Source organism: Hyla sarda, chromosome 1 (assembly GCF_029499605.1).
Source record: "Hyla sarda isolate aHylSar1 chromosome 1, aHylSar1.hap1, whole genome shotgun sequence".
NCBI classification, from domain to species: domain Eukaryota; kingdom Metazoa; phylum Chordata; class Amphibia; order Anura; family Hylidae; genus Hyla; species Hyla sarda.
In genome coordinates this window covers 156,213,386-156,285,474 of record NC_079189.1, presented here as the reverse complement: position 1 = coordinate 156,285,474, position 72,089 = coordinate 156,213,386, and the positions used below count along the sequence as shown (strand labels likewise).

At 42.5% G+C, this 72,089-nt stretch overlaps 1 protein-coding gene across 1 annotated transcript; it reads right to left on the bottom strand.

Annotated features, from left to right (window-relative positions):
• Nucleotides 1-41,346: 41,346 nt before the first annotated feature.
• On the bottom strand, nt 41,347-47,535 carry LOC130353274 (uncharacterized). Its single transcript, XM_056555051.1, has 6 exons — nt 47,497-47,535; nt 47,338-47,391; nt 47,154-47,234; nt 46,586-46,660; nt 46,010-46,223; nt 41,347-41,838 (listed from the first exon to the last, which is right to left on the bottom strand). The coding sequence occupies exons 1-6, from the start codon at nt 47,533-47,535 to the stop codon at nt 41,690-41,692; spliced, it is 612 nt and encodes a 203-aa protein (XP_056411026.1). The 3' UTR covers nt 41,347-41,689.
• Nucleotides 47,536-72,089: the final 24,554 nt, after the last annotated feature.

Here is a 72,089-nt window from a genome sequence, read left to right as displayed (position 1 = left end):
AATGAGTCCTATCAATGCAAAAATGGTACCGCTAAAAACTTCAGATCACAGTGCAAACAATGAGTTCTCATACCGCCCCATACGCGGAAAAATAAAAAAGTTATAGGGGTCAGAATATCACTATTTTAAACGTATAAATTTTCCTGCATGTAGTTACGATTTTTTCCAGAAGTACGACAAAATCAAGCCTATATAAGTAGGGTATCATTTTAATCGTATGGACCTAAAGAATAAAGATAAGGTGTCATTTTTACCAAAAAATGTACTGTGTAGAAACGGAAGCAACCAAAATTTACAAAACTGTGTTTTTTCTCCAATTTTGTCTCACACTGATTTTGTTTTCCGTTTTGTCTTAGATTTTTGGGTAAAATGACTGATGTCATTACAAAATAGAATTGGTGGCACAAAAAATAAGCCATGATATGGATTTTTAGGTGCAAAATTGAAAGAGTTATGATTTTTTAAAGGTAAGGAGGAAAAAACGAAAATGGAAAAACGGAAAAACCCTGAGTCCTTAAGGGGTTAAATAGAAGTAATTTACTAAATGTGCTTAACTTTCTGGCCCCAGTTGAAGAAAAAATCCGCCGGAATACCCCTTTAACCCCTAAAGGACCCAGCCAATTTTTCGTGTAGAACCCGGCCATTTTTTGCACATCTGACTACTGTCACTATAAACATTAATAACTCTGAGATGCTTTTACCTTTAATTCTGATTTCAACATTGTTTTTTCGTTACATATTCAACTGTTTGTTAGTGGTAAAATTTTGTCGATACTTGCATCATTTCTTGGTGAAAAATTCCAAAATTTGATGAAAAAATTTAAAATTTTGCATTTTATTTACTTTGAAGCTCTCTGCTTATAAGGAAAATGAATATTCCAAATAAATTATATATTGATTCACATATACAATGGGGGAGATTTATCAAAGGATTTAGACTGGTTTTTCTTGTCTAAATTTGTCGCACAGAAAGTCGCAGTCTAAATATGTGCGACTTTTCTGCGACTTTTGCTCTAGAGGATTTTTAGAACATGATGCATTCTAGTCTATTTTAGACTGAAATGCATTGGAAAATGCATTGGTGCTGAATTTATCAATAGCGACTTTTCAGCGACAAGTCGCATAGGCTGAAAGTACGCCGAAATGTCAGACCATGTTGGAGCAGGTTTAAATATAGACTAAAGCATAGATCACGAAGTCTGTGCACAGAATTTATCAACAGTCATGCGCCATTTGATAAATTAGGTGCACAATAGACCAGACTAACCCTCTGTAGTTTGGTCTATATTGATGCGGGACATAGACAACTTTGATAAATATCCCCCAATATGTCTACTTTATGTCTGCATCATAAAGTTGACATGTGTTTTCTTTTGAAAGACATCAGAGGGCTTCAAAGTTCAGCAGCAATTTTCCAATTTTTCACAACATTTTCAAAATCGAAAATTTTCAGGGACCAGTTCAGTTTTGAAGTGGATGTGAAGGGCCTTCTTATTAGAAATACCCCACAAATGACACCATTATAAAAACTGCACCCCTCAAAGTATTCAAAATCCTCCGGAAGAGAGTTGCATAGTCTCACTGCTCTTACGGTAAAGAACCCCCGTCTGTGCTGGTGTAGAAACCTTCTTTCCTCTAGACGTAGAGGATGCCCCCTGTTATAGATACAGTCCTGGGTATAAATAGATCATGGGAGAGATCTCTGTACGGTCCCCTGATATATTTATAGATAGTTATTAGGTCTCCCCTAAGCCTTCTTTTTTCTAAATTAAATAACCCTAATTCTGATAATCTTTCTGGATAGTGTAGTCCTCCCATTCCCCGTATTACTCTGGTTGCCCGTCTTTGAACCCTCTCCAGCTCCACTATAGTCCACCCTCACTTTCACTGGACTTTGTCCATGCCTGTGCTTCAGCTTGGACAAAGCCATGATTTCTATAAAAAGGAAATACGTTTTTCTTAACATTTTTTCTGACAGTGCCCATTTAACAGGTATACAGTAGTGTTGCTCGCGAATATTCGCAATACGAATTCTATTCGCGAATATCGCACATTCGCGAATTCGTGAATATTCGCGAATATAGCGCTATATATTTGTAATTACGAATATTCGTTTTTGTTTTTGTTTTGTTTTTTTTCACAGTACACATCACAGTGATCACCCCTCTCTGCTTCCAGCTTGTGTGGTGTAAAGAAGGCTCTAATACTACTGTGTGAGACTGGTGTGCGGATTTTTTTTCGCATATGCGAAAATAAAACGAGAATGTTACGAATATGCGAATATTCGCGAATATATGACGAATATTCGTCCATATATTCGCGAATATTCGCGAATTCGAATATGGCCTATGCCGCTCAACACTAGTATACAGTACATTTGTTTCAACAGATAAGAAAGATTTGGTATCGAATAATGTAATATAGAGTAATGAAATATGGTTATATGTGGCAAATATTTCCAATCTCTCCCTTTGTCCGTGCAGGTAATCGGCCCCAGGTTTTGTACGCAAGAGACTGACAAGCATGAACGCCAAGCACTAGAGTTTAAGAGAGAGAGTGACATCTTTAGTGCAGTCCTGTCACCGTATGGTAAGCTGTTGTTCTGCAAGTGGGTTATTGTCATCCAGTGTCAGTCAGTGGGGCTTAGTACATGCCAGGAATGCACTTGCAATATCACAGCTTTATTAGCATTCACAAAACATTTCAGAAACAGCTCCTTTCCTTTGGGTTCATTACAAGAGAAAGGCTCAGACAGCTGTCATTTCAATAACAAGGCACCTGTTTTAAAAATATCACATTTTACATACTTGGAATGATTGATCACACGGTTCTGACGTGATGAGTATAAATAAAACAAAAAAAAGTGGAATTATCTAGAGCAAGGCAGGAGAAAACGCAAATATTCTGCTGATTTCATTGCAGCTCATAGCCTTTCAGAGTTAAAGCAGATAGAAAGCAATAAACCATATGCTTTATTTTCCTTTCTGCATGAGACATGCATACTAGAATATCCTCTGGACTGCAAGGATGTTACAGACAGATTTAAGGTTTTCTGGGGATTAGAGATCATTTCACAGTGTATAACAGGTAATGTATTAGTCATTCATTCATTAAAGGTTTTGCCTCACCCTTTAATTTTACCTTACACTGGCAGTATTTGCCACTTGGTACTGGAGGTCCAGTGCCTAGGGCGTCACCTTGTTGGGGGCAGCACTTTTTTTTACATTCATTAAAATGCTAATTTCTTCACCCACCTCCTTCCCTGCCTCCTGCTGGGATTATTAGTAGTGTTGGTCGCGAATATTCGCATTTCGAATTTTTATTGCGAATATTGCAAATTCACGAATATTGCGACTATATTCGCTATATATTTGAAATTACGAATATTCACTTTTTTCCGCATATGCGCATATTCGTCTATATATTCGCTAAATATTGTGAATTCTAATATGGGCAATGCCGCTCATCACTAATTATTAGTGAAAGTGGAATCTTTGGAGGGGTGTGGATATCCATGCACTTGGTGAGGTTCAAGGGAAAAGAGACACTTGCCTGGCGCTGGCTGAATCAGGAAACGAAATTGTAAGGATGCCAAACTTCTGTATAGTTTCAAACAGCGTTTTTCATTTACGCAAAACAGATGACAACGCGTTTCGGGGGGATCTGCGCCCCTTTCCTCCGGTCAGGGAGGGGGACTCACAAAAACAGGGGATGTTTTATACATGTCCTAATTGAAAAAAGCCCACAAAGAACGTCCCAGCCTGGGACAGGCTGTGTGATGTCATCACAGGCACCCGCACTGGTCTGTGTGGAAGTAAACAAACAACATGTGCTAGTAATACATTTGTAAACAAAAGCAGTTTAACATTTTTGTGGAAGTTAAAAAAGTCACAGTCCCAATTATGCATCGGACATCCTGAAAGAGATATTAAGTATGGCAGTGGCGTTCTTGTTGCGTGGACAGGGGATGAGAAGAATACCGTGCGCTCGCAACAGCTGCAGTGTCCCAGCTCGGAACCGTCGGCTGGATGAGCTTGCTGGGGGAGAAGGGAGTGGCGCTCATTTGCACTAAAATAGAGAGAATCTTCTGCGCTTGCAACCACTGCAACACATGATTTGTATTCACAGTCCTCCTGCACTCATATGTGATGTAGTGTATGATTCAAGTCCACAGTCATCCTGTGCTGGTGTGGCATAAAGGATGCCTCGTGGCTATATTCGGAGGGCATTGCGGGGATGTATGAAGGTGGTAATGCTTGGGCTGTTTTTTGTACTGAACAGTGCCGGGATTGTTTGCTGGCATCGGGGTACCGTTATTGCTCAGATTATTGTCAAAATGGGTACAATATTGTTGCATAGAGCAGTATAGACAATGTTGCAAGTATTGCTGCATATAGCAGTGTATACAGCAATAGAGACAATACATGTTACAAGATATAGTGATTGTGGTGGTATTTATAACCTTGCTTGATAGGGGTAAATTAGAGGTGACAAAGCCATAGGGTTGGTATCCCCTCGGGCATTATCAGAGTGACCATATCAAGGGGTAGATGTCCCCTGGGGTCAGCTTATATATATATATATATATTAGTGGTCCCAGTGTGTAGAAAAACATAGTGGCTATGCCCGGTCGGTGGCTGCATACTTGTGTCTGTTAAAGTCACAATGTTGACTTGGGATCGGGATGTAGGGTACACTATGGAAGAGACAGCATCAGAGGAGAGTGTGGTATTTATTTTTTGCGATTACAAACTGCTAGACGTGCGGTACGAGTTAGCAGGGAATGTGGGTTAGAGTGTCCAGCTGGAGGGAGAACTTTATGTTGCTGAGGGATTAACAGGGAGGGGGGGGAGGGTATTTAAAGGAGCTGTATGGGTGGCCAAGTAACTGGAAGGGTAGCCGTGGGCTGATAGGTGGCCATAGGTGAAGGAACCCAAGAGATGGGCAATGGGAAACAAGGTTCGTCAGATAGAGAATGGGATAAGTGGATAAGTTCCGCAATTTTATTCAAGCTTTGTGGTTGCAGAGATCCTAGGTTATTGAACCAAAAGATTTCTTTCTTCACCAGTACTTCAAATCTATTGGTCAGATGTCCAGGGACCTGGTCGATCGGAATGATCGATATAGGATTGTTGTCTCCAGGGTGATGCCAGTGGAGGGGTTTAGCCACATGGGGTAAAACTGAGCTGATTGTCGCAAAAGCTTCTCTCTGCTGTTCCACTAATCACCTCACTCCAATGGCAGTTGTCAGGGGAGAGAAGGATCGGATATTTTGGATTTTTACTTGCTCAATTTGTTTCTTCTCTGGAGACAACCCTTTACAATAGCGGGCAATGGAACCAATGTATTTATTTCTATCTGTGAGGATATACTTTTTTTTCAAAGCCTGCCACATACAGGTTTGCCAGGGTACAAGCCACTGGGGTCCCCATGGCCACCCTGCCTCTCTGAGTGTACCACTCAATGCCAAATTTAAAGGAATTACAGAAAATAGTAAACTTTAAAGGAATCACAGATAAAATTGATGTAATTAATGCTTTTCCCAGAGCACTCAAGGAAACCCCTGATTGCCTCTATACTTCTTTCCTGCAGTATACTGGTGTAGAGACTTTCGATGTCTATCGACACCAGTAAACTATTTTCAGGCACCAGAAGTCATTTGTGCCTTTAACCACGGCTGGAATTTGAGTAAGTAGGGGATGGAGTAATCAGTCGATATACTGAGATATCGATTCTGGTCTCCCGGATGGGGACTCCAACGTTTTATGTACTTTTTGGAGAAAGTACCATACTGCCTCTGTAGGATGTACATACATGGAACTGTGCTCTCTGCAAATATGTTCTAGATTTTAATGCTCTCTAGCTTGTAAGTTCTAATGTCCAATTTACTAAAACTACTGTAGGAACATCTTCATGGGTAGTAAATCGTGGTGTGATGCAATACAAGAACTCCACTTTACTCACACTTTTGGTGGTAATCTGTGACACAACACTCAGAAGTGTATCCAGGAAAGTCCTCCCTCACTTGGCAGACAGAAGCCAATAAAATATCTAGTGAAAAATAGAAGGGCCTTGTTCAGCTTGATATCTTCTTGAAATTATCCCTCTTGAGGCTAATAATTCAGAAATTTGTAGGCGGTATCTTTCCCACAAACAGGAACTTGAAGCAGGGGCAGAGGAGGACTTGGGACTGGCTCCTGCAGCTATTGGTCAGGAGTCTGCATGTGACCAAATTAATTCAGCTGTAAATGAAATACAACGTAATGCAAAAACATTAACCCTCTGCATGCTGTAAATCTCAGGGTATGTTTTAAACTTGGGGTAAAAGGCAGAAAATACATTTAAAAATAGGAAAAAAGTCAGTACCTAAAAATCACATTATGCATCCGGTAAATGTATTATACCTCAGCCACCTGACTACTCAAATGGGTACCAGTTGGAGGTGCTATACTGGGCCACCACAATTAAATAGTTTATATGAGCAGTATCCATAGTGCAATTTTCTTCCATTGAAAATTGCTCTTTTAACACTGTAATATGTGCGTAAAGTTTTTAGGTTTTAGGGACCTCTCTTCCTCTTAATTTGCTGTTCACTGCTGGTTGTTAGGTTTAATCTGTCTCTTTGTAGTACATTGAGGGGTGACACTTTGATGTATCAGAAATTTGTTACAGAGCTTTGTACACTATAAATTATCAGGAGTAGTGGGAGAAGTACTTAAACCTAACTTCTGACTGACCCTTTTCAGGGAGTTTCTATGGATTGGCTAGCAGGTTGTCTAAATGTGTAAACCACTAACAAACCTGTAGAAAGAGGTTATTCAGTAAGTACTACACCCAAGCCATCTTTCCTCTATTTATCCCTTATCCTCTTACAAGTGTTAACAATGTGTAGAAAAAATAGGCTATGTTATGCATATATTTTGGCAATGTGAGAAACTTAAAGGGGATATCCAGTGAAATCTATCTTACCCCCTCTTTACAGGATAGAGGATAAGTATCTGATCGCTGTGGGTTTGACAACTGGTATCCTCCACAATCCCCAGAATGGGGCCCCAGCTCTCAGACAGAGAGCTTGCTGTAGGCGGCACTCACTCCATTCATTTGTATGGGAGTGCTGAAGATACCCAAGTGCTGTACTCGAGCATCTCCAATGCTCCCATACAAATAAATGGAGCGCATGACGTCTATAGCATCCTGTTAATAGGGTATAAAAGATTTTTTAACCAGACAACCACTTTAATATATATATATATATATATATATATATATATATATATACACACACACACACAAACACAAGAAAAGAAGATTGCTGCAGCCCACTGAAGTCAGTATATATATATATATATATATATATATATATATATATATATTTATATTTATTTAAAGGGAATCTTACAGATGAATTGATTAAAGGGAGATTCCTTAATTAGATCGGTGCCACCATTGCAGACTTATAGCCCCATTGCTTCTACGTAAATATTCCAGATAAACTATTTAAAAAGTTACAAATTTGAATCCCCCCCCCCTCCCCCTCCCTTAAAAAAACACAAAAGACAGGGCAGGCCCCAAAAGGAAAAATTACCCCACAATTAGATGTCAGCATCGGGTAGTGTTATGCTGCATGAGTGTTGTTTGAGACTGAATCTGGATTCAGTAAATTTAGTAATTTACATTTAAATGTATATTTTCAGTTTGGTATATAGATTTGGTATCATGTAGTGTTTTTCTGCTCTGTGGCTTTAGGCTATGTTCACACACTGTAAAATCAAAACAGAAAAAGTGCCATTCTGTGGTTTTAGGTCCCTGGAGTACCTCCTTAGAGTCAATGTATGTCAGTGTATGTCAGTGTGCACATGGTTAAAAATAATGGCTATATTTTTAATGACTGAAGTGCACTTTTCCATAGACTATAATAAAACACATTTTTAAATTTAAAACTAAGCAGTTCTAATATCTATTTTATGGCTGTTATTTATTTCTATTTTATAAACAAAGCCTTACAAGTTAATAATAATCCTTATGTCTATATGTCATAGAGCGGGAGTCACCTGCTCATGGCAACAGTATTAGCCTTTTAATAGAGACAATGCTAAGAGAATGTTCTGCTATGGAGGACTCAGCAAGACCACTGAGTAGAACAGGGATGGTGGAGACAGGGCATACAGGGAGAACTGCAAGGAAATGCAAGGTTAGCACTATTACCACGTGGTACACCAAGGTGTCACTAAACTCTGCAACCACTTAGTGTCATCATGGGGGTCTGTGCCAGATTAAATAGAAGGGAAGAGTTAACTCAGATCAGAAAAGATGTCACCTGTGAGTCACTGGATGCAACTGCATTGTTCAGGATTAGAGATAAGCGAATCGAAGCTGACGAACCTGAATTCTTTACGAATTTCAGGAAATATTCAATTTGCAACGAATGCGAATATCGCTGAGATTCTATTGCGAGAATCGCTTCCTTAAACTCCATTATACAGCGTTCCAGGCTCCAGGGCATCTAAAATGACGGATCCACATGTCAGTACATGGGGAAAGGGACGCTGGGAAGGTGGGAAGTCAAGGTGGGAGGGAAGTAGGCGGTATGACCCTGAATCACATGCAGGATGCAGCCTATCAGCAGCACCAGTCACCCCTGTGATGTCACAGCCCTATTTATTCGGCAGCCATATTGCAGCCAGCCACTTCATTCATTACACTGCAGAGAGATAGGACGGACAGCCTGTGTGTGTTACAGCAGAGAAAAGCGCATTCCAGCAGTGTTTAACATCCTCCTAGTCACATCAGTGTTCTCGTGGACAGAGAGCATTGTTTTTTAGACTAAAAATTGATTTTTACTGCAGCTGCAGGCATTAAAGAAGTACTCCAGAATAGGAAAATTGTTCCCCATACTGCCAGCAGTTAAAAAAAATAAAGAGGTACATACCTTCCTTTGCTCCCCCGGTGCCTCCGGTAACCGACTCCGGTCTCCGCCGCGATCCTCTTCCTGGTTGCCGGTCACCGGCCGCAGCGAAGTCTCAACTCGGCCGGCGATAGGCTGAGCGGCAGTGTGACGTTTTTGGCCCCGGCAGCAGGTGCTGGGGAGGAAAACGTCACACTGCCGCTCAGCCTATTGCTGGTCGAGGCTTCGCTGCGGCCGGAAGGTATGTAACTCTTTATTTTTTACTGCTGGCAGTATAAAGTACAATTTTCCTGTTCTGGAGTACTCCTTTAACCTCCCAGTTACTTTCGTTGGCATAGTATTACAGAGAGGGGCACATAGCTGCCTCATACATTTCAACAAAGTGCATCTACTTCATGAACCTTAGCAGAGGATGCAGGAATAATTGTTCTGCGTAATTCAGTGTCTTTGTTCCACAAAAAATCATCTACTGGTTATACTAGTCTGTAGACGGTATAATACCCAGCAGTCAATTCCAAATAGTCTTGACAGAGTGCAATTTTGTGTTTCATAAACAGCTTTTTTTTGGCTGCAGCACTGTTGTGTACTGCTGGTGTTTTACAAAAATATACAGGGTGGGCCATTTATATGGATATACCTTAATAAAACGGAAATGGTTGGTAATATTAACTTCCTGTTTGTGGCACATTAGTATATGTGATGGGGGAAACTTTTCAAGATGGGTGGTGACCATGGCGGCCATTTTGAAGTCGGCCATTTTGAATCCATCTTTTGTTTTTTCAATAGGAAGAAGGTCATGTGACACATCAAACATATTAGGAATTTCACAAGAAAAACAATTACGTGCTTGGTTTTAACATAACTTTATTCTTTCATGAGTTATTTACAAGTTTCTGACCACTTCTAAAATGTGTTCAATGTGCTGCCCATTGTGTTGGATTGTCAATGCAACCCTCTTCTTCCACTCTTCACACACTGAAAGCAACACCGCAGGAGAAATGCTAGCACAGGCTTCCAGTATCCGTAGTTTCAGGTGCTGCACATCTCGTCTCTTCACAGCATAGACAATTGCCTTCAGATGACCCCAAAGATAAAAGTCTAAGGGGGTCAGTTCGGGAGACCTTGGGGGCCATTCAACTGGCCCACAACGACCAATCCACTTTCCAGGAAACTGTTCATCTAGGAATGCTCGGACCTGACACCCATAATGTGGTGGTGCACCATCTTGCTGGAAAAACTCAGGGAACGTGCCAGCTTCAGTGCATAAAGAGGGAAACACCTCATCATGTAGCAATTTCACATATCCAGTGGCCTTGAGGTTTCCATTGATGATGAATGGCTCGACTATCTTTGTACCCCATATACCACACCATACCATCAATATTTGTGTTCCAACAGTTTTGGAGGGATCTATCCAATGTTGGTTAGTGCCAGACCAATAGCGGTGGTTTTGTTTGTTAACTTCACCATTCACATAAAAGTTTGCCTCATCACTGAACTAAATCTTCTGCGTAAACTCATGGAACTCATGTTCCAATTTTTGTTTTGCCCATTCTGCAGCCCCTGAAACTACGGATTTCTCCTGCAGTGTTGCTATTAGTGTGTGAAGAGTGGGAGAAGAGGGTTGCATTGACAATCCAACACAATGGGCAGCACATTGAACACACTTTATAAGTGGTCATAAACGTAAATAACTCATGAAAGAATAAAGTTATCTTAAAACCAAGCACATCATTGTTTTTCTTGTGAAATTCCCAATAAGTTTGATGTGTCAACTTTTCCTATTGAAAAAACTAAAGTTGGATTCAAAATGGCCGACTTCAAAATGTCCGCCATGGTCACCACCCATCTTGAAAAGTTTCCCCCCTCACATATACTAATGTGGCACAAACAGGAAGTTAATATCACCAACCATTCCCATTTTATTAAGGTGTATCCATATAAATGGCCCACCCTGAGTTTTTAGGCGCATTGTAGCACATTTTTCTGCCCTCATAAGTGCATACCGCATACGTACATCTAAGTAGCGTACTATTTTGTACCTGTTAACCCCTTGTTTTTGCACTTTCGTTTTTTCCTCCTTACCTTTTAAAAATCATAACCTTTTCAATTTTCCACCTAAAAATCCATATTATGGCTTATTTTTTTGCGTCACCAATTCTACTTTGCAGTGACATTAGTCCTTTTACCCAAAAATCCACGACAAAACTGAAAAAAAAATCATTGTGCGACAAAATCGAAGAAAAAACACCATTTGGTAAATTTTGGGGGCTTCCGTTTCTACGCAGTGCATATTTCGGTAAAAATGACACCTTATCATTATTCTGTAGGTTCGTACGGTTACAATGATACCCTACTTATATAGGTTTAATTTTGTAGTACTTCTGGAAAAAATCATAACTACATGCAGGAAAATTTAGATGTTTAAAAATGTCATCTTCTGACCCCTATAACTTTTTTATTTTTCCATGTACAGGGCGGTATGAGGACTCATTTTTTGCGCCGTGATCTGAAGTTTTTATCGGTATGATTTTTGTTTTGATCAGACTTTTTGATCACTTTTCATTCACTTTTTAATGGTATAAAAAGTGACCAAAAATACGCTTTTTTTGACTTTGGAATTTTTTTGCGCGTACGCCATTGACCATGCGGTTTAATTAATGATATATTTTTATAGTTCGGACATTTACACACGCGGCGATAGCACATATGTTTATTTTTAATTTTTTTTACACTGTTTTATTTTTTTTATGGGAAAAGGGGGGTGATTCAAACTTTTATTAGGGAAGGGGTTAAATGACCTTTATTAACACTTTTTTTTAACTTTTTTTTTTGCAGTTTTATAGGTCCCATAGGGACCTATAACACTGCACACACTGATCTCTTGCACAGATCACTGGCGTGTATTAACACGCCTGTGATCAGTGTTATCGGCGCTTGACTGCTCCTGCCTGGATCTCAGGCACGGAGCAGTCATTTGTCGATCGGACACCGAGGAGGCAGGTAAGGGCCCTCCCGGTGTCCTGTAAGCTGTTCGGGACGCCGCGATTTCACCGCGGCGATCCCAAACAGCCCGACTGAGCAGCCGGGTCACTTTCACTATCACTTTAGAAGCGGCGGTCAGCTTTGACCGCCGCTTCTAAAGGGTTAATACCGCACATCGCCGCGATCGGTGATGTGTGATATTAGCCGCGGGTCCCGGCCGTTGATGAGTGCCGCGACCGACGCGATATGATGCGGGATCGCGGCGCGATCCCGCTTCATGTCGTGGGAGCCGGCGCAGGACGTAAATATACGTCCTGCGTCGTTAAGGGGTTAATCTGTCAAGGGCCTACATACTGTGAAAGGACAGACAAAAGTAATCACCAGCTGGTGTTTTACAAAAATACAGAGTTTTTAGGTTTTTAGGCGCATTGTAGCGCATTTTTCAGCCCTCATAAGTGCATACCGCATACGTACATCTAAGTACTGTACTATTTTTTCCCTGTTAATTAGAGATGTCGCAAATTGTTCGCCAGCAAACAGTTCCCGGTGAATTTAGCATGTTCGCGTTCGCATCGCAGTCCCTCCCTTCCAGACCCTCCTACCTCCTGCATGGACGCCATTTTACCTTCATTCGGCATGCTGCAGGCTTAGAAAGTGGAGGGACAGAGAAGCTGCTCCTGCTGTAATAGGGAAAGCGATAGCTAGGTTGCTGCTAGGTGGTGTATTCAGGGTCCACTTTACTCCTAAAGCACTAGTCTAACATCTGCTTTAAGGACAGCACCCAAAAAAGCCCTTTTTAGGACTCAAACATCAGTCCGTGTGTCTTCCAACAGCTGGAGGCACCCTGGTTGGGAGGGAACCGCTGGTTAAAAGGGGTACTCCAGTGTAAAACTAAAGTTCCTTCAAGCAAATAACTACAGTATTAAAAGGGCTATAAGTTCAGTCCGTGTGTCTTGCAACAGCTGGAGACCCCCTGGTTGGGAGGGGACCGCTGGTTAAAAGGGGTACTCCAGTGTAAAACTAAAGTTCCTTCAAGCAACTAACTACAGTATTAAAAGGGCTATAAGTTCAGTCCGTGTGTCTTGCAACAGCTGGAGGCACCCTGGTTGGGAGGGAACCGCTGGTTAAAAGGGGTACTCCGGTGTAAAACTTAATTTCCTTCAAACAACTAACTACAGTATTAAAAGGGCTATAAGTTCAGTCCGTGTGTCTTGCAACTGCTGGAGACACCCTGGTTGGGGACTTTTGCTGAAAAGGGGAACTCCGCTGGCAACCTTTTTTGCTCATTGTCACACTAGTGCAAATCACATTTGGTGTGACAGTTGTTCAAATAAAAAAATAAAAAATACCTTTTTTGGCTGGGAAATAAAACCAGTGCTGCCTAAAGGGGGGGCTCTAAATATGTGCTGCCTAAAGGGGGCTCTATGTGCTGCCTAAAGGGAGGCTCTAACTATGTGCTGCCTAATATGGGGGAATCTATGTGCTGCCTAAAGGGGGACTCTATGTGCTGCCTAAAGGGGGGATCTAACTATGTGATGCCTAAAGGGGGCTCTATGTGCTGCCAAAAGGGAGGCTCTACCTATGTGCTGCCTAAAGGGGGGCTCTAACTATGTGCTGCCTAATATGGGGGAATCTATGTGCTGCCTAAAGGGGGATCTAACTATGTGATGCCTAAAGGGGGGCTCTATGTGCTGCCTAAAGGGGGCTAAGGCACGTTATTCCAAAGAATTTAGGAACAATAGGTGATTTATGCCCTTTATGGATTAAAACCAGACTCTGCATCAACTATGTAATTTTCCACGGGAGTTTTGCCACGGATCCCCCTCCAGCAAGCCACAGTCCAGGTATTAGTCCCCTTGAAACAACTTTTAAATCACTATTGTGGCCAGAAAGAGTCCCTGTGGGTTTTAACATTCGCCTGCCCATTGAAGTCAATGGCGGTTCGCGAATATTTGCGGAAGTCCGCGTTCGCCGTTCGCGAACCAAAAATTTTATGTTCGAGACATCACTACTGTTAATCTGTCAAGGGCCTACATACTGTGAAAGTCCAGGCAAAAGTATCGGCTGGTGTTGTACTCAGATACTTTTTTAAGTGCACTGTAGAGCATTTTTCTGCCCTCATCTGTGCATAATAGTGCATACCTACATCTAAGTAGTGTACTATTTTGTTCCTATTAATCTGTCAAGGGCCTAGATACTGTGAAAGGCAGGCAAAAGTGCACACCTGCTGCTGTTCTAGGCAAATACTGTTTTAAGTGTAGTAAAGCGTATTGTATTCCCCTCATATATGCACTAAGTATGTCAGGCAGAGAAGTGCCAGGACGTGCACAGAGGAGTGACAGAGGCCTAATTCCTTCAGGCAGAGGTTTCAGCAGACTAGGGGCGAGTGGCAGCAGGAGTCGCAGCGAGAGGCCTGAGCTCCCGTTATCAGCTAGCGGTCGTTTCTCGACCAGCAACCCATCTGCCGTCGTCGATTGGTTAACACGGTCATTCACTTCATCACAAGTGACATCTGACACCCCCAGTCAACAGTCAGTGGGTTCCTCAGACACAACCCTCAGTTGGCATGGCCCGGGAGCAGTCCCTGTCCTCCCATTTCCTCTGTCCTATTCTGTTCCCTCGCCTACAGAAGCATCTTATGCTGTGGGTTCAGCTCCACTATTCAGTGAGGATGATATAATAGAGGACACTCAGCAGGCTCTGCCCAGCCAAGAAGTGGAGGAGACATCCGCCGCTTCCTCCATTAGGCGGGCAAGTAGTGATGAGGAGAGTGACGTGGGAGGCGGTGTTGCCAGGGTTCAGGGTCCTGAAGCAGACACTGTTGAGGAACCTGAGGAGGACATCAGTGACGTGCAGACACTTGTTGAAGATGATGAAGCCGATCGCAATTGGGAGCCGGGTGCAGAAGGGGCTTCATCATCATCAGGAGAAGAGAGTTGCAGGTTGAACATGAGGCAGCAGCTGAGCCAGCAAGGTGGTAGCATGGTTGATAGTCAGTGTGGTGGCAGAAGTGGAAATTCTGGAGCCAATTGTGCCTGGGGGAGACCACCTGCTTCACGACAGCCTACCTTCCCGAGAGGTAGTGCAACAGGGGTTCCTGAGACGGCGGCAGTAGCAGTCAATTAGTGGGGACTATTGGTGGGAAAATCAGCTACTCGGCAGTGTGGAAGTTTTTCCTCAAGCATCCGGAGGAGGTTCACATAGCCACATGCAAGATATGTCGGCAGAAGGTGAAGCGTGGCCAGGGTCCCAATGTTGGCACCACGGCCCTGCATCAACATATGTTTGATCACCATAATGTGGCCTAGGAGAACCGTGGCTCCAATGTAGTGGTCAAGCCTGCTGCATCACCCAGTGGCACGCCACTCCCTCTTTCAGCCAGCCAAGGCTCCACCACCTCAGCCAAAGGGAGCTGTGTGTCATACCCTCCTTCTGTCGCTCCAGATGCTCCTGCTACTCCCACTTTCAGTCAGCCATTCCGCCAACAATCCATCCGCAAAGTCATGTCCAAGAGACAACAGTATGCGCCCACTCATCCAACGGTGAAGAAGCTGAACGTGCTCCTGTCTAAGTTGCTGGTGCTGCAGTCCCTCCATTTTAAAGTGGTGGACTTTGCATCTTTCAGAGAACTGATGGCTTGTGCTGAGCCGAGGTGGAGAGTGCCAAGCTGTCATTTCTTTGCTAAGAAGGCAGTACCAGCCCTGCACAATTTTGTGGAAGAGAAGGTGGTCCAGTCCTTGAGCCTGTCGGTGTGTACCAAAGTGCACGGCAGCGCCTATGTCTTGAGCTGTAACTACAGTCACGGACAATACATGTCCTTTATGGCTCACTGGGTGAATGTGGTTCCTGCACAGCCACAACCCCATCTTGGACAGGTCACGCCGCTTCCTCCTCCACGTTGTCAGCCCATTGGTCTTGTGACAGTGTGAGACTCCGCCTCCTCATCCTCCATTATTTCCTCAGCCTTCACTGCCCAGACATGTCTCAGTGGCCCTTCAGCATACCATGTGTGCAGGGCAAGGCGGTGTCACGCTGTTCTTCACATGGTTTGGCTTGGTGAAAAGAGTCACCCAGGGGAGGAACTGCTAAAAGTCATTCGTAAAGAAATTGGTGCATGGCTTACTCCACAAAAACTGGAAATGGGAACCATGGTGACCGACAACGGGAAGAACATCTTGGCCATGCTGCAACAAGGAAGGGGGAGCCATGCGCCCTGCATGGCACACGTGTTAAATCTGGTTATCAAGCAGTTCCTGAAGTGTTCCTCCCATTTGCAAGACATCCTAACAATGGAAAGGAAACTTTGCATGCACTTCAGCCACTCGTACACCGCAAAGCACACCCTCCTTGAGCTGCAGTGTCAGAACGGTATCCCCCAACATAGTCTGATTTGTGACATTGCCACACGTTGGAATTCCACCCTCCATATGTTGGACCCACTGTACGAACAGAGAAAAGCCATCTCTGATTTCTTGATGATCCAAGCGGATAAGGGTACTCTCCTGTGTAACGTCAATGTGAACCAGTGGCAGCTCATACGTGACACCTGCCATTTGCTCAGACCCTTTGAGGAAGCCCCATTATTAGTAATTCGCCAGGATTGCGGGATAAACAACGTAATTTCACTGCTTCACTTCCTACAACAAGTGTTGTAAACGATGGCTGGTCAGGGCAATGGAGACATTGCGCCTACATCTCATGGCCACATGAGCCCTGTGGGTGCTGAACTGGAGGAGAAGGAGGAGGAGGAGGAGGGGCACAGTGGAGCACAGTTTAGTTTTCATGAGATCGGCTGTGCTTCTAGTCATCTGACAGGAGAGGAGGAGCATGATCAACTAGAGGAGCTAGAGGGTTATGAGGAAGGCGAGACAGAGGACCCAGACACACCATGGCAGTATGCAGTGGAGATGGAGGCAGGGAGTCCCTCCGAGTCACTTGCACAAATGGCACAATGCATGCTCAGTTGTTTGCGTAGTGTCCGCCGAATTGTCAACATTCGGCAGCGGGATGACTTCAGCTCTCCACCTTATTGGACCCTCACTACCGGCACAAAATGGGGGCCTTTTTTACACCCACTGAGAGGGAGGACAAACTCACCTACAAAAGAGAGATCCTATATAGTCAGTTGTCTGATGTTCGGCGCCATCATCCATCCACTCGCAGTTCTTACTCGGGGGGCCCTCTGCGCTCACCTTCCACTGCTGCTGCCACCTCCAGGCTGTTTCATTCAGCCACTATTTTGTCTCCTTATGCTTCTGCCAACTCCAGGCTGTGCCATTCAGCCACTATATGGTCTCCTCATGCTTCGGCCACCTCCAGGCTGTACCATTCAAACACTAAATGGGCTCCTTATGCTTTCAGTCAATATATTGTTTTCTGATGCTGCTGGGACTGTCTTGGATATTAACTACAATTTTTTTATGGTAGCACTAGCAAACATACATGCTCAATAGAGATTTCAACATTGATCTTTTAATTTTAGGGGTTGTGAAGCCCTCTTATGTACGCATCCTGCTGCCTGATCCAGGCAGTGTGTTTCAGCAACTACTTGCCTTACTGATGCTGCTGGGCCTGTGCCTACATTTTTTTGATGTTAGCACTAGCTAACATACATCTTCTATACAGATTTCAATATTCACCTTTTAATGTTAGGGGTTGTTAAGCTTTCTTGTGTACTTCTGCTGCTGCCTGATCCAGGCTGTGTGTTTCAGCAACTATATGGTTTAGTGATGCTGCTGGGCCTGTGCCTAAAAATTTTTGATGTTAGCACTAGCTAACATACATCTTATAAACAGATTTCAACATTAACATTTTAATGTTAGGGGTTGTGAAGCCTTCTTGTAAACTCATGCTGATGCCTGCTTCAGGCTGTGTGTTTCAGGAACTACTGTGTTTAGTGATGCTGCTGGGCTTGGGCCTTACATTCTTTGATGATAGCTTGAGGTAGAATACCTGTTCAATAGAGATTTCAACATTGATCTTTAAATCTTAGGGGTTATGAAACTCTCTTGAGTATTGCTGCTGTCTGCTGCTGACTGTGTCTTTCAGGAACTACTTGGCTTACGTATGTTGCTGGGCTTGGTCCTTAAATTTTTGGATGTTAGCACTAGCTTACATACATGCTTAATTGAGACTTCAACATTGATCTTTCAATGCAAGGGGTTATGTAACCCTCTTGTGTTCTGTTGATGCCTGCTCCTGACTGTGTGTGTCAGGAACTACTTGGCTTACTGATGCTGCTGGGCTTGGGCCTTAAATTTTTGGATGTTAGCACTAGCTTACATACTTGCTTAATAGAGATTTCAACATTGATCTTTCAATCTTAGGGGTTATGAACCCCTCTTGTGTTCATAACACAATGCTGCTGCCTGCTCATGCTGCTGCCTGCTCCTGTCTGTACATACGAGAGAAGGCTTCAGTAAGGAGTACAGGAGTACGTCAGCGCTGAACGGACCCAGGACACAGCAGGTTGGAAGATAAAATCCAGTTTATTTGATGCAACCTGTCTGCTCCTGTCTGTGTCATTCAGCAACTACATGGTTTAGTGATGCTGCTGGGCCTAGGACATTGCCTATACAGTGACCTCCCGACCTATGATAGCCTCGACATACGATAATTTCAACATGCGATGTCCTTTTAGAGGCCATCGCATGTTGAAGGCAGCATCAACATACAATGCTTTTGTATGTCGGGGCCATCGCATAAACGGCTATCCGGCATCGCAGACTGCTTCAGCTGCCGCTGGATAGCCATGTACTGTGCCCCGTGTGCTGCGGTGATGGTCTCTTACCTGTCCTCGGGGCTCCGGAGCGTCCTCTTCGGGATTCCCTGCATCGCTGGCGCTCTCCATCGTCGTCATCACGGAGACGGAGAGCGAGGATCCCGGGGAAGCAGAGACATCCGGAGCATCGGGGACACCCCGGGGATGCGGCGACAGCGATGGAGGACGACATCCAGGGCAGCGGTGACGGTCCGCAGCGGCGGGGACAGGTGAGTATAACTTCCTATTCTTTCCATTGCATGGATCCCTCAACATACGATGGTTTCAACAAACGATGGTTCATTTGGATCGGATTACCATTGTATGTTGAGGGACCACTGTATATGTTTATGGTAGCACTAGGTACCATACATCTTCAATTGGTCTCCATATATTGACTGTGTATAGTAGGAAACATGTGGCTATCCTTGAGTTACTCTTCCAGCATCATGGCCATGTTGACACCAGACCAGTAATAAAAGGAATATTGCCAAGGACTAGCAGAAACAGGGAACTGTTTCCAACCGGCTGTTGGAATTGGTAGATTTACCATTTTGAAGTTCCTCAGTTCCAGTAGGCTTTAAGTCGTTCATTCTTTGTTGTGGTTCTTCAGTTGCAGAATTAAGTTGTATCATGTTTTCCTGTTCCTCCTTTGAGCTAATGTCACTGGAACACACAATAATCATATTGTCATCTAATGAAGGATCCTTTTATTCAGAGAACCTATGTATCATTTTATTATTTTGAATGTCAGGTGGTATTCTAACAATTTCTGATTATAAAGGAATTTTGTAATCTGGGACACAGAATTTTTAAGCGTACTGTAGCACATTTTTCTGCTCTCATTAGTGCATACCACATACCTACATCTAAGTAGTGTATTCTTTTGTACCTGTTAATCTGTCAAGGGTCTATATACTGTGAAAGGACAGCCAATAGTACACAACTGCTGCTGTTCTAGACCAATCCTGTTTTAAGCGAAGGGAAGCGTATTGTACTCCCCTCATATACGGAATAAGTATGTCAGGCAGAGTAGTGAAATTTCAATTACAAAATCCATAATATCAATTTCAAAATCCTAAATTTAAAAATCATAAATTTCAATGGTCTCGTCATGCTGCTGCCAACTCTAGGCTGTGCTATTCAGACACTATATGGTCTCCTTATGCTTCAGCCAACTCCAGGCTGTGTCATTCAGCCAATATATGATTTACTGATGCTGCTAGGCCTGGGCATAATTTTTTTTGTTATGGTAGCACTAGCTACCCAAAATCTTCAGTTTAAATTTCAAACTTCGTCTTTTTTTCTTAGGGATTGCGAAGCCCTGGGGTCTCCTCATGCTTCAGCCAACTCCAGGATGTGCCTTTCAGACACTATATGGTCTCCTCCTACTGATGCTACCTCCAGGCTCTGTCATTGTGCTGCCATGTGACATGTGACTCCTTGTTAGATTAGGCCCATTGTACCCACACGTCAGGACCCGGAGCACTAAAACTTGGGAGTTAAAGTTCCATTTCAAAATCCTCAATTTCAATTTCAAAATCTTTCTATATATTTCTATTTAAAATTCTTATATTTCAATGGTCTCCTCATGCTTTTGCCAACTCCAGGCTGTACCATTCAGGCAATATATGGTTTACCGATGCTGCTGGGCCTGGGTCTGGGAATAAAAATATTGTTATGGTAGCACTAGCTACCCAAAATCTTCAGTTTAAAATTCAAACTTTGTCTTTTTTTCTTAGGTATTGTGAAGCCTTGGTGTCTACTCATGCTGCTGCCAATTCCAGGCTGTGCCATTCAGGCAATATATGGTTTACTGATGCTGCTTCGCCTGGGTCTGGGAATAAAAATGTTGTTGTGGTAGGACTAGCTACCCAAAATCTTTGGTTTAAATTTCAAACTTTGTCTTTTTTTTCTTAGGGATTGTGAAGCCCTAGTGTCTACTCATGCTGCTGGCCACTCCAGGCTGTGCCAATCAGGCAATATATGGCCTTCTAATGCTTCAGCCAACTCCAGGCTGTGCCATTCAGGCAATATATGGTTTACTGATGCTGCTGGGCCTGGGTCTGGGAATAAAATTTTTGTTATGGTAGCACTAGCTACCCAAAATCTTCGGTTTAAAATTCAAACTTCGTCTTTTTTTCTTATGGATTGTGAAGCCCTGGTATCTACTCATGCTAATGCCAACTCCTGGCTGTGCCATTCAGACACTATATGGTTTTCTAATGCTTCAGCCAACTCTAGGCTATTATATGTGCCATTTAGGCAATATATGGTTTACTGATGCTGCTGGGCCTGGGTCCGGGAATAAAAATTGTTATGGTAGCACTAGTTACCCAAAATCTTTGGTTTAAATTTCAGAATTCATTTTATAATCTTAGGGATTGTGAAGGCCTAGTGTCTACTCATGCTGCTGCCAACTCCTGGCTGTGCCATTCAGCCACTATATGGTCTCCTCATGCTGTAAACACCTCCATACTGTGTCATTCAGCCACTATATGGTTTCCTCATGCTGCCAACACCTCCACGCTGTGTCATTCAGCCACTAAATGGTCTCCTCATGCTGTCAACATCTCCAGGCTGTGTCATTCAGCTCCTATATGTTCTCCTCATGCTGCCAACACCTCCATGCTGTGTCCTTCAGCCACTATATGGTCTCCTCATGCTGCCAACACCTCCACGCTGTGTCATTCAGCCACTGTATGGTCTCCTCATGCTGCCAACAACTCCACGCTGTGTCATTCAGCCACTATATGGTCTCCTCATGCTTCAGCCTCATCCAAGCTGTGTCATTCAGCCACTATATGGTCTCCTCATTCTGCCAACACCTCCATGCTGTGTCATTCAGCCACTATATGGTCTGCTCATGCTTTAGCCTCATCCAAGCTGTGTCATTCAGCCACTATATGGTCTGCTCATGCTGTCAACACCTCCACGCTGTGTCATTCAGCCACTACATGGTCTCTTCATGCTGCCAACACCTCCACGCTGTGTCATTCAGCCACTATATGGTCTCCTCATGCTGCCAACACCTCCACCCTGTGTCATTCAGCCACTATATGGTCTCCTCATGCTGTCAACACCTCCACGCTATGTCATTCAGCCACTATATGGTGTCCTCATACTGATGCCACACCCAGGCTCTGTCATTGTGCCGCTCTGCAGGAGTGATTCTTAAAGCGATGCCGGTAATCTGCATGTCATTCTGAATAACAGTATTATTTCACTACCCCAGCACACTCCATATATGTGTTAGAACACAGCAAAGTGTTCTACACCCCTATTCCGGCTCTTTGCCAGAAATAGCCATTTTTAATATAGATTCGCCGCTAATAAATTCGGATCAAAACAAATTTTTTCGAAAAATTTGGCTAATCGGCCGAAACGAATTTTCTAAAGTTTGCTCATGTCTATTCAGGATGATTATCAGTATTAATGTCAGTGTAGTACCTCTTTTTGGGTACTATAGTGGTACTGTATGTGATACTATTGGTTATATTGTTACATGTGGTCGATATAAGTAGTGTTGGTGTGGAGGAATGATTTGTCCCTAGCATAGTGATTTTATGTAAGTGTATCACTAGTCTATTCAGAGACATTAGTATTTAAGACAGAGCAGATGATTTGTGGACAGTGATAATGTGTATTTATCTATGTTCTAAGACTTAATCTGTGAAAAGTCCATGATAAGCACTACACATGTCCTTCCCCTTCAATTTTCCTCATTCAAGCATTGCTCTATTAAAGTCAATATGGTATAATATTCCAATCATTACTGAAATTAAATAAGTCCAATGTAATGATAAAAATAATAAATAAAAATCAACACAGGTAAGGTTCTTTTCACATCGTTTGTTTGAAACCTCTGTTTGCAGTTCTGTCAGATTTGACAGGAAGAATAGCACTGAATGCTGCACTATTTTTCCCATCAAAATGACAAACACCAAGACTGAAACTGACAGATCTGTTTATAAATATACAACAAAAGCGTGCACATAATCTAACTTATACAAAAAAAGAAAGAAAACAGCGGATATACTAAAATGCTATGCACACCTATAAGTAACAACAATATTCTGTATATAATGTGTAAACCATATATATGGTAGAAAAAACACAGTCACCCAGTATACAGAATAAAATTACACACATCAAGGCAAAGTAATGCCGCTCTATATTCTATACACAGGCTGGACTGGCTACCCTACAGAGCATAAGTATAACAATAAATATGAAAGTGAAACATGCAAACCAATGCAGAACACATGTGCCCCCACAGAACCCTATGTGTTCCATCGCTGTTAGGCAACTTCCTCAGGGGTGTCACACTTGGTCACATAATCTAACTTAAGTCTAAACGAAGATTTATTAGTTCCTGTTACAATGTTTGTGCATAAGTGAACTCTAAATATAGCAGTGTCTGTTTTTTTGTAATGACTGTGCTACCTAGCTGGTTTGACTTTGGGCCACTCCTGAGAGTGCTAAGAAATTATTTGATTAACACCCTCAAAACCTGGTCTTATGGATCATCAGGCATTGGTGCAAATCAGTGAGAGGTCAGGCAGAAAGGATTTTGGGTACCAACCAAGTCTCAGAATGGTAAGGAAAGCCATCACAGGTTCAGTATTCAGAGTTAATCCAAGAACAGGCACAGGGTTACATAACAGCAGGACAGTCCGGACGTCAACGAAGAAGAGGATTAACCCCCTCTCCTTCCCCATTCCCCCTTTGTGTGCCTTTGTCTTTCAATAAAGATTTGGGCCTGTGATTTCCCCTCCTTATCCCTTCTTTTACCAAGGGTCTCTTGGGTCTCTTCATCCAATCAATGCAGGCTGCGCTGGTCTTCATCTACAGATAGTCAGACAGGAGTCTGAAAAACAGGACAGAAGTGAGCACAGACGAGGGCTAGTCCCACCCTCACTTCCTGGACATTTTTTTTTATAAGCAAGGATTTCTATAAATAAGAGATCATTTCTATAAAATATATTAGAAAGGTTAATGTATTGCCAAGATATACAACATATAGAAAGTTTTTGATTCTGACAGTGCCAGTTCAGTGTATGTTCATCTGCCCATTTGGGCTGCCTACAGGCACTGACATACTGGCCCAGATTTATCAAACTGTGTGAGAAAAAAAGTGGAGAGATTTTTCCACATCAACCAATCACAGCTCAGGTTTCACTTTACCAGAGCTCGTTAGCTGAGCTGTGATTGGTTGCTGTAGAAAAATCAGTCCACTTTTTCTCTCACACGGTTTGATGTATCTGGGCCACTGTGTCTACAGGTAAACCTGGCTTAGTTTATTTGTATTTTTGCAATTTGTCTTCTGCAAATTTTCAAATTTAAACTATGAAAGAAATGTTTCTGTCTTGAACTCTTTTCTTTAACATACTGTGACTGCTGTATAATTGATATTGGGGCTACTGTGAACATGTGAAGTCTATATTTCTAAATTACACTTTGCATGTTAACAAAAAAGTAGCTGCTGCTGCTGAATGTGCCAGTAAGGCTAGGTTCAGACTACGGATTTTCCGAACGTCTGCCAGGAAATTTTTCCGCTCCTATTTTCCACCTCCAAAAGTGTTTTTCAGTTTCCTGCGTAATTTCTTCATTTCCGTGAGAAATCCGCCGCTATTCCGCATGTAAATGACACCACAAAATCCGCCTTCAATTTCCGCTTCAATTCTGCGCCGAAAACGGTGGGAGTGCCCTAAGAGCCAAGTTCAGCCCCTTTTGGACCATGTGATCACATGGCCCGACCCAGGTCTGTCAATCTTTGCAATTTTTGCTGGGGAAGTAAGGTGCTGTGGACCAGACATGACCAGACATGGCTATTCGCGGATTTGTATAAGCACTGAGGATGTCATCAGTGAGGTAGAAACTCTGTCACATGCTCTTTTCTTGAGCCCAAGTAAACTTTGTATCTTGCTTGTTCTTAGTAATGTTTGCTAAAATGGGCACAAAATAGGCATCTGTGTTTTCGGGGACAGTGTACTATGGGCCTGAGTAGATCTGCATTTAGCCAAGCACATGTTTACAAATATCCACACTTTGCTAAAGGGAGCATGTAAAGTGTACTCTGGGATTGCGGAGATTTGCATTTTGACAAGCACATGTTGTTTGCAAACTATGGTGAATCTGGTATTCTTCATTTATTTTTTGTCCCTAAAATTTGTTTTTAGGTAGAGTGTCGTCCCTGGATTTGGGATAAGGGCCATGGTGATTATTTTAATCGAACAAAACGTGACGAAGCATGGCATGAGATTGCAGTAGCCATATTTGACAACTTCAATTCAGAATTATATTTGTAAGTAACTTTTTTTCTTGTTTTTTTTTTTGGCAACCTTGTCCAATTTGTCAACCTAAAATAAGGAAAAGGATGTCAATCTACTTTTTCAAAGTAACATAAACCTTTGTACATGTAATTACTTGTGTACCCTTTGATCTTCTTAAAAAATCAAAATCTAGTTGAAGTTTCTCCAACTATTTCTATCCCTATTTATCTTTGTGTCATAGCCTTCTATATTGCAAGACAATCAGCAATAATTTTGGTAACGGATGAGTCATCTTTACTTTTTTGACCTGTATCTTGGTGTATGATCTTTTCACCCGATAAGATTGTTTTACTTTTTTTTTTACCGTTTCAAATCATATCTAGTAAAGGACATCAGAAACAGATGGAAATCTGCAAGCGACTATTTTGTAAAGGGTCTCAAGAAAGCCGAAAAAAGTGGGTCAGCTGGTGGCAAAAGGAAAAAAATACCCTATGAGGACCAACTTCAATTTTTACGCCCTAACAGAGTTCTCCGACCGTAAGTACATGTTTAATTTAGGCCGCCAGGTTCCTGACCCATCCTCCCCCTTTAAACCCCAAAAAAAAAAAAATTATCAAAAATTCACATCTAGTTATTCTAGAACTTCATGCAACTTTCGGGCACCATCCAATACCCAACACCAAGATGCCGATGAAGCGCCAAGGTCTCAGCCAGGCCCTTCAGACACACCTTTGGAATCTGAAGCACCAGGCCCCTCAAATCCGTTGGAAGATTTGGACCAAGATCTGGATGTAGAGGAGGATGTGTCTAACATTAGCATAGATCTTCCTCCCAGCAGCACACCGACACCAGCTGCTGGTGAGATTGAAGAGATGGAAGAAGCCACAAACATTTCTTCTTCACAAACAACTACCAGACCACCCCCTGCTCGAAGGACCCATAGATCCCTCCGAATAACTGATAGTCAGCTTGAGGTTGAAAGCCAAGCTCTTGTCAGTCTCTTCCTTTCCTAGGATACTTAGTCTCTGGCCAGGGACTACAAATGGACCCAGATAAACTATCTGCCGTATTAGATTGGCCACGCCCCTCCGGACTCCGTGCTATCCAACATTTTTTGGGGTTCGCCAATTATTACAGACAATTTATTCCACACTTTTCTACTATTGTGGCTCCTATCGTGGCTCTAACCAAGAAAAATGCCAATCCTAAGTCCTGGTCTCCTCAAGCGGAACACGCATTTAAACATTTCAAGTCTGCCTTTTCTTCTGCTCCCGTACTCTCCAGACCTGACCCATCTAAACCCTTCCTATTGGAGGTAGACGCCTCCTCAGTGGGAGCTGGAGCAGTTCTTCTACAAAGAAATTCTTCCGGGCATGCTGTTACTTGTGGGTTTTTTTCTAGGGCCTTCTCTCCGGCGGAGAAAAACTACTCCATTGGTGATCGAGAATTACTGGCCATAAAATTGGCGCTTGAGGAGTGGAGGCACCTGCTGGAGGGATCCAAATATCCAGTTATTATTTACACTGATCACAAGAATCTCTCTTATCTCCAGTCTGCCCAACGTCTGAACCCTCGCCAGGCTAGGTGGTCGTTGTTCTTTGCCCGTTTTAACTTTGAAATCCATTTTCGCCCTGCTGACAAGAACATTAGGGCCGATGCCCTCTCTCGTTCTTCAGATGCCTCTGAAGTGGAAGCCTCTCCGCAACACATCATTCCTCCAGACTGTCTGATCTTCACTTCTCCAGCTTCCATCAGACAAACTCCTCCAGGGAAGACCTTAATTTCCCCACGCCAGCGCCTCGGGATTCTCAAGTGGGGACACTCCTCCCACCTCGCAGGCCATGCGGGCATCAAAAAATCCGTTCAACTCATTTCTCGATTTTATTGGTGTTGCCATTGTGCCAGTGAAAGCGTTTCCTTGTGTGTTCCTAGCCTGTGTTCCAGACCTCCTGCCGTTGCCCCTGACTACGATCCTTGCTGCCTGCCCTGACCTTCTGCTACGTCCGACCTTGCTCTTGTCTACTCCCTTGTACCGTGCTTATCTCAGCAGTCAGAGAGGTTGAGCCGTTGCCGGTGGATACGACCTGATTGCTACCGCCGCTGCAAGACCATCCCGTTTTGCGGCGGGCTCTGGTGAATACCAGTAGCAACTTAGAACCGGTCCACCGACACTGTCCACGCCAATCCCTCTCTGGCACAGAGGATCCACCTCCAGCCAGCCGAATCGTGACAGCTCTATCATTTATTCGGAGGGTTGACAGCAGTGATGACAGTTCTTATTTTGGTTATGAAATGGCATCTTGCTGCCGTAAAGTGCCTCTTGACCGGCAAAACTATTTTAAAGCATACTGTCACGCTGTAGCGCAAGTCCTTATTGCCCCCCAGGCCCTGCCTCCATTAGAGGATATGATAAAAAATTTGAACATCACAGCTGGACACAGGGCCCCCAGCCCTCCACCACCTGCTCACAATATTGCAACACAAACCGAGGGATTTTATTTGGGTACTTACAACCCCCCCCCCCCTTCTCGGTCCTCTTCTGGGGTTTACCCCTACCATCCTCCCTTTCCACCCAATACCCTAGCAGTGTAAGTAGCCACCACAACCCCTCAGCATCATCTGCCTTGGAGTCTTTTGCAAACGAAAACACATATTACAATCTTTGAGTTTTCACATGAGCATCATTGAAGTTGGTCCACATCTTTTGTTGTAGCATTGTTTGTACATTTTTGCTAGAGATCTTTATCTTGTTAAGATAGCTTGTGAATGCCTTGTTGCCTGAAAATGGTAAAAAAAAATGTTTAGAAAGTGTAATTTGCAGGCTATTTTGTGAAATAAACAATTGCCCTAAAAAAAAACATTTTGTTGTCAGTGATTTTCTTCTCAAAATGTTATGAGATCCGCATGGAGTTAGGGGGTCTCTAAACTTGCTCAGGTCTTTATATTTGGATATTGTGGTTACAACATATCCACGGTCAAGTCTAGTTGATTAAACATGGGAATTGAATGTAGTTGTCAGATTTTAGAATCAATGACATTGTCATTATAATTATTTTCATTCTTACTTACACTATAATCTAATCACCATGACCATTGATATTTTGTGTCCTGGATATGGCCATATCTCATCCTTTGAACTATTTTACACACAGGACCTCAGGATGCCATGGTTACTACACACACAATTTTAAAGACATTTGAGTCTAATTTGGTTTGAAGAGTATGACAAGGAAAATACATCTCCAAATCAAGTTGAAACAAAATACATAACGTTTAATACAGGATATGGTGAAGAAATAATTTAGAAGACATTGAGGCAAATCATAATTTGGATTTTACTACTCAGAATTTTTCCAAACAAAAATACAACACTCAAAATTATGCAGGATACAACATTTACAAAGGGGGAGGCAAGGGAATGGCACCATCAGGAGACAGGAAATAGGAAGTGAAGGCTTCTCTAACCTCTCTTGCTTGTTGAGATGTGCGTCCAGAACCCCATGACCCAGCAGACACACCCCACGCCACATGTTCCTCCTCTTCTAGATCGGGGCTAGCATAGTCCAGAATATAGTTGTGGAGAACACATGTGGCTTTAATGAGTCTACTGTGTCAACATCCAACTGAATAGCAGTGCTCAAGATCTTCCACTTCCAGCCATGATCCCAAATGCGCACTCCCCTAAGCGCCATGCCCAGGTAAGCCTCTGGTTGAACACTCGCTTACGGTCATCAATTCCCCTTTGTGGGTATGGGCGCACGAGGTTCGGCAAAAGGGGGAAAGCCTCCTCAGAGACAAAAACATAGGGAAGGAGATTCATGGTACCAGGAAGTGGCTGGGGTGGAGGCAGAGTCACTTGATTTTGAATGACATGGCGACCAAATTCAGAAGACATCAGCACCCGTGAGTCCACGCTACTGCCATAGGCGCCAACTTCATTAGCCAGAAACTTGTAATGAACATCAGCCACCGCCATCAGGACTACGGAAAAATATTTTTTATAATTGTAGAATCGTGATCCTGATCCCGGTGGCTGCTGGACACGAATATGCTTCCTGTCGACAGCGCCTAGGCAGTTGGGAAAGTGGGCAACGGACTGAAATCCAGGTGCTGCCTGAAGCCATCTCTCCTGGTTTGGACAGGGCAACGAAATTGGCTGCATGTACTGCCAAATCATGGTGCATGTTTCCTTCACAATCCCGCTGATGGTTGATTTGCCCACACGGAATTGCAAATGTAATGAGGCATAACTCTCCCCAGTCGCAAGAAATCTAAAATAAAACAAAGAAATAAAACATTCAGGCTACGTTTCCACTTGGCTTTTTTTCGGGCAGTTTTAGGAAAACTGCCACCGCAGTTTTTGAGCCAAAGCCAGAAGTGCATTCAGAAGGAATAGGACATATAAAGGAAGAAATTCTACTTCTCCTTCCTTCTGGACCCACTTCTGGCTTTGGCTCAAAAACTTCAGTGGGAGTTTTACAAAAACTGCCAGAAAAAATGCAAAGTGGAAACGTAGCCTCAAGAGGACAAAATACAATGTTTGATAATTAAACTACACATAGGAATCCAAAAAATATATTAGCTTTACCTCAAGTTGATCAACAGACGCTCCATTGGGGAGATTGCTTTGCGCAAATGTGTGTTGGAAGGATGAAGATGTGGTCCAACAACGGCCAAAAGATTATCAAATGCCTCCATTGGCATACGGACAAAATTATAGAATTTCTCAGGAAAACTACAATAGAAATTAACGAAATTGTAAATATGGAACAAACAAACAAAATAAAGACAGGAGACATATACACACATACCTTCTGAGCTCAGCATAAAGATGACCAATATGACCACGGTCGTCACGCAGCAGATTGATCGGGTGAACCTAATAACGGCGAAGCCTCCTGGCTTCCAACTAAAAACAACATACAAAATGAAAGCTAGTTCACATTGGTCCAACACATGTAAAGTTGATTCCAACATCCATGAAATTTACAAAAAAGTTTGCAAAGAAAATTACCTGACGCTGCCTGCAACGACGCAAAACATTCACCGAAATGCTCATCAAAGCACGCATCTCAGGGGTTTGCAAGTGCCTAATTGGTGGGTCCTCGGCAGGAATGATTGCAGGACAAGGCAGATGGGACATTATCTGAAATTCTTGTGGTGAAAATGCTGAAAAGAAGCCAAACACCAAGCCACAAGAACAAGCACAACAACTCCTTGACCAAACAGGAAAATGGAGAGTGCAACCTGGATACGGGGCGTGTTTTATAGGAAGAATGTGGGCTAGTCCAAGAAGCAGTGGGCTGATCATATTTAAATTTCAGGCTCAAATCCGGACAGAATTTCCGCATGGAATCCGCTTGCAATCTGCCTACGTTCCGCGTTCGACTAAAAATCCGCAGGGAAATGAGAGTCCCATTGAACTCAATGAGATTCTGCGGCAGAAATACGTCTGAAGAAAGAGCACCCCCTTTCTTCAGGCGGAAATTTTCGAGCGGAAATTCGCAACGGAAATTAAAAAATTAACAGGTGCACGGAAATCCCATTGACTCGCATGTACTTTATAGCCAGCGGAAATTCTAACGGAAATTTTACGACTGAATTTCTGTCGGAAATTCCGTAGTCTGAACCTAGCCTAAATCTCTTGAATAATAAGTGCTGCTATCAAAGTCTTCCTCTTTATCCTGGCTCCTTACATGCAGGTCAGCACATTCATATATTATAGCAAGGCAGCGAACAGATCAGAAAGTAAAGATGTATGTTGGAATACTTCAAGCATAACTGAAACATTATTATTGTACTAAAAAGTATCTTCATTTTTGTGTTAAACCAGCATGTAAATGTTTTTTTATTTTTTTATTTTTTAGTATTTTATTATTTTGCATCTATGTGTGATTGTAAGATTTTCTAGATTTGGAGAAAATCATTTATATATTTGTATATATATATATATATATATATTTAATATATGTGTGTAAAAAAGCAGCCGTTGTGATTGTTTTCTGTATAGTCACATGTTACAGACGACAATGATGTAAGTGGTAGACAAATAAACCTGTGAGGCTTCTTTTCATATGCACCAATCTACTAGTCTTGCATTCTTTTGTTAGAGAGCATTACTGAACAAAGAGCAGCATGAGGATCAAGGAGCTCACCAAATAGGTCAGGGATAAAGTAGTGGAGAATAGTGTTGAGCGGCATAGGCCATATTCGAATTCGCGATATTTCGTGAATATATGGACGAATATTCATCATATATTCGCTAAATTTGCATATTCTTAACCTCTTAATGACGCAGGACATAAATGTACGTCCTGGTAGCGTGGTACTTAACGCACCAGGACGTACATTTACGTCCTGAGCATAACTGCGGGCATCGGAGCGATGTCGGCATCATGCGCGGCAGGTCCCGGCTGTGGATCGCAGCCAGGGACCCGCCGGTAATGGCGGACACCCACGATCCCGCGGATGTCTGCCATTAACCCCTCAGATGCCGTGATCAATACAGGACGATCCGATCATCCTGCACGGCAGACGGAGGTCCCCTCACCTGGCCCTGCTGCCTTCCAGGAGTCTTCTGCTCTGATCTGCCTTCCCGCAGACCAGAGCAGAAGATCACCGATAACCCTGATCAGTGCTATGTCCTATACATAGCACTGAACAGGATTAGCAATCGAGTGATTGCTTTAAATAGTCCCCTATGGGGACTATTAAAGTGTACAAATAAAAGTAAAAAAATTAAGTAAAAAAAATGTGAAAAACCCCCTCCCTCAATAAAAACGTACATATTTGGTAACGCCGCGTGCGTCAATATCCGAACTATTAAAATAAAATGTAAATTATCCCATACGATGAACGGCGTGAACGTAAAAAAAAAAAGATGTCCAAAATAGCTGTTTTTTTAGAAAATTTTATTCCAAAAAAATTTATAAAAAATGTAATAAAAGTTTTGTATAAGCAAATATGGTATTAATAAAAAGTACAGATTACGGCGCAAAACATGAGCCCTCATACCGCCGCTTATACGGAAAAATTTTAAAGTTATAGGTCTTCAAAATAGGGGGATTTTAAACGTACTAATTTGGTTAAAAAGTTTGCTATTTTTTTTAAGCGCAACAGTAATAGAAAAGTGTATAATCATGGGTATCATTTTAATTGTATTGACCGAGAGAATAAAAAACACATGTCATTTTTACCATAAATTGTACGGCGTGAAAACAAAACCTTCCAAAATTTGCAAAATTGCGGTTTTCTTTTTAATTTCCCCACACAAATAGTATTTTTTTTGGTTGCGCTATACATTTTATGATAAAGTGAGTGATGGCGTTACAACGGACAACTGGTCGTGCAAAAAACAGGCCCTCATACTAGTCTGTGGATGAAAATATAAGAGAGTTATGATTTTTTGAAGGGGAGGAGGAAAAAACGAAAACGTAAAAATAAAATTGTCTGAGTCCTTAAGGTCCAAATGGGCTGAGTCCTTAAGGGGTTCATATTTGCGTTTTATTTTTGCATATGCGAAAATTTGTATAGACAAAAATTTGCATAAGCGACAATTCGCATATGCGAAAATCTGCATATGCAAATTTTCACATATGCGGAAACTCACATATGCAAATTTTCGCATATGCGAAAATTCACACGCCAGTCTCACACAGTAGTATCAGAGCCTTCTTTACACCACACAAGCCGGAAGCAGAGAGGGATGATCACTGTGATGTGTACTGTGGGAAAAAAAATAACGAATATTCGTAATTGCGAATATATAGTGCTATATTCGCGAATATTCACGAACTCGCGAATGTGCAATATTCGCGAATAAAATTTGCATTGCGAATATTCACGAGCAACACTAGTGGAGAACTACAAAGCAGGGTTAGGTATAAAAAAAAATTCCCAATCTTTGAAAATTTCACATAGCGGTCTTATACAGAATCCTCCACCTTTGGATCGAGACAAGACTAGAGAGGATTAGCCCATGCACTCTCGAGAGTTCTAGATGTTTGTGAATGTAGCTGTGTCTTGTATGGAATCTCTTCTAATGTGCACCATCAGAAAGTAGTGAATACACAATTACCATATATACTGAACCATATGTCCGTATACACAAAAAACTCAAAAGTAATTCTAAGTCACATTTGTAGTCATATGAAAACCAGTATGTGTAAAAGCATCTCCAAAATGGCAAGTCTTGTTTCCAGTATGCAGTGGTTAGCATCAATCAAAAATGGTCTGAAGAAGTACAAACACTTACCCGGGTACAGGGGACCCAATGCTTATCGATGTGCATGAGGAGTAAAGGCTAGCCAGTCTAGTCCAATCCCACAGATCTACCATAGCAAACATTGCTGGAGAATGTAATTCTGGCTATGATAGAAAGGTTTCAGAACAGATAGTGCATCTCAGCCTGCTCTGTATGGTGCAGAAAGGCTGCGAAACAGTCATATACCTATCCACCACTGAAAATGTCTATTATGGCCATGCAAGCATCAAAATTGAATTATTATGTTATGAAAGACAGTGGCATTGTGTGATGAACGTCATATTTTTTGCATAATGTGTACATACAGTTTTTTATGCGTTGTTTGTCTGGAGAAAATGGTACCAAGATTCATTATGGGGGAGATTCATTAAAAACTGTGCAGAGGAAAGGTTGACCATTTGCCCATAGCAACCAATCAGATTGATTATTTTTTCTTTAAAAAAGCCTCTGAAAAATAAAAAAAATAGCAAACTGGTTGCTATGAACAACTGGTCAACGTTTCCTCTGCACAGGTTTTGATAAATATCCCCCTATGAGTACAGTACAAGCTGTTGGATTCAGTGTGATGCCTACCTAATATGGCAGAACTGCTACCTACCTAATGTGTGGGACTTCTGCTACTAGGCTAATGTGGGGGACTATCTACTCTGTTCCTTCCTAGCTAATATGGGGACTAACTAGCAAGGTAATAGGGGGTATCTACTACCTACATAGCTTAAATAGGGGTTTTCATACAGGGGACAGCTATCTGGGGGATATACCTACAGGGGGCATGACTATCTACCTGGGGGACATTACCTACCTGGGATCATGACTTACTAGGGGCCACTGCCTACTGGGACCACTACCTACGTGGGTCATTAACTACCTGGGGGACACTACCTACCTGGGGGCATTACCTACCAGTAACTTCCTTAAGCAACACTTTATTTTCTGTCTGCCAACACAAAATACTCTGATAGTGCCTCTCCTGAGACTAGACTCTGGATCCGCCACTGCTGCTCAGCCTATAGAACACTGAAAACTCAGCCTCAATAACTGGCTGCATGGGGTTCGGAACATTATCGTATGAGCAGGGCGATCGCATCATCACGGTATGTAAGCACAGGCACCGAGAAGGACCAATGCCAGTGTAGTACCATATTTAGTGTTTTGCTGTGGAATGTGTTACATGACTCAGCACAGCTGGACTAAGACAGCTCCATTGGCTGACACGCACACACCCACCCCCTACCATTGGTTCCTGGGGTCGCTGGGGGAGGTGCACGTGTCACGTGACCATAAATATGCTGTCTCAAACACCATTCCCTTCAGTGTGAGTTCAGCTACCACAGCAAGAGGATGTCTTCTGCTGTGATAGCCGAAGCACTGCGGCTGTAATGTTATTCATGCTGCGGCTGTAATGTAATTTATTCCCCGCCATGGGGACCAGCGCTTGATTTTACATAGTGCTGACAGCTTCTGCATATATGTGGTCCCCCCCAGCGCAGCCCCCCCCCCCAGCCCCGCCAGGAACCAATGATAGGGGGCGGGTGTGCGGGTGTCAGCCAATGGAGCTGTCTTAGTCCAGCACTGGAAAGTGCTGAGTCATGTAACACATTCCACGGCAAAACACAAAATACGGCACTACACCTGCACTGAAACGGGTATGGTGGGTATAGTGTAGTTTATTTATTTTTTTTATTTATTTTTTATACATTAGAGTGTTACTTTAAATGTATTTTATTTTTATTTTTTTTGTAAACTATAAGAAACCATCCACACCACAGTTTTGCTTTAAATGTGATTTTCTTTTTTATTTATTAGGATGGACACAAATATGATTTTACAGTTCTCTTCTGACAGGGTAGCCTTTGGGCATGATGATCTATTTGTCATTAATCTCTTTCATTAAATATTTGTGTAGTTATGATATTGTGAACGTGCTACAGTTAACCACATGTACAATTCTAGTGTTGTACGAATGTTATTCCTCTAGCATCTATGTTCAGAGATCTCTCAGTAGGAATGCAGATATACATGGTGCTTAGAAATAAAGCCAAGCTGTATATTTATTGTGTTAATATGTAAGTTGATTTAATTCTTTCATCAACATTCACTAAAGATTTTAGTGTTTTTTTTTTCTTTTTATAAAATCTGAATGACTGTAAGTAGATTATCTAGCAACTGTAATAGTGAAATGCCAAACTAAGCATCCTAAACCCCATCATACATTAGAGAAATAATAAGGTCTCTAAGTAATACCACTTACAGAGAGATCAGTTTAATACTTGAAATTATCCACATTGTCAGAGCGATATCTTTGAGAAGTGAACTGCTTGTCTGGGGGTTTGATATACAAATCTGGCCCTCATCCCAGGATTTCCCCTCCAGAGGGAACAGTTGGGCTGGATGCAGAGCGCTTCAGGCCAGCTGCTGTACTGTGATTCAAGATTATTCATCTCTGAGTAAGACTGGAGTTAATGATCCCTTCAGAACTTAAGAAGTTATTGGCGAAATCTATGAAGTCAAACTTTCCTTCGTTAGGTGCTACAAACTAAAATCACATGTATGCTCAAATTTAACAAATTATTATTTTAAATTCTTAGAAGACAGTAATACATTTAAAACAAGCCCATGCCCTTCCTTGTCTTCCTTGGTTTTATGTCTGGCATCAATCAACTTTTCCCTCCGTTGCTTGCTTAAAAGCATCGGAGGGAAACTGATGCTAGAACTGATCCTATTCATTTGAAAGGGATCGTACACAATCTGAGACGCCGGATGGTTGGACTCGCTGGACCAAATGCTGCATCTTGCAGCGTTCCCTTATCCGGATGCTAAAAAAAAAAAAATTATGAGAACTGATGCACGTTGTCATTAGTTGTAGCATCAGTTCAGTTGAGTTTTAGGCTGGGTTCACGCCATACATATGTGAACCCAGCTTAAATCAGTTGCCTATAAAGCAGATTTATTTATCTGTTAGTGCACAAGTTGCATTAAAGGGGTTATCCAGGAATAATAATAAAAACAGAGCTAATTTCTTTCAAAAACCACTCCCCCATCTGTCTCCAGGTTAGGTGTGGTTCTGCAGCTCAGTTCCATTGAAGTGAATGGAGCCAAGTTGTAATACCAAACCAAACCTGGGGACAGACGAGGAGCTGTTTTTGAAAGAAAATAGCTCTGTTTTTTTTTGTTTGTTTGTTTTTTTGCTGGATAACCCCTTTGATGCTACAGATTTTACCTGTTGATTTGTCCATGAAAATTCCACTGGAGAATACAGTAGCAAGTCTTTTACAAATCTCATTCACATGTTCCAAATAAAAATTGACCACTTCGTTGGCACTATAGGCAACATTTCTTTGGGTGATGCTTAGCAATGTATGGTAATATATATTTTGGTATCAGAGCAAAAATTCTTTATCAGAGCAAGTTCAGCTGTGTCGTTCAGTTGGACACAGCTGGACACAGCTGAACTTGCTCTGATAAAGAATTTTTTTCCGCATGCTGGGATCACAGAGTGTGGATGGTGTTGGTGTTTAGCGGGCGGTTCCTTTCTTTCTCATTGGTATTGGAAAAAGGGAGCTGAACCTCCAGGAAGGACCACAGCTGTGAATACCTGTGCCATTAAGGAATTGGAGGAGCAAAAGTAGGAGAGACAAGCTTGCCGGCACGAGGGGAGCAGGACTGACTTTGGCTCCCCTCGGTGAAGTAAGTGTACGGATGGATTTGTATATCATGCTCAATAAGTCGCTATTGGAATAGGTGTGTCCGCTCCTCGTTTTTTCTTTTTTTCTAGCCTTGGTTAAATTCGGGTGGAAAGTGCTTTTCCACCAGAGGAGAGTGTAGCGGCAACTGTGAAAATTTGGAACACTTTGAGATGCCTGTTACAGTTGTGAGTGGTCGTTTGTGGCCACTCACAGAGTGTAAGTGTAATAACCTGTGCTTTCTTCTTTGGAAAACTGTGTTAGGCTGGGTTCACACTATGATTTTCAACTAAGGTTCCCGCATATGTTTTCTAATAAAAACCGTATGGGAAAGAAACGGATGGAACCGTATTGAAACATATGTTAAAAAGTGCACCGTATGCGTATAAAGGTTCTGCCCGTTTTCTACAATAAAAACCCATACGTTTTGGAAAATTGTGTCCATTTTTGAATAAAGATAATCTTGTTCTATTGAAATTCTAAGGGAAGTAGGAGTGGTTTCCCATGTGCTCTTGCCTTGATAGCTTGGAGAGAGACAGGAGAGCTGCTTTTTTGCTAGTGCTTGTGCAATTTTTCGATTATTGTTGTAATACCATGATTGTTGCCCCAATATTGCGCATGCAGTTCCTAGAGCTGCATGAGCGTGAGCGTGTGAGGCAACGTCAGAGGAGGAGATATGACTGTCGTTATTGGGTGCATCCGGTTAATGCCATCCGGCCACGACTTGGTGCATTTGAGGCACTTTATCTCCAGCTCCGCAATTTTCCAGATAAATTTCAGCGCTATGTGCGGATGGCTCCCTCTAGCTTCGATGCGTTATTAGAGCCTTACGGTTTGCAGTGTCACCAGAAAAGCGCCTTGTGGTGACCCTAAGGTAAGAATATTTTTACTTCTCCTTCAAATGTGTATATAGTGTGTTTGAGGAAGATTAATCAAAATCTGTGCAGAGGAAAAGTTGCCCATAGCAACCAATCAGCTCGCTTCTTTCATGTTTAAAAGGCCTCTGTTAAATGAAAGAAAGAATCTAATTGGTTGCTATGGGCAACTGGAGAACTTTTCATTTGCACAAGTTTTGTTAAATCTCCACCTATGTGTGTATATGTATATATATATATATATATATATATATATATATATCCAGGAGGTACATCGAACTTTAAAAGAGTATATTGAATTTTTTTTCAAGCTTCGTATTCCTCCTAAATTATTTTTAACCCCTTAACGACGCAGGACGTATATTTACGTCCTGCGCCGGCTCCCGCGATATGAAGCGGGATCGCGCCGCGATCCCGCATCATATCGCGTCGGTCCCGGCGCTAATCAACGGCCGGGACCCGCGGCTAATACCACACATCGCCGATCGCGGCGATGTGCGGTATTAACCCTTTAGAAGCGGCGGTCAAAGCTGACCGCCGCTTCTAAAGTGAAAGTGAAAGTGACCCGGCTGCTCAGTCGGGCTGTTCGGGACCGCCGCGGTGAAATCGCGGCGTCCCGAACAGCTGATCGGACATTTAACCCCTTCCCTAATAAAAGTTTGAATCACCCCCCTTTTCCCATAAAAAAAATAAAACAGTGTAAAAAAAATAAAAAATAAACATATGTGGTATCGCCGCGTGCGTAAATGTCCGAACTATAAAAATATATAATTAATTAAGCCGTACGGTCAATGGCGTACGCGCAAAAAAATTCCAAAGTCCAAAAAAGCGTATTTTGGTCACTTTTTATATCATTAAAAAATGAATAAAAAGTGATCAAAAAGTCCGATCAAAACAAAAATCATACCGATAAAAACTTCAGATCACGGCGCAAAAAATGAGTCCTCATACCACCCCATACGTGGAAAAATAAAAAAGTTATAGGGGTCAGAAGATGACATTTTTAAACGTATAAATTTTCCTGCATGTAGTTATGATTTTTTCCAGAAGTGCGACAAAATCAAACCTATATAAGTAGGGTATCATTTTAACCGTATGGACCTACAGAATAATGATAAGGTGTAATTTTTACCGAAATATGCACTGCGTAGAAACGAAAGCCCCCAAAAGTTACAAAATGGCGTTTTTTTTTCGATTTTGTCGCACAATGATTTTTTTTTCCGTTTCGCCGTGCATTTTTGGGTAAAATGACTAATGTCACTGCAAAGTAGAATTGGCGACGCAAAAAATAAGCCATAATATGGATTTTTAGGTGGAAAATTGAAAGGGTTATGATTTTTAAAAGGTAAGGAGGAAAAAACGAAAGTGCAAAAACGGAAAAACCCTGAGTCCTTAAGGGGTTAATAAACTCTAATATCAAAAAATAAATGTAAAAATGGCTGTAACTATTTGCTAGCGGAAAATCAACAACGTTAATAAAGGCCAGTTTTTAAAGAATTACACCCATTGGGGGAGATTTATCAAAACCTGTGCAAAGGAAAAGTTTCCCAGTTGACCATAGCAACCAATCAGATCCCTTCTTTCATTTTGCAGAGGCCTTGTTAAAAATGAAAGAAGCAAGCTGATTGGTTGCTATGAGCAACTGGACAACTTTTCCTTTGCACAGGTTTTGATAAATCTCGCCCATTGTGTTGACATACTTTCACCTATATATCAAAATGAAAAGTTAGTATAGTCTCTGTGGTGCAATTGGTTAGCACATTCAGAATAAATCTGAGAGGTTGGTGGTTCAAGTCCACCCAGAGACACAACTATCTTTTCTAATTGATATGAAGTGAAGCTATTAGCAACACAAATAGTTTGTGGAAGCGCGTGCTAATAGCTTGTTTATAATGTTATGAATCGGAAATTTTTTAAATTCTTTTTGTCTTTATATATTTGCTTTTAGGTTTCTGGCCAGTGGAGAGTCATTTTCCTCTCTCCATTATCAATTCCGAATGGGGAAATCCACAATCTCAAAATTTGTTCCGGAAACATGTGAGGCTATATGGAGGAACCTTCGGCCCCAGTATCTTCCTGGGCCTAGCACCGCTATGTGGAATGAAGCAGCAGAGGGATACTGGAGACATGCAAACTTTCCAAATTGTGTTGGGGCACTAGATGGAAAACATGTAAGGATAAGGAATTTATTTTATAATTATAAAAAAAAATTCTCTATTATCCTCATGGCGATATGTGATGCCAGCTATAAGTTCTTCATATATCTATAAAACAAAAAGCAGAGCTCCTCATAGGACAGTATATTCTAGACAACGTAGATGTAGGTGGATGCAGGATGCACAATTATTTCATCCTCTCACCTGGCACGGTTGTGTAAATGACACAACTACACAAGCGCACAGAGATAGTGGTGCAGCCTCCCGGTATCAGATCCAGCAGTCAGCAGGCCGATTATTAGCAGGATGTAGATGTAGAAAGAAAACCCAGTTCCACGGCGCGATCCACAGTGGATCGCGCCGTGGAACCGGGTTTTCTTTCTACATCTACATCCAGCTATAAGTTCTTGGCAGTTGACATTGGGGCCTATGGTCAAAATAACGATTCCCGTGTTTTTAAGAAATCAAATTTAGGAAAAGCCCTGTATGCTGGTACCTTCCAGGTCCCGGCCCCCAAACCATTACCGGGTACTGATGGACCTGCCCTGCCACATATAATAGTGGCTGATGAGGCCTTTCAGATGGCCCAAAACTTGTTAAAGCCCTACTCTGGGAGCTGTGCAGTTCCTATGGGGATATTCTCCCATCATGCACAGCTCCCGGGACGTGACATCATCATTGAGCAGTTAGACAGAAAACTTCAGAAGCTAATAACTATTGGAAGGATTAAGATTTTTTTTAATAGAAGCAATTTACAAATTTGTTTAACTTTCCAGAGCCAGTTGATATATATAAAAAAAGGTTTTGCCTGGAATACCCCTTTAAACCATAAATATAAAATTTACTTTTTGAAAAGTAAAAAAACTTCTCTTTTCTTAAATAATATAACAATATATAATAACATTACAAAAAGGTATAAACAAGAAATACCTAACTTTGAACTATCATGGTGAAAGGCAGATTATTAAAGGGAGACTCTGGCGCTAAGACATCTTATCCCATATCCAAAGGATAGGGGATAAGATGTCTGATTGTGGGGGTCCCACCACTGAAGACCACCGTGATCTTCCACGCCGCACCCCATTCGAATCAGCTCCATGAGCGTGCTTGCTGGGGGTCTGATTACTGGCGATCACGGGGACAGAGCATAATGATGTCACGGATCCACCCCCGTGTGACGTCATGTTCTGCCACCTCAATGCAAACCCATGGGAGGGGGCATGACAGCTGCCACACCCCCTCCCATAGGCTTGCATTGTGGGGGCAGAGCGTGAAGTCACACGGGCGTGGAGCCGTGACTTCACTATGCTCCATCCCCGTGATTGCCAGTAATCAGACCCGCAGCAAGCACGCTCTGGGGGCTGATTGTAACAGGGTGCGGATTGGAAGATCGCGGGGGTCCCTTCCTTTGGATAGGGGATAAGGTGTATTTGCTAGAGTACCCCTTTAATCCTGGCATGAAGACAAACATTAACATTCGCCTATATGAGTGGCCATCTTTTGCCTCAAATTTTTCTTCATATGGTCTAAGAAATATACTATAGGGTCGACTTCTCGGTTGCTGAGGCTGAAGGGAGGGGGATGCTGGGGGATACATAGGGACTTGGGGGGGTGGGGGGTTAAGGAAATCATGGGTTATTTTAATGATTTTTTGCTTGTATGAAGCTTGTTGCTCCTCACTCATACGGTCCATGTACAGTACGAGTGTCATAAGAAAATCTCTTGAGGGGCTTGAAGAGAGACCAGAAATCATTCCTTCTAATCTTAGAACGCGGACATCTAAAAATTTAGAAGTGCACATATTCTTTAGTTTTTCTATAGCGTCCAGGATGCACTGGAACATCTGACTTTCTTTCCCCCTTTTCGAAGAATGCCGATGTGACATTATGGTGCGAAGCCGACTGCTGACACCTTGGGGCTGTTATTTGAAGATGTTCTAAATAGAAAACAAATATGAATTAAATTATTTCAACAAGTAAAAAGATTATAGTGTATATAGAACATAGATTTTTTTATGATGATACTATTTTAAAATCTTCATGCGTTCATAATGTAAAAGATATTTTAAATAATAGACAGTTTGCAAGGTCAGAATATCTCTTGAAAAACACGGTAGATGGTCAGATATCTCAGGAAACCTCAGCAACCATGGTAGTGTTGAAAAGAGAAGCTGATGACACTTGGATTGTCTTTTTCCATATACCAAAGCTAAAAGAAAAAATTGTATGCAAAATGGTTGCACTGGACAAAAGAGCACTTTAAGATAATCAAATATTAATTTATACATTTTTAAGATTTCAAATATTGCACCTTTGCCCATAGCAACAAACCATACGCATTAAAGTTTGCATTTGGCTGCTGTTATTTCTGGTAATAACTAAAAAATTAACCCCTTAACGACACAGGATGTACATTTACGTCCTGCGCCGCCTCCCGCGATATGAAGGGGGGTCGCGCTGCGACCCCGCATCACATCGCATCGTTCCTGGCACTCATCAATGGCCGGGATACGCGGCTAATACCACACATCGCCGATCGTGGCAATGTGCGGTATTAACCCTTTAGAAGCGGCGGTCAAAGCTGACCGCCGCTTCTAAAGTGAAAGTGAAACTATCCCTGCTAGTCAGTCGGGCTGTTCGGGACCACCGCTGTGAAATTGCGGCGTCCCGAACAGCTTACAGGACACCGGGAGGGCCCTTACCTGCCTCCTCGGTGTCCGATCGACGAATGACTGCTTTTTTGCACAATTTATAATGTAAAACTTACGCCCTCATTTCCTGGACCTTTGTCAAAAATGATAATCGCTCTGCATGCTTATGGCTAGGTTTCCACTAGTTGTTTTTTTCAATAGTAAACTGCACAATGCCAAATCCACTTGGCGTTTTTCAGTTTGGCGTTTTTTTAATCCTTTTGGTGTTTTGTTTTTTTAGGCGGTTTTTATTCTCTTTTGGACTTTAGCGATCCAAAAAAGTGATGGAGATACCTTTTTTATTAAAATTTTGTAGCGTACCATTAAAAAATAAGAATAAAAAAGATACAGTAGTGATGGAAAAAATTGTATTTAACTAAATTTATCTTTTTTATAACAAAATTTTAATTAATTTTTAAACAGGGATCAATTTATGTGCGCGGGTAGGGACCTAAAAATGTAGCCGACAATAATAAAAATGTAGTGTATGTATGTTTTACTTTTTTATTTTTTTTTATTTTTTAGGTAGTACTACTACTGCCAGCATGGAACACACTGTTCCATGATAGGAGTAGTAGTTACCTGTACTAATTGAAAGATCGCCGGGGTTCGTTGCGATCCTCCTATATAATGTATAGATGTGGCGGCTGCTCTTCTATGGTCCCCTGCACTGCCGTATATATACACATATTCATATTTCCCGCAGAGAGCTGTGATTGGTCAGATGGTTCGAGCCAATCACAACTCTGTGGGAAATATGAATATGTGTATATATACGGCTGTGCAGGGGACCATAGAAGAACAGCCGCCCGCATCCATACATTATACAGGAGCATCACAGCGGGTGTCAGGAGGAGTGACACCCGCTGCAATCTGTCTATTAATGCAGGTACTACAGCTCCCAGCAGAGTGTGCTTAATGTTGTGAGCAGTAGTACCTGCAGTAAGGGACAGATCGCAGCGGGTGTCACTCCTCCTGACACCCACTGCGATCCTCCTGAAGTGACTGCCGGGATCAGCTGTTCTCAAGGCTACAGAGCCGGGAGAACAGCTGATCCTGAGCAGTAAGTTATACATCGTATATCTACTGCCCAGCAAGAACTTACAGTGATCCTGCAATGTGTATACAGTATACACATTGCTGGCTCAATTAACCCCTTGCTGAGCTATGCGCTAAGCCAGCTCGGCAAGGAAAGAGTTAACTTACCCTGCTGGACAGTGTAGGTTAACCCTTTGGGCGGTATACATAGCTGTATACAGAAGATGGAGAAGTCCCCTTACCTCAATCCAGTCCCCGCATGTCCGTGTAGCTCTGCCCCCTAGTGATGACGTCATTAGGGGCGGAGCTACAGACGCAATCCAGGCTGGCAAGGGTATAAGGCTCTGTTAACATTGTCCTTATTGCATAATGTGAACAGACCCTTCTGCCAGTGTCTACCCAGACAGGGAGACTTAAGCTGTTGCTATACTACAACTCCCAGCATGCGCTGTCTGGGCATGTTGGGAGTTGTAGTTTTGCACCAATTGGAGGCTCACTGTTTAGGTAGACATTGCATTAGGGGCGCTCTCCCCTGCAGAGAGCACAAAAAATGTCCAAACCCATTTTTTTTTTTTTTTCTTTCTTCTCGTTTCAGATCAGTGTATGCAGAGGATTACGATGGATTCAAAGGATTACGACGGAACTTGATTTTTTATATTTTAATAAGATGGTTAACGAGGGCTGTGGGGGAGTGTTTTTTAAAATAAAATAATTTTTCCAATGTGTTGTGTTTTCTTTTTTATTGAATATTCAGGCTTAGCTATGGACGCTGTCTAATAGACGGAATCCATTACTAAGTAAGGGCTTAGCGTTAGCCCCAAAAACAGCTGGCGCTAACCCCCCAATTATTACCCTGGTACCCACCGCCACAGGGGTGCCGGGAAGAGCCGGTGCCAACAGGCCCAGAGCGTCAAAAATGGTGATCCTGGGCCTAGGCGGTAACAGGCTGGCGTTATTTAGGCTGGGGAGGGCCAGTAACAATGGTCCTCGCCCACCCTAGTAACGTCAGGCTGTTGCTGCTTGGTTGGTATCTGGCTGATACTGAAAATAGGGGAAACCCTATGCGTTTTTTTTAAAATTATTATTTATGAAAAAAAACGCATAGGGTTCCCTGTATATTCAGTATCAGCCAGATACCAACAAAGCAGCAACAGCCTGACGTTACCAGGGTGGCCCTCCCCAGCCTAAATAATGCCAGCCTGTTACCGCCTAGGCCCAGGAGCGCCATTTTTGACGCTCCGAGCCTGTTGGTATTGGCTCTTCCCGGCACCCCTTTGGTGGTGGGTACCGGGTAATAATTGGGGGTTAGCGCCAGCTGTTTTTGGGGCTAATGCTAAGCCCCGGCTTAGTAATGGATTCGGTCTATTAGACAGCCTCCATTACTAAGCCTGAATATTCAATAAAAAAAAAGACACAACACATTGGAAAAAGTATTTCATTTTAAAAAACACTCCCCCACAGCCCTCGTTAACCATTTTATTAAAATTAAAAAAATAAAGTTCATCCGTCGTAATCCATCGAATCCGTCGTAATCCTCTGCATACACGGATCTGAAACGAGAAGAAAAAAAAATGGGTTAGGACATTTTTTGCACTCTCTGCAGGGGAGAGCACCCATGATGCAATGTCTACCTAAACAGTGAGCCTCCATTTGGTGCAAAACTACAACACCCAGCATGCCCAGACAGCCTTTGGCTGTCTGGGCATGCTGGGAGTTGTAGTTTAGCAACAGCTGGAGTCTCCCTTTCTGGGTAGACACTGGCAGAAGGGTCTGTTCCCATTATCCAAAACGGACAATGTGAACAGAGCTTCAGACTAGCCTGAATCCCGTCTGTAGCTCCGCCCCTAATAACGTCATCACTAGAAGGCGTAGCTACACGGACCGGCGGTGACAGAAACGAGGGAGGTAAGTGGACCTCCTGTTCTGTATACACTATATATAGCCATCTATTGATAGCTGTATATACTGTATACTGCCCAAAGGTGCTCAGCATCCAACCCACAAAGTGGTACCTGAAGACAGTGAAAAAACTGCCACAGGGGACAAATTTGGCTGTTTCCACACACCAGGGAAAACACCAGAAAAAACGCCAGAAAAACTGCCAAAACTCAGGAAAAACCTGTGGCAGTTTTTCTGGCATTTTTGCTGGCGTTTTTTTAGGTGTGCAAAAAAAAAAAACAAGTGGAAACCTAGCCTATATGTGTTTTTTTTTTGCTCCGGACCCACTAGGAAGATTAGACTCTCTCAGCCATTCAAAGAAACTATCTCTCACAGAGCGCCATCTCTTCTCAATACGTTAAGCTAAAAATTATTAAAAGACATGAGATTAAAAAACATTCAATAGTACATAATCTTGATTAAATTTGGGTCTGCTTCTTACCAATGGCCTTCTGCAATTTTTCGCCATAAGACGCAAAGTCTGGAAAGATCTTGACATATATTTCCTCCCATTTGCGCCTGGTGCACGCATTGTCGTTATGTTTTTTATGGGACTTATCCCATAGAGGTCTTTCATGGACGTATTGAATGACCTCCTCTATGGTAAATGTTGAGGGGTCTACTTCATATGCTCCTTTTTTTTCTTTGCGAGATTTCTGTAAAAAGTGTAAAATGTAAAATTAAGAACTATTTTTGTGCATTTGTGAAACCAAACAAACAGAATGTTATGTACATTTTAGTGTCAAAACTTAATAAAAAGCATTACAGACCACAAATTGCATAGTCATAGCAACCAATCATATTGCCTCTTTAATTTTACCATGGCCTCTGAAAAAGGAATCAATGTGATTGGATGCTATGGGATACTATGGTATAAAAAAATTTATTTGGGTTTTGCTAAACGTCCACCTTTAAAAATTATATTTATCAACATAGGGAACCTTTTGTAAAAAATTTTCTATGCCTCAAAATCTTTTCTATCTAGCCACAATAGCGGTTTGCAATGTTAAAAAAGTACCTTGCTTGACACCTTGGCTGGGACATTATCTTTATGCCTCCTCTTTCTTTCAGCTGACATGTGAGAAGAAGGAGGCTAGGAAAACAAAAAAAAAATTTTGATCAAAGAGGAGTTATATTTTGAAAGATGGATTTTAAAGTGTGTGAAGACAGTCAAGGTATTTAAACCATTGAAAACCAAGGGCGTACATGTAGACCTTGGTCATGCTCCTCTACTATGACACAGGCTCACAAGCTGCGCCAGTGTCATAGCTGTGTGGTTCCAGGGGCTCTCCGGCCATATATAGTGAGTGTTGACCACTGCATGAAGCGGTGCTCAGCACACCACCTAAATACAGCCATATGGTCGGGCTGGAGATTGCTTACGACAGCGCTCAGGATTGACCAGACGGTTGTATAGAGGGGGCGTGTAAGCTGACACTTCGTGTGGTGGCCAACACACCTACTACCCACGTGCTGCAGGGGCACAGTACAGGAACTTGAGGGGGGGCCAAGTGGTGGTACCTTGCGCAATCTGCCAATTATCGCTGGATATCTCCTAGTCAGCAACCAAGTCAATATGATCATACCTCAATACTGGTGGAAATTTGGGTCAAATCTTGGGACATCTCAATATGACTTTGTGCTTCTTCCGGCAAGGACATGCATGGCTATAGAATTATTATTTTTTTTAAATAAATCAATAAAACAAACATTTACATAAATATTGCCAAAAATGTATAACCTTTTTTTTTTAGCTAAAAATATACTTACAGAGACAGGTGCACTCTCTGTTAAAATTACATCTGGTAAATCTGGGCTTGGAGTCTGTATATTAACACAAAAAATATTAATAATATTAATTTTCTGAAAATATAACTTTCAAAATTATGCACAAGATAACATTATTAAAAGAACACTTTCAGCCATTACATGGGTGGACTTTTCGCTCTCACTTGAGCTAGATGACATCTTGTTAAAACCTATATGAAAATAAAATTGAAAATTAATTTTTGATTAAAAAAATAGAACATTTTACTTAAACTATACTAAAAGCATGGACATTCAAGACAAATGATATTTTAAAAGTAGTACTCTGGGATGGGAAAATTCACGGATACTGCAGGTTCTCCAAAAATTAGGTACATAGCTTTTACGTAGATCCAACCCCCCACTGTGTCTCAGGCAATCCGACTGCAGGCAACCATGAAGAGGATCCCGGCAGAGGCCATTGCGGTTTGAATGGAGGTACTTGTGGAGCTATGGAAGGTATGTATCACTTTATTTTTAACTGCCTGCAGTATGATTGGCAATTTCCGCATCCCAGAGTAACCTTACAAGCTGGGGACTCTTGCTATTGCCAAACTGCATAAAAAAAAATAAAAATTTAAAAGGGGTTTCCAAAAAGGGTGCCTCCAGCAGTTGGCAACATAAAACCCCCAACATGTGCACACAAGCTGTGGTCCCTTGCTATTGCGAAATTACAATGACACTAAATGCATTTAAAAAAAAAAAGGGGGGGGGTTACAAAAAGGGGGTCTCCAGCAGTTGCAAAACCAAAACCACCAACATGTGCACACAATGCTGAGAGTTGAAGTTTAGCAACTGCTTGAGGCATTCTGTTTGAAGAAAATGCACTCAATATTAATCTACTGCCTTTATTTCAATTGCATATGATAAGGGAGTGAATATACACAAATATTCCTAGGGGTAGCCATGCAGCAGTCCACCACTACATTTCATTATGGAGAAACTGTTTAAATACACAGTTCAAGTTTATATGGGGCAAAACACGCACTATAAAAGTTAAAATCTAGACAGAAATACCAATTTGGCAAAACAATTTATGTATACAGGCACGGTGTACAAATACGGCTATTGGGACAGTATGGTTGCTATAAAGGGTTAATTATGACTTGAAAAACAAAATGGAAGACATAACTCACAGTAAAATACAGCAAAAATGTATATATATGGCTGCAGGGTCCTCACTGCTTCCTCCCTGTTCTTCTGACGACTTCTAGAAGAAGGAAGTTGGTGGAGTAGGGTGGGTGGTACTTTTTGATGCAAATGCATGTGCAGAGAAGAAACGCATACTGTTTTGCCGTACGGAACCATATACATGTGCGTTTCCCATTGACGAACATGTTAAAAAAAAAGGTATGCGGTTGCAATACGGTTTTTAAACAAGCCTCAAAACCGTGGTCAAACATGGTTTGGAGTACTGTTTAAAAACGTATTGCAAGCAAACCGTACGCAACCGTATGCTTCAGAGTGCATACGGTTTGTAATGCTTTGCCTATGTATACGGTTTTCAATACCGTTCCATACGTTTTCACTAATGAAAATGTATGCGGGAACCGTAGTTGGAAATCGTAGTGTGAACCCAGCCTTACTGAAAGTGAACCAGCAGCCGCTCCCAAGTTTTTTTTGTATCTCTTTTCAGACACAATTGGTCTCATGGGTGTTGGCATTACCCCTTGTGTCTTGGGCAGGGCGTACATAACCGGGATGACAGGTTCCTGCATATAAAAGGTAATCCCTGTCCCTCTCAGTTATCACGCCTAGCACGAGTCCATCAATTAACAGTCAATTCTTCCTGAAATTTGGATGTAGGATCACAACGTAACCTTTGATATGTGTTATCATCCAATAGTAACTTATTGATTTCACCTATGTACATTTTTTTGTCTATTACGGCAACCAGACCCCCTTATCAGACATTCCTATAATGAGGAATATAATGGTGGGTGGAGAGGAGTCCTGTGGGGGGAGGTTAAGAGCAGGGGATAAGGAGATCCATGGGTTACAAACCAGCCGTAAAAATAAATGTAGCCCGAAAAATTGTAATCCCAATAATTCAAAAAATTCCATTAGCCCCAATAACTCAATAACTACAATAAGCCCCATTAACTAAAAAAATACCGTTAGCCCCAATAACTTAAATAACAACGTTAGATCCAATAACGCAAAAAATCCCATTAGCCCCAATAACTTAAATAATAACGTTAGACCCAATAACGCAAAAAATCCCATTAGCCCCAATAACTTAAATAATAACGTTAGACCCAATAACTCAAAAAATCCCATTAGCCCCAATAACTTAAATAGTACAATTAGCCCTTATAACTCAAATAATAACATTAACCCCAATAACTCTGAAAATCCCATTAGTGAGACTATATGTGTAAAACTTAATGGAAATGTAAAGTGTAAGTTCACAAATGCCAGAAGTCTAGCAAATAAAATGGGGGAGCTTGAGGCCTTGATACTGGAGGAACATATTGATATAGTTGGGGTCACTGAGACATGGCTGGACTCCTCGCATGACTGGGCTGTTAATCTGCAGGGGTTTACATTGTTTCGCAAGGATAGAATGAACAGAAAAGGTGGTGGAGTCTGTCTGTATGTAAGAAGTGGTATGAAAGTCAGTGTGAACGATGCCATAGTGTGTGATGATTCTGAGGAGGTGGAATCACTGTGGGTAGAATTACAAAAGGAGGGAAATACTGAAAAAATAGTATTTGTGTAATCTACAGACCCCCTAATATCACTGAAGAGATAGAAGGTCGGCTGTATAAACAAATAGAGAGGGCCACCCGGGTAGGTACAGTGGTAATAATGGGAGATTTTAACTATCCAGATATAGATTGGGGCCGGGGGCTGGCTAAAACTACAAAGGGGCGGCAATTCCTAAATTTATTGCAGGATCATTTTATGGGCCAGTTTGTGGAGGACCCAACAAGAAGTGATGCCTTGTTGGATCTGATCATTTCCAACAACGCAGAGCTGGTTGGTAATGTAACTATGCGGGAAAACCTTGGTAATAGTGACCACAATATAGTTACTTTTGACTTAAAATGTAGAAAACAAAGACAGACGGGGAAGGCAAAAACATATAACTTTAAAAAGGCAAACTTCTCTGGGCTGAGAGCTGCACTACAGGACATAGACTGGGGGGAGGTGTTGTCAAATACTGATACAGAAGGTAAATGGGACATCTTTAAATCAACTCTAAATAACTATACAGCTAAATATATACCAAAGGGGAACAAATGTAAACGATTAAAACTAAATCCTACATGGCTGACAAATGATGTTAAAAGAGCAATAAACAACAAAAAAATAGCCTTCAAAAAATTCAAATCTGATGGGTCAGCTATAACATTTAAACAGTACAAGGAGCTTAATAAAATCTGTAAAAATGTAATAAAAACAGCAAAAATTCAAAATGAGATACAGGTGGCCAAAGAAAGCAAAACTAATCCTAAATATTTTTTTAGATATATAAATACAAAAAAACCAAGGACAGAGCATGTAGGACCCCTTAATAATGATAATGGGGAGGTTGTCACGGGCGACCAAGAGAAGGCAGAGATACTGAATGGGTTCTTTAGTTCTGTATACACTATGGAAAAAGGAGCTGAAATTGGCCTGTTCAGTGCTGGTAACACATCATGTAATGTACTGAACTGGCTTAATGTAGAGATGGTACAAGGTAAGTTAAGTAAAGTAAATGTAAGCAAATCTCCAGGGCCGGATGGACTACACCCAAGATTTCTTAAAGAGGTAAGTTCAGTAATCTCTGTACCCTTGTTCATGATATTTAGAGATTCTCTGGTGTCTGGTATTGTGCCAAGGGACTGGCGCAAGGCTAATGTGGTGCCAATCTTCAAGAAGGGCTCTAGGTCTTCACCAGGCAATTATAGACCGGTAAGTCTAACGTGCATTGTGGGTAAATTGTTTGAAGGACTTTTAAGGGATTACATACAGAAATACATAGGGGATAATAGTATTATAAGTGATAGCCAGCATGGGTTTAGTAAGGATAGAAGTTGTCAAACCAATCTAATTTGCTTTTATGAAGAGGTGAGTAGAAGCCTTGACAGAGGAATGGCTGTGGATATAGTGTTTCTGGATTTTGCCAAAGCGTTTGATACTGTCCCTCACAGACGTCTGACAGGTAAGTTAAGGTCTTTGGGCTTGGAAACTTTAGTTTGTAACTGGATTGAACACTGGCTCATGGATCATACCCAGAGAGTGGTGGTCAATGATTCGTACTCTGATTGGTCCCCGGTAATTAGTGGTGTACCCCAAGGTTCTGTACTGGGCCCGCTGTTGTTTAATTTATTTATCAATGATATAGAGGATGGTATTAATAGCTCTGTTTCTATCTTTGCAGATGACACCAAGCTTTGTAGCACGGTACAGTCTATAGAGGATGTGCATAGGTTACAAGATGACTTGGATAGACTAAGTGTCTGGGCATCCACTTGGCAAATGAGGTTCAATGTGGATAAATGTAAAGTTATGCATCTGGGTACTAATAACATGCATGCATCGTATGTCTTAGGGGGGATTAAACTGGCAGAGTCACTGGTAGAGAAGGATCTGGGTGTACTTAAAGGATCACAGACTACAGAATAGCATGCAATGTCAGGCTGCTGCTTCCAAAGCCGGCAGGATATTGTCATGTATAAAAAGAGGCATGGACTCAAGGGACAGGGACATAATACTCCCCCTTTATAAAGCATTGGTACGGCCAAACCTGGAATATGCTGTTCAGTTTTGGTCGCCTGTTCATAAAAGGGACACTGCGGAGTTGGAAAGGGTGCAGAGACGCGCGACTAAACTAATATGAGGCATCTTAGCTATGAGGAGCGATTAAAGGAGTTACAATTGTTTAGTCTTGAGAAGAGACGTTTAAGGGGGGATATGATAAACGTATATAAATGGCCCATATAAAAAATATGGAGAAAAACTGGAGGACGAGGGGGCACTCCCTCCGTCTGGAGAAGAAAAGGTTTAGTCTAAAGGGGCGACACGCCTTCTTTACCGTGAGGACTGTGAATTTATGGAACGGTCTATCTCAGGAACTGGTCACCGCAGGAACAATTAACAGCTTTAAAACAGGGTTAGAGACATTCCTGGAACAAAATAACATTAATGCTTATGCAGAATTATAAAACTACATCCCTTTCCCTTATCCCCTTACACCCTTCACTTCAATTCCCTGGTTGGACTTGATGGACGTATGTCTTTCTTCAACCATACTAACTATGTAACTATGATGTCATCATAAGATGATAATTCTTGAAGGGCATTTCGCTCTTTTCTAGAAAGATTGTCTGATTTGGGGGGAATGGTAGACAGAGTGTTGTTAAGGGCAACCAGATCTTTCTCCACTGCACTTTGAAACAAATCCATGCTTTCCGTGCGGGAGGAAAGTGGGTAAAATGAAGGTGTTTTTTTTAGTGTGCCAGATATTGCATGAAATGGTGTTCTCTTGCTGAGATGTATTATAATGTAACTCTTGTAACTGACATAGAGTGGTTTGATCAGTGAAAGATAAACCACTATATTCATTAACAAGCTGTGTATTTTTTTTTCAATTAAAGATTTTTATTAGTTTTAACAAAAAATAACAAAAGACCAGAGATAATAAACAAGCAATGCTGCAAATACACAGCAATATGATACATGAAATAGTATGAACATATAGAACATGAGAATATTTGGTGGAGAGGGGTAGGGCAAGGGGTGGGTAAGAGGAAGGAGAGGGGGAGGGTAGGGGGGGATGAGGTGGAAGTCAGGGTGTCAGAGTGTTAGACAGGGTCATAGTCAAGATCACTAGTACCAGAGACCTTAACTTACATCATTAGTGTCAAGACTGTTTAAATAGTCCAGCCACGGCCCCCAAACTCTCAAAAAATTGTCGTGACAACGTTCAGATCTGCTGGACATCTCCTCGAGCCTCCACAGCTGATGGACCTTACCCAGCCAGTCCGCCATAGAGGGCGGAGAGGGACTGAGCCACTTCAAAGGGATCAGGGACTTTGCGGCAGTCAGTAAATGTGCAATCAATGTGCCTTATGAGGACGGAAAGTCAAGGAGGGCCTGCCCAGAAGGACCAGGTCCGGGGTGAGAGATATCTGAGCAGGGAGAACTGAGTTAATAAGCGACTCCGCTTATCTCCAAAATTTCTGAAGGGTCCCGCAGTGTCAGCAGGAAGCGCTAGAGGATAGACCATGAGCATATAGAAATTCAGAAGTCCTGTACCAACGAGATAACAGTTTAACCCCTTAAGGACCTAGGGTGTATGGATACGCCCTGGCTTTCTGGTACTTGAGGACCCAGGACGTATCAATACACCCGTGGGAATTTCTGTCCCCGCCGTGCGTCCAAGACACCCACGATCCCCCTGAAGCGATAGGAGTGAGGTAGCAGGGGTGCCACCCCTCCTATCCCTGCTATTGGTCATCAAGACGCGATGACCAATAGCAGATGGGGGCGGGAGGCTTTACTTTCGGTTTCCCCATCCTGCCCACCCACAATAGGTGGGGCAGAACGGGGAAACGACACAGGACCGGAGCCGAAGTCCACTCATCCATCGGCGACAGCAGCGGGCGACGATCGACGGCGGCAGCGGGCGACGATCGACGGAAGAAGAGGACGGCGACGATCGACGGAAGAAGAGGACGGCGACGCAGCTCTGTGGATCCTACGGAAGCCGGTGAGTTGCTTAGCAACATCTGGAGGGCTACAGTATATCAGGGACACCAAGTCCTCCACTGGCTGCTGGTCTAGTCAAAAGGGAGTGAGCCATCCTGGGTCTCTTATGTCTCCAAAGGTACAACAAAAAGAGCCTTCTGACAGAAGAGAAAAGGGATGGGAAAGTGCAATGGGGAGCATCTGAATTTTGTACACAACCTTGGGGACTACATAAGACTGGAGCACGTTACGTCTACCCAGCCACGAGATTAGGGGGTTATCGTAATCTGCGAGAAGGGTTTGAATTTCATTAAGAAGGGGATGGAAATTTGCTTTATAGAGTGTCTGAATGGAACTAGTAATATTAACCCCTAGGTATTTCAAGGATGATAGCGCCCACGGGAAAGGAGACAGGTCTTTCAGTCTAGCAACACGATCAGTGGAAAGTGTAATGTTAAGCAGTTCTGACTTGGTAACATTGACTTGGTAACTCCTCAAACAAAGATACCAGGCAGGACAAGCCCAACTCGGGGTTAATGAGAAGGAACAGCAGGTCATCTGCAAATGCTAACATTTTCAATTCACCTGAGGGGGTATGAACCCCTCTCAGTGATGAATGTTGACACACCTTCTGAAGGAGGGACTCCATCACTAGCACAAAAAGAGTCGGGGAGTGCGGGCAGCCCTGCCTGGCACCATTTGTGATGAGAAACGGAGGTGAGAGTGTGTTGTTGATCTGAAGGGATGCATATGGTTGGGCATAAAGGGAAAATATAGCTGCAATGAAGTTGTGACAGGGAAGGAGAAGCGGTCAAAGTCTAAATTCCAGGTTCTCCTAGCAACTTGGACGAGTGGTAAGGGGGGGGAGGTAGGGGTGGTGGTGCTGAAGAGGACACCGTCATGCGGTGCCCAAAGGAGGTCAAAGGTCAATATGGGTTGGTGGAAGTTCAAGCATGACAGCAGGAAACGTGTCACTCAGAGCAGGCAAAGTAAACAAAAGGGTGTCAAAAACTCAGAACGTCTAACCTGGTGCCTCCACAGAGAGGAGGACAAACTCAGATGGCACAGAGCAATTTGCCGGAGAGCACACTGGCATCAGGCAAAAGCAGGAGCCTCCCGGCTCAGCAACAGGAAACTCAGGGTGGCAGTGGACCTTCTTTAAGTGGAGTGTTCTTCTTCTTGGACGATTTGGTCCTGGAGACGACTTTTCATTCATCTGGCTTCGGCAATGGAGGGAGCGGCTTGAGATCCGTAACCGGCAGCCAGGTAGGAATCTCCACAGGGGATATGTCAAGCGCCGTCCAGACGAGGTCAAGGTCAGCCGGGGTCCTGACAGTAATCCGCCTGTTGTTATGGGAAATAGAGAGACCAAACGGGAACAACCAGGCATATTGGAGTCCCATAGCTCGCAGCTGTTCAAACAGTGGCCTTAGGATCCTGCGCTTAGCAAGAGTAGATGGAGCTATAACTTGATAGAGGGAAACTTCAACTTCCCCATATGAGATGGGACGCTTCTCTCTGGCAGCTTGCAGTATCGCTGCGGTATCGACAAAGGACAACAGACCGCAAATAACATATCTTGGTGGGTCAGAGGGACGTGGCTTAGGTCGTAGTGCCCTGTGTGTCCGCTCTATGACGATCAACTTGGCCCTTCTGGAGAGCGTCAGGAGCCCGCAGTTCAGGTAAGCTTTTCAGGCGCACATTTTTCCTTCGGCTCCTGTTCTCCTGATCTTAGAGGAGAGAGTAGGTGGTGTTGAGATGTTCCTCCATAAGGGCAGAGCGATCCATGGCCACAGCTGAGTGAGAGACTAGGGTAGCACAGGTCGTCTCCAAGGCCTCCGTTCTGGTGCCTATAGATTGCACCTCAGCTTTGATTTCAACCAACTCCTGCATGACCGGTTTAACCGCTTGTGCCAAGGCCTTCTTCATGAATGATTTCAGGAATTGCTGAGTTATTACAGCCGGGGAGCAGCCGTCTGTGTCACTGCCCGGATCATCCTCCTCGTGTGAGTCTTGCTGAGAGGAAGCATCCAGCACCATCTTGGATGTTCGCGCCGGGGACACACCGCCCTTATTCTTAAAGAATTTAGACATGTCTGCCAGGTTTTTACCCACTTTGGGAGATTCTCCAGGGTCACCAGGTTTTCCGTGACATTTTCGTACATGAAAAAGAAGGGGATGGGAGGTGAGGATTCACGAGGCAGATGGGAGAGCTGCAGGCTCACACGTCCATTCCAGTCCACGGCTAGGCTCCACCCCCAAGCTGTGTATTTTTATTAGGTGCCTGTTGATTTTCACCTTGGTCAATACCAAAGAAATGCCTTCTAACTGTTAAATTGCGAACAAACTGATTTATTTCACATAATGTTCCGAAAACATTTAACCCATTGACTGGTGCAAAATGTAACCCTTTGCAGTTCATAATATAGTGTCTGTACCTGTGTGTGATGGTTTTCTCACAATTCTTCTGTGATTTTCAACCCAATATTTATTTTTAACAGCATAACAAAATGACTGTTGTCTCAGATTTTTCCCAGGTTGCAATGTGGCCAAGACCTGACTCACTAGTCAGCTGATGACAGGGAGCCTGTCTGCTTCAATGGGTGGAGTGATAGGCTTCTGCTAAGGTCCAATTTCCCTTACACTGCAAGGGAATGTCTCAGCAACTACTGGACGGGGAACACTTGTAGAATGGCAGGGCCAACTTGATTAAAAGCTTTTCTTTCGGCTTCCCTCTTGATAACCTCACACTTCGTCCAACTCCTTTCCACACTGCAGCTTACATAGAGCTCTGCTCAGAACAAGGTCTTAACTGAACTTAGTCCAGACCTCAATTAGGGTAACTCCTCCCCTCTACACTACATAGAGGACAATTTGTGGTTCCCATTGAGGAACAGGGGTCACCTGATTCATCTAAATCTCCTTCTTAACCCCTTAATGACCATGGACATATATTTACATCCGTGGCTGGCTCCCATTATGTGAAGCGCGCTCAGGAGCTGAGCGTGCTTCAAACCCGGCAGGTCCCGGTTGCTAACAGCAACCAGGACCCGTGGCTAACACCGGAAATTGCAGATCGAGCTGATATACAGTATTAACCCTTTAGACACCACGATCAGGAGCTGAGCGTGCTTCAAGCCCAGCAGGTCCCGGTTGCTATCAGCAACCAGGACCCGCGGCTAATACCGGAAATCGCAGATCGAGCTGATGTACAGTATTAACCCTTTAGACACCACGATCAAAGTTGATCACGGCATCTAAAACAGGAGCGAACACTGCCTGTTAGGTCAGCGGAGCTGTTTGGGACCGCCGTGGTGAAATCGCGGCATCCCGAACAGCTGAGAGGACTGCAAGAGGGTGCTTACCTTCCTTCCCACTGTCCGATCGTCACTCCATTGCTCCAAGCCTGAGATTCCGGAGCAATAGAGCACAAATAACACAGATCAATGCCATGCTATGACATAGCATTGTTCAGTGTATGCAATCTAAGTATTGCATGTAATATTCCCATATGGGGACTTAACCTGTTCAGGACACAGGGCATATGCACAGTGGCGTTGCTAGGGTTGGTGTCACCCGGTGCGGTAGAAAATGGTGTCACCCCCATACCTTCCCCCCCCCCCAGTAAGTTTTTAGCCTGTTGTGACAGACACCACTGGTGTAGCGCACTGTGTGAAATTCCAGTATAATAATCAGATATACCAGTTGCCACAGAATGGGAAAGTGCTAAAGAAGTTTTCACCATTTAAATATACAGCTCCCAGAATTACTTAAAGGGGTACTCCACTGGTAAACATTTATTTTTATATAAACTGGTGCCAGAAAGTTAAACAGATTTTTAAATTAAATCGAAAAAAATGGGGTATGTGCAACTCACAATATAAATTAATCGAGGCTAAATGGAAAGTATTTACACCAAAAAAAAATACTAGTACAAAATAATATATAAAGGTAAAAAGGGGGGGGGGTACCAGATGCCTCTAGACTAAGACCATAAAATGGTACATGATGATGGAATTACAGAAAAAAAAAATCGGACTGTGCTTCACTTTAAATGATGTACAAATTTAATATAAATTAAAATAAAATATTACAAATGAGACATAAAATAAATAATGCAAATCTAATACATAAATGCCTCCTACCACAGGGCCCTTGTGGGGAGGTATGATATTTGAATACAAAGCATATATTAAAAGATGTTAAAATATAGCATGTGAATTATGTTCTACCGCTATCCCAATATATTGCAAACCGACATAGTGTACTTTTGTGCGGTACACTCCGTTCTCATGTGATTTAGAACAGTTCACAAAGTGATATAGTTACCAACTCCTAAGGGTAGTTTTGGCTGGACATCCGAGAGATGGATATGTGGGGGCTGTGTCCAGCGCTAGCGTGCGCTTACGGTGACGGGCCCGGATGCCACAGGCCAAAAAAGGTCACCGGTCACGGAGTAATTGCAGGCTCGATGGCAGATGTAGTGGAGGCTGTGTCCAGCGCTGGCATGCGCTTGCGGTGACGGGCCCGGTTGCCGCAGGCCGAGGAGAAGTCACCGGTCACGGAGTGGCTCCGGAGGTGGAGATGTACTCGGAGATAGATGGATCTTGCTCCGGAAACAAGGAAAGGAAAGCCTCGTGGAAGATCTCTCGGCGTCTGGTGGAATGGCAGATGGATTACAGCCAGGTTTGAAATCAGCAGATGATGGAGTTGTGTCGGAGGTAAGTGATGGCGGTTTGTGGATTGCGGTGGTCATGCGGTAAATATTTCTTTCTCTAGACGCGTTTCAGGGTACTTTATATATGACCCTTTCCTCAGTAGAGATATCTTTAACAGTGAAGCTCAAAGTCCTTTTATACATGTTACCTGTCTAATTGTTACAGGTGTGTTTCTGTTTAGATCTTCCGCAAATAGCGGAATGGAACGGGAAACATGGGGTTGTTTCATCTTGATAAAGCAGTGTTCACATTTAGAATCAGTATGTATGCGTTCTTATTTAAATATAGTATTATATATATTGTAAACATTGGAATGGTACATATAGCACATAGTAAGATGTACAGATAGAGTTTATAATACTGAGATAGAAATAATAGTAAAAATAAAAATAAAAATAAATATAAAAAAATAATAAATATAAAGATAAAAATATAAAAAATAAAATATAAAATATATTGATAAAAGTAGGAATAAATGAGAATGAAATTAAAATTAGAAATAAAGTAGAGAAATACAGAAAATAAAAAAAAGGATAATAAATAAAAGAATGTAAAATAAATATAAAATAGGTGCATAAATGAAATAAAATACTATAGATTTACATAATAAAGTTACTGAAAATAATTAGTGTACAGGAAGGTTGAAGGATGGCCTGTCACGCAGAACAAAGGTAGAGTGGGTCCAACCCCCCCATGGGGGCCCCCAAGTAGAAAAGGGGGCCTCCATGGGGAGAGCGGGACACACTCTACAGAAATCCAAAAAGTTCAAAATTCGAGTTCAGGCCATTCGGCTCTAGAGAATTAAATTCATAAATCTTCTGACTTTCAGCCTTAGACATTTTAACAATGAAGCTGCCTCCTCTCCAATCTTTCTTGATAGTTTGTAAGCCTGTGTAGAAGAAGGTAGTAATTTCTTTATTGTGAAATTTTGCAAAATGGGCTGATAAAGGGTGTTTTAGGTTTCCATTTTTTATATTTGTTAAGTGTTCAGCAATTCTAGTCTTTAATGGTCTTTTTGTTCTCCCAATGTATTGTTTCATACATCCACACTGTATCAAATATAGTACTCCACTTGTGTGGCACGAAATGTGTTCTTTAATGATCCATTTAAAGTCAGTAGTACATGATGAGATTTCTATCGTTTTTTTGTAGGGCCCTTCACTTTCATACAATTGGGGCATATTCCACATCTAAAAAAACCTTTTGTGTTTAGCCACGTCTCAGACATATTATGAATTTTTATGGGTGGTTTTATACTTGGTGCAATCGTTATCCCCAAATTGGGGGCCTTTTTATATACAATGGGGGTTCGGTCTGGCAGCAATCCTCCTATATCTTTATCTTGTTTAACCAGAAATTTTTACTCAAACACAACCACAAACCCTCACAGATTGAATTTATCCTCACAGCTATTAATTTAATTCTTACTCACAATTATTTCTACTTCAATGGTGATTATTTTTTACAGTTGATCGGTACCGCGGGCACCAGATTTGCGCCAAGTTATGCTAATTTGTTTATGGCATCTTGGGAAGAGGATACCATCACCCCCCACCTTGGCGCAAATCTGGTGCTCTGGAGGCGTTATATCGATGATATTATTTTAATTTGGGATGGGTCCATCACAGATTTAAAATTATTTATTAATAATTTAAACACTAACAGTCACTTTCTCAACTTTACTTCACACATTAGCACACAATCTATCACCTTTCTTGACTTAGAGATCAAAGTGAGTCCGGATAAAACTAGATTAAATTGCAATACTTATAAAAAAACCTACTACGAAAAACAGTTATATCGACTATACAAGTTGCCACCTGTCTAGTTGGCTTACAAATATCCCTAAAGGACAGTTTGGCCGTTTAAAACGTAACTGTATATCGAACAATACTTTTCTGGAAGAAGCAGAAGATATGACTTCTCTTTTCAAAGACAAAAATTATCCGGACACACTTTTAACCCAGTCCCTTAATCATGTTAAACTTCTAGATAGAACCACGTTTTTCACACCAAAAGATAATGACACTATATCCCCTGAACATTCAATTAAACTAATTCTACCTTATAATTATGAATATAAAAAATTTAACAAATCATTAATAAGCACTGGTATATGGTTAAACAAGATAAAGATATAGGAGGATTGCTGCCAGACCGAGCATAACTTGGCGCAAATCTGGTGCCCATCGCGGTACCGATTAACTGTAAAAAATAATCACCATTGAAGTAGAAATAATTGTGAGTAAGAATGAAATTAATAGCTGTGAGGATAAATTCAATCTGTGAGGGTTTGTGGTTGTGTTTGAGTAAAAATTTCTGGTTAAACAAGATAAAGATATAGGAGGATTGCTGCCAGACCGAACCCCCATTGTATATAAAAAGGCCCCCAATTTGGGGATAACGATTGCACCAAGTATAAAACCACCCATAAAAATTCATAATATGTCTGAGACGTGGCTAAACACAAAAGGTTTTTTTAGATGTGGAATATGCCCCAATTGTATGAAAGTGAAGGGCCCTAAAAAAACGATAGAAATTTCATCATGTACTACTGACTTTAAATGGATAATTAAAGAACACATTTCGTGCCACACAAGTGGAGTACTATATTTGATACAGTGTGGATGTATGAAACAATACATTGGGAGAACAAAAAGACCATTAAAGACTAGAATTGCTGAACACTTAACAAATTTAAAAAAATGGAAACCTAAAACACCCTTTATCAGCCCATTTTGCAAAATTTCACAATAAAGAAATTACTACCTTCTTCTACACAGGCTTACAAACTATCAAGAAAGATTGGAGAGGAGGCAGCTTCATTGTTAAAATGTCTAAGGCTGAAAGTCAGAAGATTTATGAATTTAATTCTCTAGAGCCGAATGGCCTGAACTCGAATTTTGAACTTTTTGGATTTCTGTAGAGTGTGTCCCGCTCTCCCCATGGAGGCCCCCTTTTCTACTTGGGGGCCCCCATGGGGGGGTTGGACCCACTCTACCTTTGTTCTGCGTGACAGGCCATCCTTCAACCTTCCTGTACACTAATTATTTTCAGTAACTTTATTATGTAAATCTATAGTATTTTATTTCATTTATGCACCTATTTTATATTTATTTTACATTCTTTTATTTATTATCCTTTTTTATTTTTTATTTTCTGTATTTCTCTACTTTATTTCTAATTTTAATTTCATTCTCATTTATTCCTACTTTTATCAATATATTTTATATTTTATTTTTTATATTTTTATCTTTATATTTATTATTTTTTTATATTTATTTTTATTTTTACTATTATTTCTATCTCAGTATTATACACTCTATCTGTACATCTTACTGTGTGCTATATGTACCATTCCAATGTTTACAATATATATAATACTATATTTAAATAAGAACGCATACTTACTGATTCTAAATGTGAACACTGCTTTATCAAGATGAAACAACCCCATGTTTCCCGTTCCATTCCGCTATTTGCGGAAGATCTAAACAGAAACACACCTGTAACAATTAGACAGGTAACATGTATAAAAGGACTTTGAGCTTCACTGTTAAAGATATCTCTACTGAGGAAAGGGTCATATATAAAGTACCCTGAAACGCGTCTAGAGAAAGAAATATTTACCGCATGACCACAAACCGCCATCAATTACCTCCGACACAACTCCATCATCTGCTGATTTCAAACCTGGCTGTAATCCATCCGCCATTCCACCAGACGCCGAGAGATCTTCCACGAGGCTTTCCTTTCCTTGTTTCCGGAGCAAGATCCATCTATCTCCGAGTACATCTCCACCTCCGGAGCCACTCCGTGACCGGTGACTTCTCCTCGGCCTGCGGCAACCGGGCCCGTCACCGCAAGCGCATGCCAGCGCTGGACACAGCCTCCACTACATCTGCCATCGAGCCTGCAATTACTCCGTGACCGGTGACCTTTTTTGGCCTGTGGCATCCGGGCCCGTCACCGTAAGCGCACGCTAGCGCTGGACACAGCCCCCACATATCCATCTCTCGAATGTCCAGCCAGAACTACCCTTAGGAGTTGGTAACTATATCACTTTGTGAACTGTTCTAAATCACATGAGAACGGAGTGTACCGCACAAAAGTACACTATGTCGGTTTGCAATATATTGGGATAGCGGTAGAACATAATTCACATGCTATATTTTAACATCTTTTAATATATGCTTTGTATTCAAATATCATACCTCCCCACAAGGGCCCTGTTGTAGGAGGCATTTATGTATTAGATTTGCATTATTTATTTTATGTCTCATTTGTAATATTTTATATTAATTTATATTAAATTTGTACATCATTTAAAGTGAAGCACAGTCCGATTTATTTATTTTTTTCTGTAATTCCATCATCATGTACCATTTTATGGTATTAGTCTAGAGGCATCTAGTACCCCCCCCTTTTTACCTTTAGATTTTTAAATTACTTCTATTTAAAATCTTAATCCTTACGGTACTTATAAGCTGTTGTATTCTCCACAGGAAGTTGTGTAATTCTTTCCAGTCTGTCCACAGTGCTCTGTCTGTCCATGTTAGGAACTGTCCAGAGCAGGATAGGTTTGCAATGGGGATTTGCTCCTACTATGAACAGTTCTTGACATGGACAGAGGTGTCAGCACAGAGCACTGTGGTCAGACAGAAAATAAATTAAAAAAAGAAAAGAACTTCCTGTGAATTGCTTATACAGCAGCTAATAAGTACTGGAAGGATTAAGATTTTTAAGTAGAAGTAATTTATAAATCTGTTTAACTTTGTAGCACCAGTTGATTAAAAAAATTTTTTTCCAGTAGAGTTCCCCTTTATGCAGTGGTAAGGTTATGCTGGGAGTTGAGATTCTCTCATCATAACTGTAGAACTGACAAGTGACTACAGCTCTGATAGGACACAGAGAGGAGAATGTACAATGATATCACTGACTACAGGTGACGTCTTCTCTATAGTGAGGACAATACACAATGATATCAGTGACTACAGGTGACGTCTTCTCTATAGTGAGGAGAATGTACAATATCAGTGACTACAGGTGACGTCTTCCCTATAGTGAGGAGAATACACAATGATATCAGTGACTACATGTGACGTCTTCTCTATAGTGAGGAGAATACACAATGATATCAGTGACTACATGTGACCTCTTCTCTATAGTGAGGAGAATACACAATGATATCAGTGATTACAGGTGACGTCTTCTCTATAGTGAGGAGAATACACAATGATATCAGTGACTACAGGTGACGTCTTCTCTATAGTGAGGAGAATACACAATGATATCAGTGACTACAGGTGACGTCTTCTCTATAGTGAGGAGAATACACAATGATATCAGTGACTACATGTGACCTCTTCTCTATAGTGAGGAGAATGCACAATGATATCAGTGACTACAGGTGACGTGTTCTTTATAGTGAGGAGAATACACAATGATATCACTGACTACAGGTGACGTCTTCTCTATAGTGAGGAGAATACACAATGATATCAGTGATTACAGGTGACATCTTCTCTATAGTGAGGAGAATACACAATGATATCAGTGACTACAGGTGACGTCTTCTCTATAGTGAGGAGAATACACAATGATATCAGTGACTACATGTGACGTCTTCTCTATAGTGAGGAGAATACAGAATGAGATCAGTGACTACAGGTGACGTCTTCTCTATAGTGAGGAGAATACACAATGATATCAGTGACTACAGGTGACGTCTTCTCTATAGTGAGGAGAATACACAATGATATCAGTGACTACAGGTGACGTCTTCTCTATAGTGAGGAGAATACACAATGATATCAGTGATTACAGGTGACGTCTTCTCTATAGTGAGGAGAATACACAATGATATCAGTGATTACAGGTGACGTCTTCTCTATAGTGAGGAGAATACACAATGATATCAGTGACTACAGTGGACGTCTTCTCTATAGTGAGGAGAATACACAATGATATCAGTGATTACAGGTGATGTCTTCTCTATAGTGAGGAGAATACACAATGATATCAGTGACTACAGGTGACGTCTTCTCTATAGTGAGGAAAAATACACAATGATATCAGTGACTACAGGTGCCATCTTCTCTATAGTGAGGAGAATACACAATGATATCAGTGACTACAGGTGACGTCTTCTCTATAGTGAGGAGAATGTACAATGATATCAGTGACATCTTCTCTATAGTCTTCCCTTATCTAATTCAGATGGTACATACCACCGGGTCCAGCTAAAACTTCTCTCTGTAGAATGTGACGCCCAGACGTCTCCTCACTATGTCAGGGCATTCTCATCCTCTATATGAAAACAATTATTATTATAAACCTGCCAGACACTGTATCCTCTAAATATAATACTACTATCCACTATACTCTTTGATTATAAACTTTCCTTACACCATACCCACTGAATATAATACTACCACACACTGTACATTCTGAATATACCAACACATACTGTACCCTCTGAATATAAATCTGCCACATACTGTACCCTTTGAATATAGATCTGCCACATACTGTACCCTCTGAATATAGATCTGCCACATACTGTACCCTCTGAATATAAATCTGGTGGTGTTGCTAGTGGATGATGGGGGTGCTAGTACTGGGGGGTGTTGCTGGAGGATGATGGGGGTGCTACTGGCCATCCCCCCTGGCAGTATCACCCCCATCATCCATCGGCAGGATCGTCCTCCTGGCAGGAGCACCCCCATCATCCACCATCAGGATCTGCTGATCAGCTGCTGCAGGGGGGGTTTGCTGGTGGATGATGAGGGTGCTACTGCCAGGGGGGAGCATTAGGTAGGCAGCAGTTCCCCCACTTAAGGTAGGTAGCAGTTCCCCCACATTAGGTAGGTAGCAGTTACCCCACATTAGGTAGTAATTTCCCCACATTAGGTAGCACAGATTCCACACATTATGTAGCACAGATTCCACACATTAGGTAGCACAGATTCCACACATTAGGTAGCACAGATTCCCCACATTAGGTAGCAGTTTTCCCACATTATGTAGCAACTTTCGCACATTAGGTAGCAGTTTTCCAACATTAGGTAGCAGTTTCCTCACATTAGGTAGCATAGATTCCCCACATTTGGTAGTAGTTTCCCCCCATTAGGCCGCAGGTTCCCTTGCATGTTCCCCACAATAGTTCAAAGTCTCCCCACATTAGATCGCTGGTTCAAACAACCCCCCCCCATCCCCCCACACAAAAAAGCACACACACACACAACACTGAGACACACACAGATAGATAGAGAGAGAGACACACACACACACACAGTCAGAGATACACAGACTGAGTCACACACAGTCACACACACACAGTCACACACAGACAGAGATAGCGACACACAGACAGAGATAGCGACAGACAGACACACACAAACACACACACATACACACAGAGACACACACACACTCACAGAGAGAGAGACACACACACACACACAGTCACACACACAGACAGTCACACACACAGAGAGTCACACACACAGACAGAGAGTCACATACACACACACAGTCACACACACACACACACACAGAGTCACACACACACACACAGTCACACACAGACAGAGACACACAAACAGAGATAGAGTGAGACAGACACACAATCACTCACCCATCCAGCGCAGCGCTCCTTCTCTCCGGCGCTCTGCGAGTGACGTCACGTCCTCCTGCGCGGCCCTGCGGAGTGACGTCGGGCCGGCGCAACAGAAGACGTGGGGGCGCAGGCCGGTTCACTGTACAGGTGACGGGGGGGTGTGTGCTTCTACTACTACGGAGACAAGTGAGACAGCGCAAAAGTGAGGACGGGGGGGAGGGTGAGGGGTGCTATTACAGAGGCAGCGCAAGTGAGGAGCGGGGGCATACCTGGTGTCACCCCATCAGGACTGCATATGCATACGCCCTGCATCCCGAGTCCTTAAGGACTGAGGGCGTATTGATACGCCCGTGGGAATTCCGATCCCCGCCGCTAGCTGGTTGGGGACCGGATCGAGATACCTGCTGAAATCATTCAGCAGGCACCCCGGCACATTGCCCAGGGGGGTCCTGAAACACCCCCCCCCCCCCCCCATGTCGGTGATCGGAGAAAATCGCATGTCAATTCAGACATGCGATTCTCTCCAATTCCGGGCTGATCGGGTCTCTGGTGACCGGATTACCAAGAAAATAGGGCTGATCGGAGTTGTCAGTGACAGCCCAGATCAGCCTAAGGGATAGGAGTGAGGTCGCAGAGCTGCGATCTCCTCCTATCTCTGACCAATGGCAGCCCAGCAACCCCCCCCCCCCGTTCTGCCCGCCCCTGGATGTCAAGGGGATCGTGGGAAGAAGATGGAGGCCGTACCTGCAGGAAAAGATGCCTGGGGACCCGGGATCTTCCCTGGAGACTGCTGGATCCTGGCTCAGGTAGGGAATTATCGTGGGGGGGGGGGGGGTTTGGGGTTGAAGGTGAAAGTAAAACGATCTTAACTGTGGCAACCACTAGGATGGCCAAACTGCAACTCCCAGCATGCAGCTCCGTGGATCCTACGGAAGCCAGTGAGTTGCTTAGCAACATCTGGAGGGCTACAGTCTGAGACCACTATAGAGTGGTCCCTTAACTGTAGCCCTCCAGATGTTGCAAAACTACAACTCCCAGCATGCCCAGAGAGCTGTTTAGGCATGCTGGGAGTTGTAGTTTTGCAACATCTGGAGGGTCACAGTTTGGAGACCACTGTTACAGTGGTGCCCAAACGGTAGCCCTCCAGATGTTGTCAAACTACAACTCTCAGCATGCCTGGACTGCCCAGGCATGCTGGGAGTTGTAGTTCTGTAACATCTGTCCCTTCAGATTTAGCAATTTTCATGAATTTTTTGAAAATTGCTGCTCTACTTTGAAGCCCTCTCATTTTTTCAAAAAGCAAAAATATGTCAATTTTATGATGCCAACATAAAGTGGACATATTGTATTTGTGAAGAAAAATAAAATTTATTGTGAATATCCATTTTCCTTATAAGTAGAGAGCTTCAAAGTTAGAAAAATGCAAAATTTTCCAAATTTTCATGACATTTTGGGATTTTTCAACAAAAAAGGATGGAAGTAACGCCGAAAATTTACCACCAAAATAAAGTAGAATATGTCACGAAAAAACAATCTCAGAATCAGAATATTTGGTAAAAGCGTTTTTGCGTTATTAATTCATAAAGCCACGGTGGTCAGAATTGCGAAAAAGGGCTCAGTCCTTAAGGTGAAAAAGGACTGCGTCCTTAAGGGGTTAAAAAAAAAGTGTAAAAAAAAAAAGTTAATAAATGTGATTTAACCCCTTCAGTAATAAAAGTTTGAATCCCCCCCCTTTTCCCATTTAAAAAAAAATATATGTAAACAAAAATAAAAATACATTTATGTGATATTGCCCCATGCGTAAATGTCCGAAACATAAAAATATAATGTTAATTAAACCGCACAGTCGATGGCGTACACATAAAAAAATTCCCAAGTCCAAAATTGCGTTTGTTTGGTCACTTTGTATACCCGAAAAAAATATATAAAAAGCGATCAAAAAGTCCCATCAAAACAAAAATGGTACTAATAAAAACTTACACGGTACAAAAAATGAGCCTTCATATTGCCTTGTATACAGAAAAATAAAAAATAGTTATAGGGGTCAGAAGATGACAATTTTAAACATAGTAATTTTGGTGCATGTAGTAATAATTTTTTGTAAGAAGTAAAATTAAATACAACCTATATAAATTGGGTATCTTTGTAACCGTATGTACCTACAAAATAAAGATATGGTTTCATTTTTACAGAAAAGTGCACTGCGTAGAATCGGAAGCCAAATTTTACATCACAAATATATATTTTTTCTGGGTTTGCCGTGAATGTGGTGGTGAAATCATTGATGTAATTACAAAGTAAAATTGATGGCGCAAAAAACAAGCCCTCATATGGGTCTGTAGGTGCAGAATTGAAAGCATACAGATATTTAGAAGGTGAGGTGGAAAATACGAAAGTGCAAAAATGAATAAACCTGTGGCCCTTAAGGGGTTAAAGGTACAGTACACCTACATATATAATACAAAATTACAGTGAATACGGTAAATATAATAAAGTGCATGAGCATGGTAAACAGTGGGCCCAACACAGGAGCAGCATGCATGCCAGAGGAGATCCACAGCCCACAGGACAGCCTTTGGTGCTGGGACACCACACATATATCGTCCTTGACACAGCCACAGGACACGTTTCTCCACTCTAACAAGCAAGGGGAAAGTCCTGGGAAAAAAAGTGTGGGAAATTACCCAAGATTTCCACTCAAGGGCTGGACTCCTGATAATGGGAACAGTGTTCCTGCTGTGGAAAAAGTGCAGGAACTCCGTTCCCATGCGTTCCTGCAGGACTTGAGCCCTGCTAACAAGTGAGACCACACCACTTCTTCATGCAATTTGACCCTTGGTCAGGTTAATTGGGAAAGGTTACAGGACAAAATAAAACACAATTTACACGGAAACAAACAAAATCCTAGGCTGTCCAGCCACTGACTGCACATTAGTCACTTCCCTCTCTATTCACTGGTAAGCTAGTCTCCACCAGCTCAAAACACAGGATTCCTGCAACCTTTACTCACTGTTCACACACAGCGTTTGCAGCCTCTTGCTGTGTGTACTAAGACCCACTTCACTGGTGTGGGTCACTCACAGCGCCTGGCTGTGTGCTCCTTGCAAGGACCACTTGCCTCTCCCTTACAGCCACCTTTCTGTCTTTTGGGGAGAGTCCAGCCTATTCTGTTTCGTGAACTCTTAAATATCTGCCCTCCCTGTAGTTCTGTCTTGATTATTGTCACGATTCGGCTGGCAGGAGGTGGATCCTCTGTGCCAGAGAGGGATTGGCGTGGACCGTGCTGGTGGACCGGTTCTAAGTTGCTACTGGTATTCACCAGAGCCCGCCGCAAAGCGGGATGGTCTTGCAGCGGCGGTAGCAACCAGGTCGTATCCACTAGCAACGGCTCAACCTCTCTGACTGCTGAAGATAGGCGCGGTACAAGGGAGTAGACAAGAGCAAGGTCGGACGTAGCAGAAGGTCGGGGCAGGCAGCAAGGATCGTAGTCAGGGGCAACGGCAGGAGGTCTGGAACACAGGCTAGGAACACACAAGGAAACGCTTTCACTGGCACAATGGCAACAAGATCCGGCGAGGGAGTGCAGGGGAAGTGAGGTATAAATAGGGAGTGCACAGGTGAACACACTAATTAAGCCAACTGCGCCAATCAGTGGCGCAGTGGCCCTTTAAATCGCAGAGACCCTGCGCGCGCGCGCCCTAAGGAGCAGGGCCGCGCGTGTCGGGACAGGACCGACAGAGAGCGAGTCAGGTACGGGAGCCGGGGTGCGCATCGCGAGCGGGCGCCACCCGCATCGCGAATCGCATCCCGGCTGGGAGAGGTATCGCAGCGCACCCGGTCAGCAGGTCTGACCGGGGCGCTGCAATTGCGAGGATGTTGCGAGCGATCCGGGGAGGAGCGGGGACCCGGAGCGCTCGGCGTAACAATTATGTACCTGATGAACGTCTCTGCTGGCTCACCTAGGATAAAAGTCTTGGAAAACACCCTTTCATTGCCCTCAATCCTGCCACGGTGTCAATATACATTATATATACATATATATATATATATATATATATATATATATAGTGTAGGTAGAAGCGGCACTCCAAGGTAGTTGAAAAAGTAAGTGTTTATTCACACATCTTATAGGCCCCCTAATTACACAATCACATGAGGGAGGGATGTCTGTCACATGTCAAAATAAAGAATACCGAATTTTTACTATTTAGTACCTGCCATTGTTAATATATAGTAGTATTGTCATTCTTGAATGCATTATACTCTTCATATACTCCTGATTTCTGTCATACAAAGGACTTTTTACTTTCCCTCAATTTTTCCCTTCTCCAAGATGGCAGTCGGGAGGCTGATCGTTGAAGTACACCTGCGCAAGCGCTAGCTATATGAAGAGCATGCACTATAATGACACAGCGTCGGGCCGTGTCAGCTGACCAAATGACGACTTCCGGTTTTACCAGATGCTTGAAGTCGGAAGATATGCGCAGAAGATATGTTTTACAAACACATAGGAGGAAAACATGGAAAACTATCATACAGGAACGCTATTGGTGCGAGTGGTTCTGACATCAGGTGAGCGCCGCCCTCATGGACCGAACTCTGTGCTGTATTCTCTGCATATTTTTATTTATAATCATCATTATTGTCACAATCTCACTGTACATTTGCTGATTAATATGTATTGTATACAGGGACTATATATGTAAACTGGTTGATGATTGATCATGGATAATTTTGATGTTTATTTCTGTATTTTGACATGTGAAAGACACCCCCCCCTTGTGTAATTAGGGGGCCTATAAGTATGGAGTGTTGCAAATTATGGTGGAAAATAAGTATTTGGTCAATAACAAAAGTTCATCTCAATACTTTGTTATATACTCTGTTGGCAATGACAGAGGTCAAACATTTTCTGTAAGTCTTCACAAGGTTTTCACACACTGTTCCTGGTATTTTGGCCCATTCCTCCAAGCAGATCTCCTCTAGAGCAGTGATGCGTTGGGGTTGTTGCTGGGCAACACGAACTTTCAACTCCCTCCAAAGGTTTTCTATGGGGAGAAAATGAGATCTGGAGACTGGCTAGGCCACACCAGGACCTTGAAATGCTTCTTACGAAGCCACTCCTTACGAAGGTCCGCCACGCCCCCTCCCATAGACTTGCATTAAGGGGGCGGGGTGTGATGTCACACTGGGCGGGGTCGTGACATCACGCTCGTCCGCCATTGTGGTCGGGATCCGAAGCCTCCAGCGTTGCTGGTGTGAGGTGGAAGCCATACAGGAGGGTGCAGCAGCCGAGATCCCGGGGGTTCCCAGCAGCGGGACCCCGGCAATCTGACATCTTAGATGTCTAAGAGTGCGGAGTACCCCTTTAAATTTTTAGGTTAGATATTCCCTGCACACAATGGAGGCAGGGCGCCAGCTGGCCAAGGTCCCCTGCCTTATCAGTAGTGTTGCTCGCGAATATTTGCAATTCGAATATTATTCGCGAATATCGCATATTCGTGAATTCGCGAATTTCGCGAATTTCGCGCTATATATTCGTAATTACGAATATTCGTTTTTTTTTTTTTCTTCACAGTACACATCACAGTGATCACCCCTCTCTGCTTCCAGCTTGTGTGGTGTAAAGAAGGCTCTAATACTACTGTGTGAGACTGGCGTGCGAAAATTCGCATATGCGAAAATTAGCATATGCG

Excerpts from the sequence above, each read along its gene's own strand:
- LOC130353274 (XM_056555051.1), bottom strand. The coding sequence starts at position 47,535 with ATGTCATCTAGCTCAAGTGAGAGCGAAAAGTCCACCCAT. Across the intron at positions 46,661-47,153 it reads AAATTTCCACCAGTATTGAG|CCTCCTTCTTCTCACATGTC; the intron begins GTATGATCATAT and ends TTGTTTTCCTAG. Across the intron at positions 41,839-46,009 it reads AAAATTGCAGAAGGCCATTG|AACATCTTCAAATAACAGCC; the intron begins GTAAGAAGCAGA and ends TTTTCTATTTAG.